The 70,224-nt window shown below is 36.1% G+C and overlaps 9 protein-coding genes across 12 annotated transcripts; 6 read left to right on the top strand and 3 right to left on the bottom strand.

The window, feature by feature from the left end:
• The first annotated feature begins 18,209 nt into the window (after positions 1–18,209).
• LOC141404642 (uncharacterized) lies at positions 18,210–18,398 on the top strand. Its single transcript, XM_073988158.1, has one exon. It carries the CDS (start codon positions 18,210–18,212, stop codon positions 18,396–18,398), a length of 189 nt encoding a protein of 62 aa, XP_073844259.1.
• Positions 18,399–18,420: 22 nt separating this feature from the next.
• On the top strand, positions 18,421–18,879 carry LOC141404641 (peptidyl-tRNA hydrolase 2, mitochondrial). The gene has a single exon (XM_073988156.1). It carries the CDS (start codon positions 18,421–18,423, stop codon positions 18,835–18,837), a length of 417 nt encoding a protein of 138 aa, XP_073844257.1. The 3' UTR covers positions 18,838–18,879.
• A 724-nt stretch (positions 18,880–19,603) lies between these two features.
• Positions 19,604–21,372, bottom strand: LOC141404640 (GTPase Era, mitochondrial). Its single transcript, XM_073988155.1, has 4 exons — positions 20,916–21,372; positions 20,311–20,856; positions 20,078–20,255; positions 19,604–20,017 (listed from the first exon to the last, which is right to left on the bottom strand). The coding sequence occupies exons 1-4, from the start codon at positions 21,171–21,173 to the stop codon at positions 19,824–19,826; spliced, it is 1,176 nt and encodes a 391-aa protein (XP_073844256.1). The 5' UTR covers positions 21,174–21,372; the 3' UTR covers positions 19,604–19,823.
• A 699-nt stretch (positions 21,373–22,071) lies between these two features.
• On the bottom strand, positions 22,072–24,902 carry Tbce (Tubulin-binding cofactor E). 2 transcript variants are annotated; one of them, XM_073988153.1, is made up of 7 exons: positions 24,701–24,839; positions 24,470–24,623; positions 24,005–24,403; positions 23,440–23,912; positions 23,129–23,350; positions 22,587–23,071; positions 22,072–22,526 (listed from the first exon to the last, which is right to left on the bottom strand). In XM_073988153.1, the coding sequence occupies exons 3-7, from the start codon at positions 24,098–24,100 to the stop codon at positions 22,213–22,215; spliced, it is 1,590 nt and encodes a 529-aa protein (XP_073844254.1). In that variant the 5' UTR covers positions 24,101–24,403; positions 24,470–24,623; positions 24,701–24,839; the 3' UTR covers positions 22,072–22,212. The 2 variants fall into 2 exon arrangements, with proteins under 2 accessions (XP_073844254.1, XP_073844255.1); XM_073988154.1 differs by having other exon boundaries at positions 24,005–24,623; positions 24,701–24,902.
• A 67-nt stretch (positions 24,903–24,969) lies between these two features.
• Positions 24,970–25,497, top strand: LOC141386535 (uncharacterized). The gene is made up of 2 exons (XM_073955184.1): positions 24,970–25,155; positions 25,224–25,497. Exons 1-2 carry the CDS (start codon positions 25,051–25,053, stop codon positions 25,308–25,310), a joined length of 192 nt encoding a protein of 63 aa, XP_073811285.1. The 5' UTR covers positions 24,970–25,050; the 3' UTR covers positions 25,311–25,497.
• Positions 25,498–30,016: 4,519 nt separating this feature from the next.
• Positions 30,017–35,931, bottom strand: POSH (SH3 domain containing ring finger posh). Of its 3 annotated transcripts, none has more exons than XM_073955180.1 (7): positions 35,858–35,931; positions 35,344–35,567; positions 35,172–35,280; positions 32,472–34,743; positions 31,578–31,760; positions 31,152–31,517; positions 30,017–31,089 (listed from the first exon to the last, which is right to left on the bottom strand). In XM_073955180.1, the coding sequence occupies exons 2-7, from the start codon at positions 35,452–35,454 to the stop codon at positions 30,915–30,917; spliced, it is 3,216 nt and encodes a 1,071-aa protein (XP_073811281.1). In that variant the 5' UTR covers positions 35,455–35,567; positions 35,858–35,931; the 3' UTR covers positions 30,017–30,914. The 3 variants fall into 3 exon arrangements, with proteins under 3 accessions (XP_073811281.1, XP_073811280.1, XP_073811282.1); XM_073955179.1 differs by having other exon boundaries at positions 35,344–35,589; positions 35,858–35,923; XM_073955181.1 differs by having other exon boundaries at positions 35,344–35,483; positions 35,858–35,923.
• A 2,443-nt stretch (positions 35,932–38,374) lies between these two features.
• On the top strand, positions 38,375–39,094 carry UQCR-6.4 (Ubiquinol-cytochrome c reductase 6.4 kDa subunit). The gene is made up of 2 exons (XM_073990570.1): positions 38,375–38,544; positions 38,905–39,094. Exons 1-2 carry the CDS (start codon positions 38,498–38,500, stop codon positions 39,023–39,025), a joined length of 168 nt encoding a protein of 55 aa, XP_073846671.1. The 5' UTR covers positions 38,375–38,497; the 3' UTR covers positions 39,026–39,094.
• Positions 39,095–41,065: 1,971 nt separating this feature from the next.
• Positions 41,066–43,478, top strand: LOC141386534 (ras-related protein Rab-4B-like). The gene is made up of 4 exons (XM_073955182.1): positions 41,066–41,313; positions 41,384–41,464; positions 42,248–42,580; positions 42,637–43,478. Exons 1-4 carry the CDS (start codon positions 41,298–41,300, stop codon positions 42,849–42,851), a joined length of 645 nt encoding a protein of 214 aa, XP_073811283.1. The 5' UTR covers positions 41,066–41,297; the 3' UTR covers positions 42,852–43,478.
• Positions 43,479–49,033: 5,555 nt separating this feature from the next.
• LOC141406676 (uncharacterized) lies at positions 49,034–67,642 on the top strand. Its single transcript, XM_073992571.1, has 7 exons — positions 49,034–49,205; positions 49,262–49,342; positions 56,813–57,145; positions 57,206–57,433; positions 58,283–58,448; positions 67,124–67,284; positions 67,344–67,642. The coding sequence occupies exons 1-7, from the start codon at positions 49,190–49,192 to the stop codon at positions 67,556–67,558; spliced, it is 1,200 nt and encodes a 399-aa protein (XP_073848672.1). The 5' UTR covers positions 49,034–49,189; the 3' UTR covers positions 67,559–67,642.
• The last annotated feature ends 2,582 nt before the right edge of the window (positions 67,643–70,224 follow it).

Genomic DNA, 70,224 nt, shown 5'->3' with positions numbered 1-70,224 from the left:
CTAAGACCCTTTCCAAGGGAAAGGGTGCTTCCTAAGACCCTTTCCAAGGGAAAGGGTGCTTCCTAAGACCCTTTCCAAGGGAAAGGGTGCTTCCTAAGACCCTTTCCAAGGGAAAGGGTGCTTCCTAAGACCCTTTCCAAGGGAAAGGGTGCTTCCTAAGACCCTTTCCAAGGGAAAGGGTGCTTCCTAAGACCCTTTCCAAGGGAAAGGGTGCTTCCTAAGACCCTTTCCAAGGGAAAGGGTGCTTCCTAAGACCCTTTCCAAGGGAAAGGGTGCTTCCTAAGACCCTTTCCAAGGCAAAGGGTGCTTCCTAAGACCCTTTCCAAGGGAAAGGGTGCTTCCTAAGACCCTTTCCAAGGCAAAGGGTGCTTCCTAAGACCCTTTCCAAGGGAAAGGGTGCTTCCTAAGACCCTTTCCAAGGGAAAGGGTGCTTCCTAAGACCCTTTCCAAGGGAAAGGGTGCTTCCTAAGACCCTTTCCAAGGGAAAGGGTGCTTCCTAAGACCCTTTCCAAGGGAAAGGGTGCTTCCTAAGACCCTTTCCAAGGGAAAGGGTGCTTCCTAAGACCCTTTCCAAGGGAAAGGGTGCTTCCTAAGACCCTTTCCAAGGGAAAGGGTGCTTCCTAAGACCCTTTCCAAGGGAAAGGGTGCTTCCTAAGACCCTTTCCAAGGGAAAGGGTGCTTCCTAAGACCCTTTCCAAGGGAAAGGGTGCTTCCTAAGACCCTTTCCAAGGGAAAGGGTGCTTCCTAAGACCCTTTCCAAGGGAAAGGGTGCTTCGTAAGACCATTTCCAAGGGAAAGGGTGCTTCGTAAGACCCTTTCCAAGGGAAAGGGTGCTTCGTAAAACCCTTTCGAAAGGAAAGGGTGCTTCGTAAGACCCTTTCGAAAGGAAAGGGTGCTTCGTAAGACCCTTTTCAAAGGAAAGGGTGCTTCGTAAGACCCTTTTCAAAGGAAAGGGTGCTTCGTAAGACCCTTTCCAAGGGAAAGGGTGCTTCGTAAGACCATTTCCAAGGGAAAGGGTGCTTCGTAAGACCCTTTCCAAGGGAAAGGGTGCTTCGTAAGACCCTTTCCAAGGGAAAGGGTGCTTCGTAAGACCCTTTCCAAGGGAAAGGGTGCTTCGTAAGACCCTTTCCAAGGGAAAGGGTGCTTCGTAAGACCCTTTCCAAGGGAAAGGGTGCTTCGTAAGACCCTTTCCAAGGGAAAGGGTGCATCGTAAGACCCTTTCCAAGGGAAAGGGTGCTTCGTAAGACCCTTTCCAAGGGAAAGGGTGCTTCGTAAGACCCTTTCCAAGGGAAAGGGTGCTTCGTAAGACCCTTTCCAAGGGAAAGGGTGCTTCGTAAGACCCTTTCCAAGGGAAAGGGTGCTTCGTAAGACCCTTTCCAAGGGAAAGGGTGCTTCGTAAGACCCTTTCCAAGGGAAAGGGTGCTTCGTAAGACCCTTTCCAAGGGAAAGGGTGCTTCGTAAGACCCTTTCCAAGGGAAAGGGTGCTTCGTAAGACCCTTTCCAAGGGAAAGGGTGCTTCGTAAGACCCTTTCCAAGGGAAAGGGTGCTTCGTAAGACCCTTTCCAAGGGAAAGGGTGCTTCGTAAGACCCTTTCCAAGGGAAAGGGTGCTTCGTAAGACCCTTTCCAAGGGAAAGGGTGCTTCGTAAGACCCTTTCCAAGGGAAAGGGTGCTTCGTAAGACCCTTTCCAAGGGAAAGGGTGCTTCGTAAGACCCTTTCCAAGGGAAAGGGTGCTTCGTAAGACCCTTTCCAAGGGAAAGGGTGCTTCGTAAGACCCTTTCCAAGGGAAAGGGTGCTTCGTAAGACCCTTTCCAAGGGAAAGGGTGCTTCGTAAGACCCTTTCCAAGGGAAAGGGTGCTTCGTAAGACCCTTTCCAAGGGAAAGGGTGCTTCGTAAGACCCTTTCCAAGGGAAAGGGTGCTTCGTAAGACTCTTTCCAAGGGAAAGAGTGCTACCTTAGACCCTTTCCATGGGAAAAGGTGCTTCCTAAGACCCTTTCCAAGGGAAAGGGTGCTTCCTAAGACCCTTTCCAAGGGAAAGGGTGCTTCCTGAGACCCTTTCCATGGGAAAGGGTGCTTCCTAAGACCCTTTCCCATGGAAAGACCCTTTCCACGGGAAAGGGTGCTTCGTAAGACCCTTTCCAAGGGAAAGGGTGCTTCGTAAGACCCTTTCCAAGGGAAAGGGTGCTTCGTAAGACCCTTTCCAAGGGAAAGGGTGCTTCGTAAGACCCTTTCCAAGGGAAAGGGTGCTTCGTAAGACCCTTTCCAAGGGAAAGGGTGCTTCGTATGACCCTTTCCAAGGGAAAGAGTGCTTCGTATGACCCTTTCCAAGGGAAAGGGTGCTTGGTAAGACCCTTTCCAAAGGCAAGTGTGCTTCGTAAGACCCTTTCCAAGGGAAAGGGTGCTTCGTAAGACCCTTTCCAAGGGAAAGGGTGCTTCGTAAGACCCTTTCCAAGGGAAAGGGTGCTTCGTAAGACCCTTTCCAAGGGAAAGGGTGCTTCGTAAGACCCTTTCCAAGGGAAAGGGTGCTTCGTAAGACCCTTTCCAAGGGAAAGGGTGCTTCGTAAGACCCTTTCCAAGGGAAAGGGTGCTTCGTAAGACCCTTTCCAAGGGAAAGGGTGCTTCGTAAGACCCTTTCCAAGGGAAAGGGTGCTTCGTAAGACCCTTTCCAAGGGAAAGGGTGCTTCGTAAGACTCTTTCCAAGGGAAAGGGTGCTTCGTAAGACTCTTTCCAAGGGAAAGGGTGCTTCGTAAGACTCTTTCCAAGGGAAAGAGTGCTACCTTAGACCCTTTCCATGGGAAAAGGTGCTTCCTAAGACCCTTTCCAAGGGAAAGGGTGCTTCCTAAGACCCTTTCCAAGGGAAAGGGTGCTTCCTGAGACCCTTTCCATGGGAAAGGGTGCTTCCTAAGACCCTTTCCCATGGAAAGACCCTTTCCATGGGAAAGGGTGCTTCGTATGACCCTTTCCAAGGGAAAGGGTGCTTCGTATGACCCTTTCCAAGGGAAAGAGTGCTTCGTATGACCCTTTCCAAGGGAAAGGGTGCTTGGTAAGACCCTTTCCAAAGGCAAGTGTGCTTCGTAAGACCCTTTCCAAAGGAAGGTAGCTTCGTAAGACCCTTTCCAAAGGAATTCGTGGGTGCTTCGTAAGACCCTTTCCAAAGGAAAGGGTGCTTCGTAAGACCCTTTCCAAAGCAAAGGTAGCTTCGTAAGACCCTTTCCACGGGAAAGGGTGCTTCGTAAGACTCTTTCCAAGGGGAAATGTGCTTCGTAAGACCCTCTCCAAGGGAAAGGGTGCTTCGTTAGACCCTTTGCATAGGAAATGGTGCCTCGTAAGACCCTTTCCTAGGGAAAGGGTGATTCGTAAGACCCATTCCTAGGGAAAGTGTGCTTCGTAAGGCCCTTTCCAAAGAAAAGGTTTCTTCGTAAGACCCTTTCTAAAGGCAAGGGTGCTTCGTAAGACCCTTTCCAAAGGAAAGGGTACTTCGTAAGGCCCTTTCCAAAGTTGCAGTCCATTATAAAGAGAAAAGAGCAGCGACTATTTCACAGCAAAGCGAATTTTTCAGAAGTACCCACGAAATTGTCGCATTGGTTAGCCCTGCGTTTACACATGACATAACAGTTGATTTCATGTATTGATTGTCAAAAACCCAGAAATTGCTTGTGTGACGTAAAACGGCGCTTGTATTAGAGCTTTTTTCCAGATTAACCTTCTTTATGAGGATTTATTTGACGTTTGCGCTATGGAATTGACATTTGAAACCCAGTGGGTTTATTAAATCCTGGGAGACAAACGACAAAGGTGTGTATGGGTTAGTAAATCAGGGTTGTATTTTAAGAAAAATTGGCTTGTGTAAACATTTAGTAATATATCTGTTCAATCATTCACTAGTCGAAAATTTATTTAAATTACTTTAATATTTGAATGTTTAGATCTATATTAGAAACACTTACATTAAAGAATATTTTCATATGGTGTTATTATTTTAAACTTTACACTTTACAAATACTTTATTACACTTTATAATTCACTTGTTGTTTTAATATTTTTTTTATAATTTATTGCAATTCGTTATTTTATGCTTAAGCATTTATCTTTTAATTTTTATTTACGTTTTAGCATGGCTTTATTTCAAATTTTCTAACTTTATTTTAATCCTTTATTTACTTGTATATGTATGTATATTTTTCTTATATTCTAATTTTTATACATTCATATTCTTCTTCAAATTTCAACACTTCAGATTTGTATTTTGTATTATCTTCTATCTCAACACTTCCATTCATTTACATTGTATTTTCCTCTATTATTTTATTCGCGCGCCAAAAATCTTCGCGTTTACGAAACTAACCGGAAAAAGTTTCAAAATTTATAATAAAACCTCTAACGTCCGTTCACTCATTTATCGTCTAACCGATACGTCCGCAGTTTTGACAACTTCTGATAGCAAAAACCATATAAAACCGTTGTTGATGCTGATATGTATTGTGTTTTAGCATTTGACGTTGCTCTATTCTCCAATACAATAACATGAGAGCGACCGGTGCTGATGGTGAGTAATTAACTCGTGCTGCTATTCAATTTTTTTCTTTCACACGATAATAGGCTGTCGCATGAAAAAGTTAATCATACGCTCTGATGTCCATCCACACACCTTCTCGATCAAAGAAAATAAAAACAACAACAATAAATATTGATATATTTTTTTCTAATTTAGATGAATGAAAGTTATCTTCTTACCTGCGGCACTGCGCTGTGCTCTTAGTCACAAGTCCAGTCAGTCATTTGTTTAGAATAACGTCAGAGATGGGTTGGTGCGTCTGTTCAAAATTAAAATAAATACCAAAAGGCCTTTACATTAAATCCGGTTATACATACATATATAAACGTACTATTACATTTCAAGCCAGCCGGTGACTTATGAGAGATATCCTGCTGCGTATTTGTCCAAGAGTTAAACGGCGTTTGCATTAAGGCCTCGAAACATAAAAAGCATGGCATTCTTGCTGAAGTCATATCTGATAAAAGACTAAAGACCAAGTTCGACCTAATAAAAAGATTTCAGAATCACATTTGAATTAGGTCGAACTTGGTCTTTAGTCATTTACCAGATATGACTTAAGCAAGAATGCCATGCTTTTTTTGTGTCGAGGCCTTTAGATTTATTTGACGTTTGCGCTATGGAATTGACATTTGAAACCCAGCCAGTTTATTAAATCCAATTAAGTGCAAACGGGGTATAAGTTTATACCATAATTAAATTGTAAGGTGGCGTAAAACGCCAGCGTAAAGCTGTCCAACTATCGATGTTCCGAACATTAAATGGGGTACATACGATCAGTTTTGACTGTCAGTTTTGCTCAAATAATCGATTGCTTGCCAGTGTATCAGTCATTTTTGTCAGTCATCAGGCAACCACAAAATATTTTGTGGTTGCTGGACAGTTTGACACTTATGGATATTTCCGAAAAATCGACAGTCAAAACTGAACGAGAGTACCCCGCTTTAGATATTTTCGATATTTCCTATCAAAATATCGATTGGTATCGATATAATCGTTAATTTGTTGTTGTTGTTGTAACAGTGTTTATTATATTTGTATGTTCGTTCTTCTGTTCAATCTGGCTCTGGGTCTGACTCCAGTTCCAGGAAAATGGCTGCTTCGATGGGATGTAGCCACAGATCCACTGGAGTTAGATGAGTAGGTTTGGCAGGGCAGTTGAAAAGGTGCTTCGTGTCGTGCAGGCCCATGCCGCATACTGGGCAGATGTCTTGCACGGCGCAATCCATTTCCGCCCAATAAGAATTTAGACGACTGCAATATCCCGATCGTAGTTGAGCCAAAATTACTCTGGTTAGTCGTGGCAGCTGCGCTAGATGGGGATGTACTCCGAGGACTTTGCATATAGCCTTAGCAACTGCGTCCGTGTGAATGCTCTTCAAACCTGCTTGATATGCTTGTTGATCTGGGGGTTCTATCCTGTATCGTTGGACCTCTACCTCTAGAGCGTGGATATCCTTTCTAATGTGCCTGAATGTGTCGGGCCTACCCACCAGATATTGATTGGGATGGCTCTCACGGTAAAACCCAAGCAAGTACTGCAACGAAAGCATCTCATTGTGTTGCTGTACTGGAAGAATCATTGCCTCCTCATATAGATGGTCCACTGAAGTCTAGAGGAGGCACCCCGTTGCTGTTCTCAGGGCGGCATTCTAACAGGTTTGAATCTTTTTCCAATTCGTATCACATAATCTCGGATACCAAACTGGAGCCGCATAGCTCACAACAAACCGACCTATCGCGTTTTATGTGGTTTCTTTATCTGCACCTTGTTCCTACTTTTCAGTTTGTCGCAGATAGCTTTGGCGTGTGCGCATGACTTGAATGTAGTGTCGAACGTGACCCCTAAAATTTTGGTGCAGTTTGTGGTCGGAATTCTGCTACCGTCGACCATGACATTCAACTCTCTTCCAAACTCCATGTGGTGAACAGAGTGGCTGTATATTTTGTGGCGGAAATCTGCATATTCCTCGCGTGGAAAAAGGTGGTATGTCCCGGTCCACACTAGAGTGAATTTCATTAAAAAATTTCATGAAATTAGGTGTTCTTAGGTTGAATTCCCCACTACACCAATTTCATGATTTTACTCTTCTATGGAACTCGATCTATAGACGCATAATTTCATGTCAAAATTTCAATGAAATTACTCTAGTGTGGCCCGGGACTAAGATCGGTTAAATAAGAGTTCTGTCTCTCACTGATGTCATCAGGGAAGGTACCCGACGCCATGATCGTGCAATCATCCGCATACGTTACGATCTCGATACCTTCTGGAGGGGCGGAATACAGGAGGGGTAGAGGTTAAACAGTTCCGGAGATATCACCCCACTGGGAAACTCCCTATTTCAATCTACGTGGTTTGGGCTTCTTGTTCCTGAATTCCACGGACGACTGGCGTCCACACATATAAAGTCTGTCTGGTTACCCCAAAATTTGTACCAATTGTTGCTGGAAGTCCTTTGTTAACGCAAAAAGTCAGCAAAAGAGAGCGTTTCGAGAGAGACATTTTGACAGTTCTTTTACTGAGACTTAGAAAATTCTTGCTGGACAACAACTACAACAAAAACCAGTTCAGTACTGTGAAATGTCAAAAATGTTTTCCAAAAAATTAAGCGATTCACAAAATTTTTTCAACTAAATTTTGTTAGGCAGATATTAATAAACGCATTATTACAAAAACACATCAAAAATGCTCAATTTTCCGGTTAAATTTTTGTTTTTTAATTTTGTGTTTTCAAGTACAACAACTCATGGTTTAATAATAAAGGTTAGCTAAAGCTTCCTGTCAATTTAAATTTTTTTCTTTTGACTGTTCCTAAAACGTCAAAACAATATACACAATCTTTGTATGTGTGTGTGATGTTTGAATAAGTCTGTCTGGTTACTTTCCCAGCAAGAATTGTCCAGCAAGAACTTTCTCAGAGAGTAAGGGGTTTTTATTCTCTTTTGCTAGAAAATTGTAAAAAGTAAACAGACACCTTCCCAGCAAAAACCAGCAAGCAATCAGCTGACTTGCCAAAACAGAACAATTTGTCCGCCAACAAAGGAAGCAAACACGTTGTATTTTATTAAAAATAACAAAGAAAATGAAACAAAAAAATATTTTTCCACTTTACAAATTAGTTCTCCATAAAACAATACAATTAGACTATGTTATTTCCACAATAAAATTGTTTTTAATGTTCACAAACATAAATCAACAAAAAACTAAAAACGGCTGATTGATTGTTTTCAGGAAGAAGAAGAGCTTGCAAGTGCTTGCTAGAAGAAATTTGTCCAGCAAGAATTTGCAAGCTCTCAGTGAAAGAACTGTCAAAATGTCTCTCTCGAACCGCTCTCTTTTGCTGGTTTTTTGTGTTAACAGACGACTTCCAGCAACAATTGGTACAAATTGTTACAAATTTTAGGGTAACCAGACACAGCTAATAATATGCCAACAATTTTAAAAACAATCGAATTCAATGATTTTCAAATTTGTTTTTAGAACATTTGTATGGAAGAAATCCTTCAGCTTATTATTGAAACAAACATTTTATCATATCCACAACTCGATTATGTGGAGAAACCTTGGGCCTTCATTCATTTTTCGCGTTTTTTATATAATGCTCAAAATTAGTATTTTGTAAACAAACCCACTTGTTGCCTTTTTGTTTACTAATGTTGAAGTTTTATGAATTCAGGAAAAACAAGGGTTCTATAGATTTTTTTCATTTAAATCTACCTCTTTACTTATACCATGCAACAACTTTTTTGACAGCTCGAAGTACATCAGCTGGGCTGATGCGGTACCTGTATGATTGTGCCATGGCAAGCACTAGCCAAGGCATATTTATATTACCCTGCGTTTACAAATGACAGGACAGTTGACTTCATGTATTGATTGTCAAAGTCCCACAACTTGCTTGTGTGACGTAGGCGTCCAGACAACTGCGAAAACAGTTGTAAAATTATGAATGAAAATCACCGATTTCTTTTTGTTTTCCGTTCACATATTTTGTTTTGTACATATTCTTTTGTTTTCAGCACATTTGAATTATCATCTCACTTCTTTTTCACAAAAATGTCAAAAAATTGTCAACCCGGCTGTCTGTGAAAAACTGATGGACAGCTGAGAGACAAACGACAAATGTATGCATGTGTTAGTAAATCAGAGTTGTATTTGAAGACAAACTGTCTGGCGTAAACGCCTAGTAAGGTAGAAGCGACAATCAGCTGTATTCTTACTTTTTTGTAAATTTAGTTTTCAAAATGTAATAGGGTATGTACATGAAATTTGAAACTTCGAAATTTGTTACCATGAAATACTGCTTTTCATCCTAAACGTGTAATAAAAATTACCTACGAGAGTTCTGAATGCGTTATATTTACATTTTGATTTAAATTTGTTCTATTTTAGAGGATTTTCAAAATGTATTTATGTTTTCCTGAAAAAAAAAATTGGAACGACCCTATTATACAATATTTTCTTTGAAAATTAATTTTCAATAACAACAATGTTGTTTTTGTAAATTTGTTAGTTGTTGTAATTCATGCATATACCTTATATAAATTTGCCATGCTCGTTTTTGTCGATTTCTTTTTACAAAAAAATGTCCATATTTACATTTTTTTCTTCAACTCACCTTGATTTCTGTAGTGAGAGAAAATTGCCTCACATTCTCACTTTTTTGACATTTATGATAGCTACTTTTCTCACGAACGTGAGTTTTGTTCTCCCTTATAATAAGGGAGGAGGCGAGAGTGAGAAAACTCACGGTGAGATCATGTTTATGATTGGACTGGAGACATTTTTTAATGATATGAACTCTAGTGTGGCCCGGTACTAAATAAATGAAGAAAAAAGACGGATAAATAAATCAAAATACAGTAATTATCATTGGTAATCATAGGTAGTATAAACCTATTTAACCACGCGTTTACACAAGACAATTTGTCTTAAAATGCAACCCTGATTTACTAACACATACATACACATTTGTCGTTTGTCTCACAGCTGTCCATTATTCCTTTCACAGCCAGGTTAGCAAATTTTTGAAATTTCTATAAAAATCAGTGAGATAATAATTAAAATGTGTTGAAAACAAAAGGACATGAACAATAACAAAATATGTGAACGGAAAACAAAAAGAAATCGATGATTTTATTTTCATTCATAATTTTACAGTTGTTTTTGCAATTGTCGGGACGCCTACGTAACACAGGCAAGTTTTGAGTTTTTGACAATCAATACATGAACTCAACTGCCCTGTCATGTGTAAACACAGGGTTAATGACATGTTTATATTGTTACGGAATTAGATTTAACTAATCTCCGTGTAGACGTTGTTTTATTCCCCGATACGATTTGTACCAAATAAAACAGGGCTCGTTTTAGATTACGTTTCTACAATGCTTTATTTACTTTATTACACTTATTCAGAACCGACTTTAATTACTAAGCACACAGCAAGTCTCTAGTTAGCACGCAGCTACTCTTTTACCCGATCTGTTCAGTTCAACGCTTAAAACACAACTCAACTCGTCATTGCCAGTTCCCCTGTATTTATACCCCAAAGTCTCCCTGTTCTAGAGTCCTCTAGAACACATATGGCAACACCTCGAATCTGTGCAGCGAACACACAGGCGCACATTCGCACTAAGGCGGCCATCAGACCATCTGCCTTTTCACATGTATGTTGTCACTTTGGGTATACTAATATACAGAACAGCTGATGCTATACATGTGAAAAAGCAGATGGTCTGATGACGGCCTAAGCGAACAACCATACTCACATACATACATGGGGAAATACAAGCGGACGACAAGCACAGTAATGACGTAATTACAACAACAAACAGATGCAAGAAATAAAGAAGTGACAAATTAAACAATAATTACATGACTATGGCAAAACAAAATAACAGCACATTAATGAAAGGTAAAGTAACATCTAGAATAATGAAGAGAGTTCTACATGGTAGTTGTTGTTGCTTAAATAAAGTAACTGCGTAATAAAAACTTTACGTTACAATTCAAATTTTTAAATTAACGGAAATTAAACTAAACTAACTTAAACCTATCAGTTACATTCGTAACAATATTAAAGCCTTCTGCAGTGTTAACCTTCTTAATGACGATTTATTTGACGTAAACGCAAATGAATTGACATTTGAAACCCAGTGGGTTTGTTAAATCCGGTTATATATAAACGTACTGTAGGCCTTAAAATGATTCCTTTTTTCGATTTACAGAATAATTGTCTACTCCCATCTCTGATTTTCATTATTTATTAACTATTGTCACTCTTTTTTTTTTGCCATTGGAAATCAATTAACAATATATGTATATACTATTTATAAACAACAATAAAGTATTAGATTACGTTGTCTACGTCATTCATTGACCACCAAAGTGCCGGTAAGAAAATTAGCATCAAACGTATCAGCCGATACCCTATATTAGATAATAGAGATATAAATACAATTGTGGGAACATTGATAATCATAGGTTTCTTATATGTAGACGAATGTTCAGAAATTCAAAGTTGTTAAGATTCCATAAATGTAGATGAACAAAAATGTCCCTCAACGGAATGTAAACGTAGTTTAATAGTAAGTTTACATTTACGAAATCAGATGAGTTTTCATTTGACGTATACGCAAAAGAATTGACAGTTGAAATCGAGTAGATTTCGTAAATGTAAACCAAGCATAAGGAGCATTTACTGCTAAGGTTTTAAGACGTGTTTACACAGAGTAACAACACTCAAACCCTGCTATTGAAATAAGAAATAATTGGTTAAACTCAAAGCTTGCTATTGAAATATAAAATAATTACTTGACCACGATAGTATATAAGCTCAAATCAAATTGTCATTAAATTTTTCTGAAATCAAACAGATTTTTCCTTCGTAAATTTACCTCATCGTAGTGTACAACTGTTATCTAGGTGAAGATGCATCTCAAAATTTGTTTACACAAGTTGAATTGCATTCCTCATTAATTTTTTTTTTCTTTCATTCAAATCGAACTCTTCTTTTTACAATTTAAGCAGAATTCATAGACCCCACCCATCCGATATTATGATATAATATATACCCACATATAAACGTAATGAAGTAAAAATTTACTTAAAATTTTTTCTAATTGAAATTGCCCTCAATTACCAACAACGATCTACATTTGATATCTTTCGACGACAACAACCACAGCACAACAACATCAAAAATTACAATCAGAACATTTCATTTGGAAGGAAAAACAGCACACACAAAATTAATTAGTTGTGACATTGTACGCTTTAAAAATGTCAAGTCATAAACATTGATGCACTTTACGTCATCTATTTAAGGCAAAACGAAGTTATTGTGGTTATAATTTAATTTTTGGCGTATTAAATGAATAGGGGTAAATAAATCTATACTTTAAAGATGTGTAAAAATGTAATTATGTTAGCATAAAAACGTCTCCCTTTGTAGTGGGAGAGGGTAGAGCAGAGGCAGCTCTTATCTTCCGAATTTATAAGTCAAACGAGCTGACATTACATAAGAAAGTGATGGCTCATCTGACCCATGGCGCAATTAGAAGGTGCTCCATCAATCAGACGTCAACATTTGCACACAATAATGTTATACTGTGGAAGCCACCGTGGTGCAGTGGCAAGCACGACCACTTGCACTCAAAAGGTCTGCGGATCGATCCCTGCCAGTACATAAAAACTGGCTTATATTTCCCAAGTTTTTCAGCCATGATAAACTTCTCTGCAAGTGGTGTTGTAAGACACGCCGTTCAGACTCGACGATAAAAAGTAGGTCCCATATCATTGAGTCAATATGAATCTTTGTGCACTCATTGATGTGAGAGAAGTCTCCCTTGTTTCTTCGGGGATGTTATGGGAACATAGAAAGAACCTTCGAAATGAAAATGTACACACTTGCTGTATGCATCGACATCGAAGGCGCTTTCAATAACGTAAGCACCGAGACACTTATCCACTCCTTAGACGAGTTTCAGGTAGACAGGGCCTTAAGGAACATTCTAAGGAACAGATGGATAAGCTGCGGGCTATACGACGTGAAAATAAGAGACAAAGTTGGACAAGGAACGCCACAGGGAGGGATACTTTCACCTCTGCTGTGGGTTACCACCGTAAACAGTCTCTTGAGGACCCTAACCGAAGAAGGATTTGACCCAGTCTGCTATCCTTACGGATAGCAATGCAGCCATTAGAGCTATATCAACCAAGACAGTGAAATCTAGAACTGTCTTGGTATGTATTAAATCTATAAATAATTACTCTCAACACGGTAAGGTAAACATTATATGGGTACCAGGGCATACCGGGATTAGGGGTAATGAAATAGCAAACTCCTTGGCAAAACAAGCCAAGGAGCAACCCACGGTAAGTCTACCAACAATTGGTACAAATTGTTACAAATTTTAGGGTAACCAGACACAGCTAATAATACAATTAGACTTGCTATTTCCGCAATAAAATTGTTTTTAATTTTCACAAACATAAATCAACGAAAAATTAAAAACAGATGATTGATTGTTTTCAGGAAGAAGAAGAGTTACAAGTTCTTGCTAGAAGAAATTTGTCCAGCAAGAATTTGCAAACTCTCCGTAAGTCCCGGGCCACACTAGAGTAATTTCACTGAAATTTTGACATGAAATTATGCGTATCTAGATCGAGTTCCAGTGTAGAGTAAAATCATGACATTGCTGTTGTGGGGAATTCGACCTAAGAACGCCTAATTTCATGAAATTTTTTAATGAAATTCACTCTAGTGTGGACCGGGACGAAAAGAACTCAAAATGTCTCTCTCGAATCGCTCTCTTTTGCTGACTTTTTGTTTTAACAGACGACTTCCAGCAACAATTGGTACAAATTTTAGGGTAACCAGACAGACCTATTGTATGGAATTGACATCTTTAGTGATGCATGTCCCAATTTACATTAGGCGAGTTTACTTGCGGCAATTGTCAGTTTGTAGGTGAGAGAGGGGGCTGAGAGGCAAAGGGTTACCATGTGCCTCAACTCTCTCTCCTACAAAATGACAATTGCCGCAAGTAAACTCGCCCAATGTAAATTGGGACCATGTTTTATAAAACATGTTAAATGTAAAATGTGTTTAAGATATATTAAACACAACAAAAAAGCATAATATTAGGATGATTGAAATTTTCGTCACCGCCCAATAGTGAAACAACGGTACACCGTTTATTGTGGTTTTTTCTTTTTTTAAATCCCTGTTTACCGTTTACATGGCTTGTTTACACAACTACGTTTATGTATGTATCGTGTATTCCGTTATAAAATTGTACATCACTTTGAGGTTTAAGCTGAAAACACATCCAACGTTTGGATAAAGTTTTGTGACATGTTGGCCTTTTTTACACTGTTGGGCATGATGCCGAAAAATTCAAATTCATTTGAAATATATGCCGGCAAACACATCAACGCCGGACTTTGACGTCGGCGTCGCCTTTTGTTGTTGTTTTTTTGTCAACGCCCAACGCAAAACTTTACTCAAACGTTGTATGTGTTTTCAGCTTAAGTAAGTTAGTACCTGTATTATTGTGCCATGATTAAGATGAATGAAATTTTCGTCACCGCCCAATAGTGAAACAACGGTACACCGTTTATTGTGATTTTTTTCTTTTTTTAAATCCCTGTTTACCGTTTACATGGCGTGTTTACACAACTACGTTTATGTATGTATTGTGTATTCCGTTATAAAATTGTAATTCACTTTGAGGTTAACAATTTTTATTTTACTTTACGTGAATAATTTTTAATTTTAAGTTAAGACACTAATGAATAAAATCACTTTCATTAATTAACTCTTAGCAAGCGCAGTTTTAATTAAAAACCACAAGTGGAAAGTGGTACTTTTGACTGTGACTCATTGTAGGTGCTGTAGGGCTATTTTTCCCAATGATAATGACTTTCACCTTCCCTATTATGGGTACTTTACACGGTAGGTTTTTTTACATATGAGTTGTTACTTCTCCCATACTAAATGTATATGCAAAGTGACAACTCATATGTAAAAAACATATCGTGTAAAGTACCCATTAGTCCTTTACTTGAACCCCGTTCGTACGACATGGTACATACTTCATACCAACATAGTTCATATTTTCCTAATTTTTGTTTGTTGATTTTAAAAGAAGTTTCAAACAAAAGAATGCAAAATTAGTTAATATGAACTGGAAAAATAATTTTCTAACTTTTTGGTATACAGACTTTCAAGCAGGTATTTGATTTTAGATTTGTACGCGAATTTGAAACAGTCGACAAGAAATGTAACTGCAATGAAAGAAAAGACAAAATTTACAATGCTTTGAATGTATACTAATCATTCCACCGTTTAATTTTCATTCATGTTTTGAATTCTTTCTAAAAATGTTGTTGTTTTTCATAAATTTTTAAATTTTGTATGTCTTAATTAATTTATTTCGATAAATCCTCCCATTTGTTAGAGATGGTACATATTTTATCGTCGTTCGGAGAGTAATTTAAATTGAACAATATGCAAAAATCGTTTTTCGCTCTCAGAATTTTGTATGGAGTAATTAATACATAATTTGGGCTCGAACAACGGGTAGAGAGCGAATTACCGTCAAGCTGAAAACAGATACAACGTTTGATAAAAGTTTTGCGTTGGGCGTCGAGAAAAAAACAACAACAACAGGGCGACGACGATACCAAAGTCCAGCGTTTATCTGTTTGTCGGCATATATTTCAAATGAATTTGAATTTTTCGGCATCATGCCCAACAGTGTAAAAACGGCCAAAACGACACAAAACTTTAATCAAACGTTGTATCTGTTTTCAGCTTCAGTATGAACGAGGCATAATGCTTGGTTTACATTCGGCGTCGCTTCGTGATTTCGAAGGCGTTTCGTGATTTCGCGCGGAATCAAGCTAAATTTATCATGATTTTGCATACAAAAACGAAATCATCTCATTTCGTGATTTCAGCGAAATCAACATCGACAACATCACAGTACACATGATATACAGCCCTGTTTTTGCCTAAAAAAGTACCAAAAGTTGCAACACTTTTCACGTATCAGAATAAACAAGCTAGATGTTCAATTGCTGCAACAACAAATTTTAGTATCAAAATTTGTAAAGCTGTGGAAAAAATATTAAATTACTTTATTACAATTCTTTTTTCATTGTGTTCCCGTACTTTTTAATGGTAATGTTAAAAAAAGGGCGAATTGTCAAAAATTGCTTGCCCCATACAAATTTCTTAAAAAATAAGGGAACGGAAAATTACGGAAATTGCAAAAACTGCAGCACAAGTTTCAAAATTAACGTATCAGCTATCGTATTTAGAGGCCAATGAACATGCTGCTGGTTTCTACTAGGCCATTTTTGTTTAAAGAGAAGTGCAAGTCTTGCTAGTTTTCGGAGTACGGGAACGCATTTTTAGTACTAAACGGGAAAACGGATGCATGTAGTAATATTTTGCAAAGTTCTGAACACAACTTTTATCGATCAAAATTTATTATTATGATGTCTCAACGATAAAATCATTTTTTTTTCATTTGTTAGAACCATACACACTTAATACGATATATAGATAATTTTACGATAATTTTCGAAATAAAGTTGTAAAGTTCTATATTGTCGTATATTTTTGATGACTAATGGCCTATTCCCGTACTTTATAAAGTGGTAAAAGTCGTAAAAGTCGTAAACGATTTTCATATAAATTTTGTGTACGGGAACGCAAAATGTGTAAAAGTGGTAAAAATTGTAAAAACTTTTTAGTTCTGGAACAGAGCTTAATTCAATTTACAACAACTTGTTTTGAAAATTCATGTTCGATCAGCTGCGCATATGCATCTACCTTGATTATAGTGATATGTTTGAAATCAACAAAAAAATAAGTGTAAACACCAAGGTGTATTTCAGGATTTCGTGAAATCCAGTGGATTTTAGAGCGCAAGTGTAAACATGCCATAATGTTGTTTAAAAGACACTACCGGCAGTTGCAAGGCGTATTTACACAACAATGTGTTGTAATAATAGGGTCATAAGCTGAAAACAGATACAACGTTTGATTAAAGTTTTGCGTTGGGCGTCGAGAAAAAAACAATAACAACAGGGCGACGACGACACCAAAGTCCAGCGTTTATCTGTTTGTCGGCATATATTTCAAATGAATTTGAATTTTTCGGCATCATGCCCAACAGTGTAAAAACGGCCAAAACGACACAAAACTTTACCCAAAAGCTGGAAACACATACAACGTTTGAGTAAAGTTTGGTGTCGTTTTGGCCGTTTTTACACTGTTGGGCATGATGCCGAAAAATTCAAATTCATTTGAAATATATGCCGACAAACAGATAAACGCTGGGCTTTGGTGTCGTCGTCGCCCTGTTGTTGTTGTTTTTTTCTCGACGCCCAACGCAAAACTTTAATCAAACGTTGTATCTGTTTTAAGCTAAACGTTGTATTTGTTTACAGCTATATAGTCGAGATAAATCAAAAGAAAATAAACGAAAATGTTAATGAAAAGAAAATGTATTAAATCAAAAGATTGCAGTCCCACAATATATTTGCCTTTTAAATAATTATTTTTAGATATGAAGAAATTAAAGCGGCCATACACTATCAAATTTTGATGTCAATATTGGTAGTAGTATGTGTAAATTTTTCAAAATATGAGAATGTGTGTGTGAATTTTATGGATTGAGGAAAATCAAAACAGTGTTGATTTTTAAAATGAAACTCAGTCAATCCGATGAATCTGGTTTATTTTCAAAATTGTCAAAAAGGAATTTTGAAAAAAGAACATTGTGTTTGTGAAGATTTAAAAAAGCTTAAGTTCATTCATTTTTAGAGGATAAAGTCCAATTTACATATGCACATTAAATGATTTCGTTTTACGAAATCCTAAAATCAAATGAAGTGTATTTACATCTGTTTTTTGCGTCATTTGCTTACGCACACAATCGCACATACACACTTATACAATAACACAAACACACGCACACAATATATTTATTCAGAGAAATAGGAATTTCACAACACAAATGTGTACCAAATAACTTAAATTAATTCTAAAAACAAAAAATATAATTTTTGCAAGTTTTTTAAACATTTATTTTCACTTTTGTCATCGTTTGAGTATTTTTGTTTTTCTACAACACACACAAACAAACAAAGACATCATAAAACAGTTGCATTTTTTGGTAGTTTATGACAAAAAAACTGGGCTGCTTATAATAGTATGGTGTTTTCGTGCGTTGTTTAGAATAAATGACGCAGCTATCGTCATTTATTTTTGTATGGTAAATGACGCAAAATGTTGCCTGTTTTAGCAAATAAATGACGAAACAGCTCCAAATTACGAAAAAGTTGCTAATGTAAATTGGACATAATTTTAATATTTCGTTTCTACACACTTATCAAGCACACACGTACAGAAGGAGTTCATCGGCTGGACAAGCCAATTTGATAGTGTATGGGCCGCTTAAAGAAATTCCTGTCACCATTTCAAGCTGAATAGCATAGAATCAGCTGGGCTTAATGTGACATTTCCGTTTACCAAATAAAAGAAGCATATTACGATTATTACGTTACAATTGAGAAACAGTGAAATAAAACGGCAAAATATCACTTATTTTTAAATAAAACCCTTAACAAATTATGTCCGATCAAGATCCTGTTGAGTTGATGTTACAAAAAACCGGTTGCATTAATCTTCACCACAAAGTTCAAGAGTGTATTGCTGAGACCGGTGATTGGAGGAGGTGTCAAGATATTGTGAAGGAATTTAAAGCCTGTATGCAAGTTTATGTTGATAGTCAAAGTAGGAAATATGCTAATGTGAAATAACCATCCAATTCCACTACACACAATGACAAAACTATTACGCACCCTCTACAATGTCTCCAAACACCTGACAGCCTCACCCACAAAACTCGCCCTTGTGGTAAGAGCAGATATAAAAATGTCCAAGGGGAAAACAGCAGCTCAGTGTGCCCACGCAGCAGTTATATGTGTCCAAGATTCATCGCAGAGTAATAATAAAAGAACGCGAGATGTACTGGATTCATGGCTAGCAATGGGTCAACCCAAAATTGTTTTGAAAATTGAAAACTATGAGGACTTAATAAAATTGCAAAAGGAATCGTTGGATCGAGGGGTAACTGCTGCTCTTGTACACGATGCTGGTCGCACACAATTGGCAGCCGGCACAGCAACAGTTTTGGGTGTGGGTCCAGACACTGTAGAGAATATAGACAAACTTGTTGGGCATTTAAAATTGTTATAAAAATAAAATACATCTTTTGTAAATATAAATTTTAACAAACCATGTTTTCTTGTTTTTTTTAAAGAGGGTAAGTGATTGGGTGTAGGGATTGGGTGTAGGGAAGTCTAATGGACAACTTCGCACCACAACGAGAAATGTTTTCTAAAATAGATAACATAGCCTAGCAACTGAACATTCAGCAGAACATTCATAAGTTTGGCCTCTTTAAAACGTTTATAGTCTGCTTTAACGGTGCTTATTTTAAATTTATAATTCTTCTTTTCCCCGTACTACCATTTTCTTATGGGATCATGTTACACCATCCCCTAATTTCAAAATCATCACAATCGACCGAAAAGTCTCCGACACAGTACGCATTCGTTCTCCAAGCTAATCCTGCATAACTTTCGGAACAAATTTCCTTTACCGACAGTTCGCAATTTTTCTTTAAATCGTAAGTTTCTTTTAATAGCCGCCCTTCGGCGGCGGATTTAGGACTTTCTCATATGGGCAGGAGCCAATCTCGGGAACAACATTTTCTTTTAAATTAAAAATTTTCTCTAAATAGCAGGCCTTTCAACAAGGGAATTTTCGGAACTTCAGAGTCCCATATCTCGGGAAGTATGCATTTCCCCAACAAAAGTTATACAGCTTTGGAATCAGCATAAAAAGCACTATCTGTGGTAATAATTTAATATTTTTTTCAAATACTGTAGGAAAAGGAAAGATATACCCAACATCCATTTTTTGTCATTTATTTATAATATTGAAGTTCTGTATAAAATTAATTAACAATAACATTTTTAGCATATTTCAGCGTAAGTTAAATTTACGGACTAAGCTTCGATCTGATGTTCTGAAGAAACAATACGAGGGGAACTTGGGATATTCAAACAATTTTTGAAAAAGAGTTGTACTTTTTCGGTAGAAAAATATTTCAATCAATCCGTGCTTATTCGGTAAGTTCAACTTTCTTCCATATTTTTTGTTTTCTTAACCAAACGCTTTTAGTTGGCCACTTCATTTGTTTTCTCTTTTGGCCGTGTTGATATGGTAAATGATATTGGTTTTCCAAAGGTTTCAACTAAATCCGATGTAACACGTTCAGTGATTTGTTTTAGCCGACCATTAGATTCGCCGCATATTAACCGTTCAACTCGTTTTGTGGGACACACAACTTCCACTGAAGCATAGATTGTGTCTAGAGAAAAAAAAACATTTAAATAATTTTTGTCTTGCAAATACTCGTGGCACAACTTACTATTATGGACATTATAATATTCAATAAATGTTTCCAAATTATAGGGTATTTCCTGTGGCAAGTAATCTAAAAGTCTGGCCCTTACACTTGCCACTATTAAATCCTCTGGGGTTTCATCTGTAAATGTATCACTGGGATATTCCCAGTTACGTGATTTGGCGGTATTGATGAAATAGTCCTAAAATAAAACGTATTAGCATCTCTTTTGCGTGTATTTTTCTAACTGCACTTACGTGTACTTTGTTCAGACCACTTCCAGTTATTGAAGACACGAGGAAGACGTCACTAAAATTACTCCATGTACCTTCGTTGTTAAGCAAATCACCAAATTCCAATTTCGGTTTTTCATCTTCTTCTTTTTTCGACTCATCTAAAGTCAGTTTCTTGGCCATTTTATTGTGTTTCCTACCACTCAAGGTATTATTGGTCAGAATACGTATAAGCTCCAAAGTTATGCGTTTCGATTTAAGGGCGTCGATTTTATTCAAAATTAAGACACTTGGTAATTGGGGATATGCTTTCAAGCTATCTATAACTGTTGGATGTAATTGTTTTCGGGTCCATGTATTGGAGACATCATGTAATACTGCTATCATATCAGCATGTTGTATGGCATGGCGATATGAACTTTTAAATGATTTCTCCAGTTTATGTTTATTGATTTCCTTTTGTGTCACCAAACCGGGTGTATCATAGAACACCAACTGAGTTTGTCCTGTGGTGTAGATGGCCTTGTTGGATTTGCGGGTGGTGTGTACTTTAGATGAAGTGGGACAAACCTGTTAACAATAATTAATGAAAATATCAATATATTTGTGAGTGTGTGTGATAACCTTACCCTGTGATTGATTATATTGTTGATAAATGTACTCTTCCCAGCATTTGGTACTCCTATAACAGCAATATTCAAGGATTTATGTTCACAGTGTTGTTCTCCTCGATACTGTTTCGATGTCTCCTCATTTTGCTCGTGCTTTTCGCATTTGCTGTCTAGGACATAGGGCCTTTGTTGTTGCAAACAATAATATATACCGTATTTATTTAGTTGTATATTGTTTTTTGTTAAATTAACAATGCTCTTTAAAATTACAATCATTTTGCCGGAGGACTCACTGATGTAAACATGCAAAACAACTATGTAATATCTAATTTATAGGGATCTTGAAGAATATATTTTTTCCAATCGTATAGGGGTCTATAAATTGGTTTCTGTGGCTAATCACGGTGGAATGAGAGCGAAAAATTTTTTGGCGAAATTCTTGGCATACTTTTAGGCTCATAAATAAAAATTGTACTGTGAGCTAATCACGGCGGAATGATAGCAGAAACATTGTTGCATTCCTTGGGGATGAGAAAAAATCGTCAAATTAAGGAAAACACACCAGAATATTTTGACTGATAAAATAGTAAATTAATTTTATTAATCAAGTTGTATGACCTAAGGAGATTTTTAAAAAAAAAAATATGTAGCGAAGTCCTACACGTCAATGCGACGATTTGTAGGACTTCGCTAGATTCAGATTAATTAAAAATCTCACAATAAAAAACATAGGTTAATAAAATATTTAAAACAAATTATAAAACCCCTATAAATATAATTTGAATTACCTATTACCACAGGTATTTTATACTGACACCGAAGAAGTAATTAAAACGAAATACTGTACAAAATTTTTTATTTGGGTTCCTTTGAGGATCCCTACCTGCCTTATTTTTTGCAACTCCATTATATCTGCTCACCAGGGTTTTACGTTGTTCGTTTGTTGAATAACGTATACGAATTAACCCCATTTTCGAACGAATAGTGCCACATTATAAGACGAATTGAAAACACCATGTTTTTTCAATGTTAAACTGATCATTGCAACATATGAACAATATATATGTATATTTTTGTGTATAACGCATACTTTTTTGCAATTTAAAACTAATTTTAATAAAAAGTTACAATAAATTTGTGTAAAATATAAAAAATAATAAGAAAATGCCATTAATTTTGTTTAGATAAATCAAATTGGTAATACAATTCACAATTTTGTTCACAACTAAAAAACTAATCTCTTTAGGGTTAATAACATATTAATAAAAAATCAAAAAATTTTCCACATTTGGATGACATTTCAGTCTACATGGAACTACATAGAATTTTGCCATTTTACCAAAACAGTATCAGACTCCTGTAAGGAATAATAATCCAAGGATTTCGACAAATTATCCATTGGAACAATCAACTCTGGGTGTTTGTGATCGACATAACACAATTGAGGTGCTGTATCGCTGTCCATGTGAAAACGTTTTATGATGAGACCAAGTAAAGTTTGTACGGTAATCATGCGGGGCAATTTCTTTTCCCACACATCTCCAGTTTCAGAATGTAAAATACGTATTTTGATTAGATTGGATACCTTGACATTGGAACGTGGTATAAATTCTGCAGGTGAACCATATTCTGAAGAATGGAAAACGATATTAAAAATTGAAAAACAAATTAAGAAAATCTTCTACTCACTTTTCAACATCAAGGCATATGTACGATGTTTCTTATAGAACTCCTTTAATGTTTCAGGTTTCATGGAAGCCTGTAACCATTCTGGTGCATATTTCTTCCAAATATCATATTCGGCACCACGTCTTTCTTCCGGTGATATTTGAGCCTTATTTAATACTTGTAAATTTGAGATCATAGACACGGCATTAACAAACATTTCGTTAAAATCTGACTTTAAATGTGGTGTCTTATTAAGACGTTTCAACTTTGGTAGCTTATCCAGCTCATTAAAGGCATCGATTTCATTCCATATGGGATTGTGAAATATGTTCAAATTTTCCAAGGCTGGAAATACATCCAATAGCTTTGCATCACTTTCACATTCTGGGAATTTAATTATTTCTATGCCATTTTCCATGAGATTCAAAAATTCCAATGTTTTGATATTGCTTAGTTTGCAAACTTGATCAAAATCACAAAGTTTGGTACGATGTAAATCAAGTTCTCTACAAGGATAAAAGTATGATAATTTCAATGTAATTGAAAATAGTAATTGTACTTACTTTAAATTTTTAAATATCTTTGTGGTATCAACAACCGACAATTCACTGATTGGATTTCCTTGTAGGCTTAACGATTCTATATAGGGCCATAGGAGAGCGGTTTGCATGACATCTGACCATTTCTTAAAACCACATTCACGTAAATTTATAAAACGCAAATTGTCAAAGGCTGGTGACAAATTTGAAATATCCAAATCGGAGGGAACCACCAAGCGATTGCAACTATAGGAAGGGAATAATAAGAAAATAACATTGATGAATTACCCTAAATTTTCACACTACCCTCCTAGATTTGAAACGCTGTATCTTACTCCAAACTTAAATTTCTCAACGATGGTATCTGACGACAAATATCAGCAACAATTTCCCAGTTCCATACAAGGGTGTGACTCAAATTCAATGTGGTCAACATGGTAAACTCTTTCAAATAACCAGCCGAATTGACGGGACAATTATCCACACTGACATCGGTAAGTTGTTCAAATTTACTCTGCTTCCGAGCCAACTTATCCATACCAACAACCTCAAAAAATGCTGCCTGCAATGATTCTTGGGCTTCACGCATCAACTGTTGATCCAAAGCATTTTCCGAATAGTCTAAATAACGTTCACGAGCTGCCTCCTCTAATGACTGGAATGGTCCTACCTTTCCCGGACGTATAAAACTTCCAGCAGTTGGATGTTCCGTATAGAAATAATGTTTATCATCAATTGTTCCATTGTGCTTTCCACGTTTTGGATCATCCCATTCAATGCCCAGCCAGGTGCCTTGATAACCCAAAACCTGTAGGTGGGGCAAGTTAAAAAAGATAACACACATCATTAGCAAGTCTTTGTTGTCTTTGTCTAGCTGGTGGTGGCATGATTTACACTTACCTCGCCCACATAAAGTACTGTTCCACAATTATCGCCAATCTTTATCCGGGTTCCAAGTGGATAACGTAAGCAGGTGTCGTCAATAATTCCAACCATCTTGGAGTTGTTTATTACTTTAATTTCTTCTCTCTCTTGACAAAGACTATGAATTTTTTGTTTTTCTTTTTTTTCTCTGTTCTGTATGACAAATCAATCCGTGTTTTTGTTTTTATGTGATTTGAACTTGATGTGTTCACTAAAAGAACTACTAAATTAATTCTGTCAATTTATTAGTGCCGTGCTTTACACTAGACAATTACAATTGGTGCAATTCTGTTTATTTTTCTAAAGCCACACTTTGAAACTTTCATGCGAAACTTTCACAATTTTTGGGAGAGAGAGAGAGCAGGGACTCTGTTTCTATGAAAATGTGAAATGAAAAAAATTATAAAGGATATACATAACATTTTTTGCGGAAGTCCATACTTCCCAAGATATGGGCCTCCGAAGTTCCGAAAATTCCCTTGTTATATGTCGGCAACTTAGAGAAAAATTTTAATTTAAAAGAAAATGTTGCTCCTGTTCCCTAGATTGGCTCCTGTCCATAGCAGAAAGCCTTAAATCCACGGCCGAAGGCCGGCTATATAGAAAAAAATTATAATTTTATCCGAGCTTAATGCTTAAACTCAACTTGCTCCAATATGGCACTTTTCTTACCCCTGCCACCTACAAAGTGCGAGAAACCACAGAACATCGGATTGATTTTATTTTCTCTCAGTTGGATGAAGTAATCTAATTAGATTACTTACAGACAATCCAATTTGAAAGTATATGATAAAATTTAATAACAAAAATCAATAATATTTTCTCAAGCATATGAAAACATTCCAACGTCGCTTTCATTGTCGACGGCTTTGTTGTGTGTGCTCGTCATTTAAAGTGTATGCGATTGAGATTCCAATAGTTCTTTTTAGTGAATCATTACATTGAACTGTTCGTTGCCGAACGAAACGATTCACACATTCATACTAGCAATTTGTAAATAAATAGAATTAAATTAAAATATTATGGATTTCTTAGACAAATTTGGTACATTTGAATTATTTATTGCTTCTGGTTTAATGCCAGTGGTCTTTGTGTTCCTTTGGTATTTAATAATCGGCGATTTCAAGGTATGAATACACCCCCCACCCACACCCCTACAATCGTTTATTTACATGATCTCATATTTTCATTTCAGAACTTTAAGGGCAGTAAAACATCATATTCTGTGTTCACTGCCAACGATCCTGTCAATTGTTATCAAAATTACAAAAAGTCTCAATGAGTATTGGAGTGACACGGTATTGCATTCCTAGCTCCTGAAATGATGGAGGCTTTCCGCTATAGTCATACACAAACTACTATTTTTCTATACTGCATAATAAAGATAAGATAATATTGATGTAAGAGGTTGTATATTACTAATGCAACTAGGATTATAAATAAAATTAAAACAGTTTTTATTTTCGGCATATCATTACTTTACCGACAGTATTCGAAAAAATATGAAATTATTACCACAGATAGTGCTTTTATGCTGTATAACTTTTGTTGGGGAAATGTATACTTCCCGAGATATGGGACTCTGAAGGTCCGAAAATTCAATTGTTGAAAGGCCTGCTACTTAGAGAAATTTTTTAATTTAAAAGAAAATGTTGTTCTCGTTCCCGAGATTGGCTCCTCCATAGGAGAAAGTCCTAAATCCCCGGCCGAAGGTCGGCTATTAAAAAAACTTAAGATTAAAAAAAAAAAAAAATGCGACAGTTCGCAAGGAAAAGGAAATTTGTTCCTTATTTTCTTTGGATTTATTTAAACGGACTAATGAAAAATACAAATTTTCTATGTATACAAAAACTATTAATTCATGGCATGCTTAACATGAAATTAATTCAAATTACAAAGTATTTTGTTTACAGTATAAAAAATTTACAATAACACTCTCCCTAAATGTTAAACTATAAACATTATAGAAACAAAGAAACTTAAAATTAAGGGGTAGATTGTGAATAGCAACCCAACTCCAGTGGCGTTGCCCACAGCAAATTTAGTAATATTACTTTCTATTTCTGCATTAAAATTTATAATTTTTTACAACTAAATTAATAGCTGAAGGTTCAAAACACTGATATCGATTGAATTTGACAAAAATTTCCGTATTTTTACTTATTTTAATTGCATGATTTTCTTTTCTGACAACTCAACTACAGTTGAGTTGCTATCCATAATCGACCCCTAAATCTCTATAAACTGCAACTTTCCTTTCATTCGCAAAATAAACACGTACACCTTTAACATTGTCATCGTAACCAACGAATATCCCTTTCTTGCTTTTTGCATCCTATTGATTTCTTGATTGCTTCGGAATATGTGCAAAAATTTCAGTTTCAAATAATTTAAGATCTCGAATTACTACATTTGGTTTACTATTGTTCCACAATTCACATGGTGATTTATTCTTCACTGAGCTTGGTCCAGTTCTGTTTAAGACACAAACCACATGATGCACAGCTACGGGCCAAAGGACTTTATTCAATTGTTTAGCTTGTAGTAAAGTTCTTGCCAACTCAACAACAGTTCGAATTTCCCTTTCCGCAGATGCATTTTGTTCAGGTGTATAAGGAACTGATTTTTGGTGTTCTATGCCATATTTCTTGGATATCATCTGAACATTCCTATTAACGAATTCTGTTCCATTGTCTGTTCTAAACTTCCTTATAGTAATTTTCTGATTTCCGACCGTGTTGAGAAAATCCTTTATGCATTTCGAAACTTCAGATTTATTTTTAAGGAAATATACCTACTTGTGACGAGAAAAGTCATCCTTCAAAAGCACGAAATATTTGGTTCCACCTACAGATACTTGTGCCATAGGGCCACAAACATCGGCATGAATAGTTTCTCCAGGGACGCTTGCTCTATTTGCGCTTCAATAAAATTGTAGTCGATGTTGTTTACCCAAGCAACATCCTTCACATATTTCATTTGGTACATCAGAATAATTAATATTACTTGCCTTTAACAATTCCTTAACATGTGTATTGCTTTGATGAACTAGTCTTTGATGCCATAATTTTATTGGCTCCTTGACTTTAATTTGTTTTTCAGAATCTACCACAAATTTATTACCCCTGTCTTGTATTACCTTGACATTCAGCTCGAACAGGTTACCACTGCGATAAGCCAATGTCTCAATACGACCGTCTCTAATAAATTTGCAATCTTTTTTTATTTGACTCCATCTTGTATCCTTTATCCATTGCTGTTGTCACAGAAAATAAATTTACTTTCAGTGAATGAAGTGAAGTGAGAGGTGAAGTGTGTCTCAGAACATACTTAAGGATTAAGCAGTTTTTCTTCATCCTCCTAAGCCATTTCTTCTACGTCCTCCAGCAGGTGTTTTGCCGCCATTTGCTCATCAAGCACCACCGGTTGCTGATGTTGTTGATGCTGCCGTTGGAGCTGCAGGTCCTGCATCTGCTGCTGTTGCAGGTGTGTTGCCGCCATTTGCTCATCAAGCACCAACGGCAGCTGTTGTTGTTGCGGCAACAGGAGCTGTTGTTGCATTTGCAAAAGCTGCTGCTATTGGAGCTGTAGTTGCTGCCGTTGGAGCTGCAGATCCTGCAGCAATTGATCGTGCAGCTGCTGCTGTTGTTGTTGGACCTGCTGAAACGCCTGCAGCTGGCGGGTCACCTCCTCCAGGTGTTGTTGTTACTGCTGCTGCAGTGGCTCCACTAGCCATGTCCTCATCCTCATCGGATGTAAAAGTCAAATCTACGAGTTCGCCATTTGCTAATTTTGGCACCTTGTGGCGCCGTTGTCCCTCCTTCTTAATTTTTTTGTACATTTTGTACACTCGAAGTCCTCCTTTAAGGTCGTTTTATGGGACGTTTTACTTTCGTGGCCATTCCGGCACGTTTTTATTGTTGCAACGATTTGTACTATTAATCCACACACATTATTATTATTATTAAACTGTATTCAAAATAAATCATACCGTTCTCCGCCGTATTTCTTTAAAGAAAATTAAATTTGAGAAACAAAACAAATGTTGAGCGGTTGAATGATTTTTTTTTCAGATGTCTTCTTTCAAGAAATGCTGCATTCCCACATGTGGAAATAGGCAGATAGGGAAAAAAGAGCTTCGTAGGATACTAGCGGAAAATCCTAACTTTACACAAAGAGATGTAAAATATCATAACGTTATTCCACAGTGGATGCCGTTATTAGAGGGTATGCTTAGATTAGATAGAGACAGTTTGAATCATATATGCAGTGATCATTTAACGATAAATGATACTTGCGGGGGCAATAGGGTCTTCAGTTCCTCGCAACCAAGCCGGAACTTACCCTCCTTACCCCCATTGCCAGATAGACCTGTAATTGTTTCGGTGCAAATTTTACAAAATGAAAATGAGGACTTACTTGTACCTAATAATGTACAATCAAACCCCCCACAATATTATAATGCGGAAGCTATGTTGGAAAACAGGGGGGTTACTCTCTATTGCGTTGCGTTAGAAAAATGCGATGCGTAAGGAAATTAAATGCGTCTCTAATACGTTTTATTATCTCCTTTAGCCATTATTTTTGTTCCTTTTTTCCTTTCTGGCACCGCCGCAATCTGTAATACAAAATCATATATCAAAATCGTGTGTTAACGCAAATATCTTGCTCTAACAAAATGCCAAACGCAAACGCATCGCAATACAGAGTAACCCCCCAGTCCCGAAGATCATGTTGATAACGTGAATGTTCCCCAAGATGCTGCGGAAGCTATGTTGGAAAACATTCCCGAAGATCATGTTGATAACGTGAACGTTCCCCAACATTATACGGAAGTAGCTTTCGAAAACATTGAAGATAGACATATTTTCGCTGGTTGTATTAGTGGTCGATACGTAGAACCTTACTGTGAAAGACAATTAAGAGTACTTAATTCTTTCTTACTAAAGTCTAGAATATTGTATGACTCTGTGAGGGTAGAAGAAAATGCTCCCATTCCCGCAGCATCATTTCCTATTGTGACGCACAAAACATTTTCAAGGAACTTTTGCTTGAAACCATGTTCACATTCTACCAAAATGTCTATGTTCCCCTCACCTACAGCATTCAATGTTGATCCATCTCCAATTTTTATCTTTGAAGGCTCTGAAAATCTTCGGTAACTTCGATGGAATGTAACTACAAATCTACTGGAGTAGGTCCTGTGCCGCATGCTGGGCAGTTCTCAGGACGGTATTCTGACTGTTTTGAATATTTTTCCAAAGCATTGCACTTATATTCGCGGATCGACGTATAGCGTTATATGTGGTCAACAAAATTTGTTGGTCTGCACCACAAATGCTGCCGAATAGGGAACCTTGTTCCTACATCTCATCCTGTCACAGGTAGCTGTTCATGTGGTGAACAGAGTGGCCGTAGATTTAATGGCGGATATTCGCATATTCCTCGCGTGGAAAAAAGTGGTAAGATCAGTAAAATTGCAGTCCAGCCTTTCATAACTGACATCGTGAAAGGTACCTGACACCAAGGTTATTCTAGCTTGTAGTCCTAATAACGCTGTAAGCTGCTTTTGTATTTGAGCTTCGGGTTTTCCTCTATTCCGGGCTCACACCGAGGGAATTTGGGCCCTTCCAATAAAGAAAAATGCGAAGATATACATACAGCTGTGTTCAAAATAATAGGAGTGCCCATTATTTGTTCTGCATTAACAAATAACACATTGGGCAAAATGGAGAAGTATAACCATATTTTTTTGGACAATTCCATTTTGTGTATGGTCACTCATATTATTTTGAACACAGCTGTATATTTGTGCTGAGTAGACAGCCGTTGACCGAGACATTGGTGTTGTATGGTTTTGGGTTAATCCTGCCTTCGTGGGATTGAACTGCGTTTCAGATTTTGTAAGCATCTTTGGGCGGCAGGAATTATGAGCCTAATTGTAATTTTCTAACAACCACTTCCAGAAATGGTTTCCAAAAAATATGATTTAAAGTTTCATATTATTTTTTTATTTAGAACATTGCAGAGAAAATGTATTTCTTTTAATAATGGTCGGCATTAAAATTCGTATTAGTATTAATAAAACATTATTTTGTTTTTCCTTGTTAAGAGTGTTATAATTAATATAAAAAATATATTTTTGGGGGCTGGTTTTGTTTATCTAAAAACTAAAGAAAAAATACAAAAACTAAACATTTAAAAAAATTCTGTGAAGTTTATGGCAAAAAATTTCAACACAAAATTGTAAAGGTATTTACACAAGAAAAAAAAATAAAAGGGGAAAGAAAACGTGTAAAGCATTTGCATTAAGGACATCACGAGGGGCTTTAGAGGAAATAATGTGTAACATAAAGAGCACTTAATTCCAAATAAGGAAAAAAATTAAGTATGTTTACAGCTAAGGAAGCATTTTGGACTAAGGAATAATAACTATAAAAAAACTGTATTCAATATTCTTAACTAATACAAACAATTATTATTGTTGTTGTTTAAAACTGTTTTGTGTATCTAGCGATATTTTATATTCATTAGTTTAAGTTATTAACAATATTTTGTTATTATGGTTATTAAACCACAAAATTAAAAAAAAAATATTTTTTTAAGAATTATTTCTAAAAATTAGAATTAAAAGCGACCAGCGTTTTAAAAAATAAATTTCAACAAAATTCTAATATAAAGAAATGGCAGTTTGAGAAGATTTTTATGAATACAATTTAGTGTTTCTAAAAAATAAAGGGAAACATAAAACAGTTGAAGGTAAGACGGTATTGTGCGCATGATATGTGTGTGCTGTCTTTTTTGTTATGCAAAACTGTAGTTGTGAATAAAAGTTTGTGTAGAAAATGTATGTTTGATGTAAGTCTTTCTTCCTTTTTTAGAAAATTTATAAATCAGGTTCAACAAATGATGCAGGAAATAAACCAGTCTTATAAGTTCTTGAATTGGTACCCTTGTACCAACCATTTTTTTGTTTACGATAAACAAATATTATATCACCGACTTGAAGCTCCAATTCGACCTCACTATTTGGTGGATATGGTACCACACAACGGAAACGGCTAAACAAAAAACAATAAAATTTATTAAACACGACCTTGAAAAAAACCAAGTAAAAACTCACCTTTCTGTCATATTATTGGGGATGTTTGTTGTTGCACTTGCATGCACAGCAGCAGCGGCAGCCGCAGCAGAATTCATATTACATTGAGTAAGCTCAGACGAACTACATGACGGTGGTGCTGCTGGGTTAGAAACAATATTATTTACTGCAGCGGATGTTTGTAAAATATTCGAGGCATCTAAGGAATGAGATTTACGATGTATAACTGCCGTAGAAGGTGAACTACTATTCGAGGATTGTGGTTGCGGCGGTGGCGCCATTATTTGTTGATATTGTTGGGCACATTTTTTCGGCGTTATATTAGATTGCTGTTGTATGTGATTAGCATAAATACTGCGTAAGGTTGAGTCTATTGTGGGACGTGTACTGCAATGTAAAAGGGAATAAATATTAAAAATTGTTTAAAAGCCATGGGAGTTTACATACTTTTCTAGTGATGCTCTTTCTTTGGGCCCTTTTATGCGTTGAGAACTATAACCATTGTTGGGTGGCGGTGTATGTTGTTGTTGGCTATGATTAACATTGCTAGACGACTCATCTTTAGTTTCATTGAGTGGCCTACGTTCACTGGGAAAATGTTGTAATAACTGACTGGGACAGGAACCAGATCTGAAATAAAAAATTAATTTATTGATAAACACGTTTTTAAGATCGTTCAGTCCAAGAGGTCTGTTTTTTACAAAAGGGATCTCAAGAGATCTTCAGTGTAGTGAAGATTTTTATAGATGACCTCAAGACCTCTGTCCATAGAAATCTTGAAGTGGTCTTCTGTCTGTAGAATACTACAAGAGGTCTTCTGTTTTTGAAATACCTTAAGCGGTCTTCTGTCTACAGAAAAACTCACGAGGTCTCCTGTCTATAGAAGATCTCAAGTGGTCTTCCGTCTATAAAATCCACAAGAGATCATCTGTTTAAAAAAAGACCTAAAGAGGCCTATATAAAAGCTCAATAGGTGTTCCGCCTGTAGAAGACGTCAAGAGGCCTTCCGTCAATACAAGACCTCAAGATGTCTTCTGTCTGCAGCAAACCTTACGTGGTCTTCTGTCTATAGAGGACCTCAAGTGGTCTTCTGTCTATAAAACCCCTCAAGAGATCATCTGTTTATAGAAGATCTCAAGGGGTCCTCTGTCTATAGAAGACCTTAAGAGGTCTTCTGTCTATAGGAAAGTTCAAAAGGTCTTCTGTCAATAGAAGACCTCATGAGGTCTGCTGTCTTTAGAAGAATATAGAATGCCTCCTGAAGACCTCAAGTGGGTTATTTCTCTTCCAAATCCTAATACCGTCCTGATTTTATGATAAATTGCATAAAAAAATACCTACCGAACATGAACTGGTGTAAGACCGTGACCCGTGATTGATCCTTGCTGTTGTTGTTGTTGAGGTGGTGCTGAAGTAGTCATTGCATTGGGGTTATTATTAACATTAGCTGCATTGGCAGCAGCAGCATTTATTTGTGTTGTGGCCAAAGTTGAAGCAGCCACGGCCACAGCAGCTATGGCAGCACCTGGTGACTTTGATCTAGATTTGATGTGAGTTAAAAACTTTTTCAAACCCGCCGAAGCTGATGATGTAGAAGTTGACGACGATGATGATGTTGACATGCAACCTGTTGTTGTGGGCTTCTCCTTTAATGCCTCTTTATCACGTGATTCTCTTGACGAAGGAATAGTCAATGGAGTTTGTTGTTGATTATTTATGGGAGAAGGAGCATTACTTAAAGCCACATGTCTTGGTGGTAAATCTGGAGGCATGGCTTGATGAGGTGTTAAATTGGCCAAGGTGAGACGAGCATTGATATTTTCCAAATCATGACGCATTGAGGAAGAATAATTTGAAGTTATCATTTGTTGTTGCTGCTGAGTCATTTGATGGGTTGTACCACCGCTACCTCCACTAAGGGCGGCTACGTTATGGCTATTCGCATAATTTGAAGGTGGTATTAATTTCCAACTATGCATTAACTGCTGCTGATCTCTTGCCCTTAGTGGAGTTACATAATTACCAGGGAACACTCCACTAATATCTTTCCAATTCTTACCCTTAAACCAACCATCTAAACAACGTTCGGTGACCATATAAACACAACCTTTCTTCAGCTCCAATTCATCATTTTTCCTTGGTTTATAGGGGTACAAGGCTAAATAGCCCCAAGGCAATGTTGGTGGCATATTCTGTTGACATGTTTTCAAAACATTGTGACGTGGTGTCGACGATGTGGGATGTTGAGATGTTGTGGCAATCATATTTGAATTTTGTATTGATTGTGTTTTCGAGTTGAGTGGAAGATTTGTGGCATGATGTTGTTGTTCTCTAGCTGCGGTGGTTTGTCCTGTTGCTGTGGCAGATGAGCTCTGGGCCATTTCAGTTTCAAAGTCGTTGGGAACACTTAGAATTTCTGCTGAATGACGATTACTACTTTGCATAATACTTAAGGCTGTCCCACCATTGTTCAATAGGGCATTGAGAGAATGTCTCTTGTGTTTCATGTCATTGTTGCGCAAACGCACAGAAGAGCTGGCCGTATTATGATGACCATGTCCACTATGTTGGGGTGTTGTGGGCATAGATGATTGGGGACTATTGGGCATAGAATGGAAAATTGTATTTGTGGATGATGCTGTTGTCGATGAAGTGGACGCTGATGGATTGGTTGTGGTTGATGTGGGACTTGTGGTTGCTGAGGAGTTTGAGGATGATGAGCATGATAATTGGACATTCGTAGAAGTGCCAGGTTTGCTTGTATCACTGTTGGCTATGGGATTTGCTGGATTGTCAACAATGGTCGGTATAGGTGGTAAATCACGTGATTCTTGTGAAGATTGTTGCTGTGTTGAGGGTTTATGTCCTGCATTTGATGTTGTTGGCGGTGAAAAACTTTCCAACAATTGTTTGGCCAAATGATTTAGCTCAACAAAGGCTATGGGAAATATTCCAATGGCTGTTCCAATACGCCCCTCAGCCCAATTTTGATCTACTCTGCGCAGAACTTGTATTACAGTACCCTTTTTAAATGTCAAACAACCTTCTTCTTCGTTTGGACCCATTTTAAAATCATACAAAGCAATGCATTGTGCCGATGGAAGAGGTACAACAACTTGCACATAGTTAATGGGGAAGTTTCCCTCAACTCCTTTAAATTGGCCCACATACCAATTGCTATCAATTTTACGTCGTAATAGAATTAGATCGCCCTTTTTGAATTTCAGATCACTGGGTTCATTGGAATCGAAATCATATAGGGCATATGCATGAGGAACAATACAACGTCTTTGTTGATTTGATTGTGGCGGGGGCTGATGATGCAGCTGCTGCTGTTGTTGTTGCGACGCTATGTTTTGAGCAATGTTTGGTGGTAATTGTAGAAATTGCTGCTGCTGCTGCTGATGATGATGTTGATGCTGCTGTTGGATTTGTGAAACATTATTGTGCTGTCTTTGTAATGTAAGTCGTTCATCATTGCTACTAGTTGTTGTTGTAACAGATGGATCTGATAAGGGACGTTTTGATGTTTCAATCTTGTCAACTGGTGTATCATTATTACTATGATGCTGTTGTTGTTGATTTTGTTGTTTAGCGGCAGCATTTTTCATGCCTAAAAAACATACGAAAATAAAATAAAGTTATTATTACATCACATAATTAGTAAATTTTACGATAAGAACCCGACAAAGACTTATTTTCAGATTGGAATTTTGTATTGGAAAAGTAAGGCAGCCTCCCACTTTTTATACTTTTTTTGTTTACAGAATATTTTCACCACAAAAGGTATGGCATTTAAATTCCAGCAGTGGCAGTTTACGGCTATTTTTTCAGACTTCTAACTGTCATATTGGGCAGTTAGGTGCGTAGGCAAGTGTGGCTAATTTGCCAATAACATGTGGGATTTAAAAGAAACAAACAAATGCAATTCAGAACCCTACCCCATAGATATTTTATGATAATATGAATGACATTCTTATTTTCTGATATGGATTTTTAGTTGATTTTATAGTTAATTGTCGTATTATTTTTGTTACATACCCTCCAATATCCGCATAAGCAATACATTCGGCGGCAAATCATCAATTTTCGTTTCAACAAGTATACGGCATTCAGGACATCTTAGCTCCTGGCGACTTGCATAAATAACCTGCAATATAACACACACACAATTACACGCTTTGAATTTCATCATAGTCCAATACACACTCACCTCCAAACATTTTCGACAAAATGTATGTTGACACGGTAGAACTTTTGAATCCTTTAGACGATCCAAACAAACCGAGCACTCCAGAAGGTCATTTAATGTATTCTCATCCATTTTCTTGCCAACATACAATATTACATTCACTTCGCTTGCATTTAATCCATTATTATATTAACGAATGAAATGTATGAATGAAAAACCCAACTAATTTACATATTTCTACAATTCTTCGAAACAACATTCCATCAACTATGAACAAACAAGTCCAAGTTTGTGTGTGATGGTGTTGGTCGTGTTGGTTCGTTCTTTTATTCTCTTTTTGACCCCCCCTTTTAACAATTCAACAGTACCAAAAAAAAACCAACTAACACATACTATCACACACAGTATGATGCACTTTGAAATGTTTTTGGTTTTTTTTTTGTTTATTTTTAATATTTTAACTATTGCTGTTTATCATTTTCAAAATAATATTTTGGTGAAAATGATATTTTATTAATTATATTATTTTATATACATTATTCCGTGTTATCTGCGTTTCAATTGTAGTAAATGGAGCCTTGAGAGAGAACTGAGCCACACTAAATTTTTAGGGATCTATAGATTGAAAATATGTCATGCGCTAAGATATCACTACGTGGTGGATGACAAGAGGCGCAAAGACATATAAAACGCATTTTACATTTAACATGTTTATATAAAACATGCATCATTTAAGTCTGTGTTTAGACACACAAATTTATCGGGAAAGTAAATTAAGTTTTTGGGAGAGAGCGGAGAGGAAAGAGCTCCTCAATACTCTTTCCTACCCCCTATTGCCTAAAAACTGAATTTACTTTCCCGTGTGTCTAAACACGGACTAGGTTTGTCAATTCCATACAATAGCTTTGTTCCTTTACCTGCCTGAGGTTACCATTTCTTACCGTTTTTAACCTGCAAAGCGTTCCTTTACTTTAACAAGCATACAATTTATATGAGACCACTTCACCACTTTTACCATTTTTTGCCACTGTTACCATTTTTTAAAGTAAAGGGTTGTTTACACCATCTATCAATGTCGTATGAGATGTCAAATTTTCTACCTGCGAATGTTGTACACATAGTGTGACCACTATTAAAAATTTTCATCTATCAAAATGATTTGGCAACTCATATGTAAATTTTTCATTTAGGGAGCGCTCTATTTGATACGGCATTCTCGTATGTAAACATACATTTATCAGCTGTTTTCTGGCATTCTCAAAAAAATTGAAAAACAACATCTTTTAAAAAAGAAAATGGAAAGTTATGTATATTTAACTATTTAGAAAAGTAAATAAAGGGTGTTTATAATGTTATTTTCAAATCGATTGGTCGAAAGAAGCGATTGGTCGAAACATGAATGCCTCTATAACCCCAAAAACCTATTCTACCACAACAAACATGCTAGATATTCATTTTCCTTCAACCAAAATTAAAATTTGCCCAAATTTGCAACTCAACAATAAATGTAAACAATGACAAAAACAGCTGTTTTTATGTTTATAGGTTATGTCATACGAAAATAACACTTGTAGGTATGAACGCACAAATTGAAAGTTGTATGGATGACGTCAATTTTGACAAACATAGAGAATGTCGAATGGGTGAAAGAAATTACAGCTCATATGACATTGATATATGGTGTAAACAGCCCTTAAAGGAACATAACAATTATCTGTCAAAAAAATGACGTAAACTCCCAAAACACCTGTTTTAAGTGCAAGTGTAAAATGCGGTTTAGCTTCGTTCCAGTACTTTTTTAATGACAAAAGTTTCAAAAGAGCAAACTGTCGAAATGAGTGCAACATAGTCGATGGTCAGACTAGCAAGGATTCTTGAAACCAATTTCGTTAAAGTTTCTTTTCAAGTTTCGTTAGTGTCCACACACGTTAACGTGAAATTTAAGATTTTTGCGTGTCTTCTTTATTTTACCATTCGCGTTTGTTGTGTTTCTCTTACTAATAAAAACAAAACAAACTTAAATAAACTAAAAAACAACACAAAATAATTAACATTAATAATTAAATTAATATTAATAGTTAAATTTTCACTATTTCATTAATTAAATGTTTTTTATTAATTCTTTTTATGCTTGTTTTGTTGTTAACGTTTGCTTGAGAAAATAAAAATGAGAGAAAATGGAAGAAAAGACCTTGCAACGAATAAGAAGAAGAGGCAACACAACAAACACAGAAAACCATGTACATGGGTTTCACTACTTCATACCCCTCGCCTATAAACTTGACGTCGCCATGTTGAAATCGTGCTAGTCTGACCATCGACATACACATTTTTTTCAAAAATGTACGGGAACGGAAAAATGGCAGAAACGTCAAAAAATCTGGAACAAATGTCAAAGTCGGGGTGTCAGCCAATCAGAAACCGGCAAACATGTGGCACATTTTGGCTCGCTCAAATTTGTCGTGTGAAAAGTTTTTAAGGAGAAAGCTATTCAGCTCCATTGTTGTTCAAAGAGAAGCGAACATTTTGCAACTTTTTTGGTGTCCGGGAATGCATTTTGGGGAAAAATGTTCAAAATGTGTTAAATGTTTAAAAACTTTTTAGTTCTGGAACGAAGCTATTGTTAAATCTACTATTATAGTACGTTTATATATAACCGGATTTAACAAACCCACTGGGTTTCAAGTGTCAATTCCTTTGCGATTACGTCAAATAAATCCTCATTAAGAAGGTTAACCCTACAAAAGCCTATAATATAAACATGGCCTTAGAGTCGTGTACGGTTATCTTTGCGAAACCTTTGGCCTGTTCCCGTCCTTTATAAAGTGGTAAAAGTCGTAAACGATTTTCATATAAATTTTGTGTACGGGAACGCAAAAAAATTGTAAAAACTTTTTAGTTCTCGAACAGAGCTCTTGTTGACTATAGGGTTTATCAATATACATCTTGTTACACCCTATTGTATAACGCAACGCGTTAAACGTAAAAAAATATACCTTACGCTTACGTTGTAATTTAACTTACCACGGAAAGACAGTTGTCACTATTACGTTGGTGCTATCATCTTGCCGTGAATGTTGTGTCAATTCCATATTCTGGGTTATTTGAAGAAGAGGCCGAACTTCATAGAAAAATATCCAAATAGCAAATATTAACTAAATAAAAACTATACAATATGAGAGTTCCATTTGGCAAGAAACACGCTGAAATCGCCACATCATTGTAAGTAAAAGAAATGTGCAAAAATATAATGCAAAGATTGTGAAAAGTGATAACTTTTGATAAGTTGCATAACAAGCATTATTGTTGGTGCTTTTATAGACCCCACAGTACACTTGGAAAAATTGGAAGCAAGTCCGGAATAAGGTATCCAATGAATTGTTTTGAAAATTAACGCAAAACATGCTAGAGGAGCCTTATAGTTGGACTTGAGCCAGTAACTGTTTTCTTTTGCTTATGCACTTGGAAAGTGCAGACAGTCTGATCGGGATCTATCTCTGATTGTTTAGTAGCAAGAACGATCCTTGAAAACTGACTTGTTCCTTGGTTTTTATTTACTAACATATTCCTTTTTCTTTGCAGCGTTGGCTCAGCTGTCGGCTTCGGCGGTGCCGCCACTTTGGGTCTCTTGTACTTCACTGACTGGAAGTTGGTATTGCAATATGTTCCATTCTATGGTTCAAAATTCGAGAAATCCGAATAAATGTGTTCTTTTGACTTTCTAGTTTTTAATTTATGCTATTAATATGCAATAAATTTAATTCAACATAAACATTTAGTGTTTTCTACCTATGAAGAAGGGGGTTTATTAAGCTTGAGACAGCGAAAAAAACATGCAAACTCATAATACCCTACATTCCAAACATCAATTTAGAGGAAGTATTGAAGCATTCAAAGAAAGTTTTTGACGCTTTAAAGGCCTTCACTCACCTATCAGTCATGCTGTCGGGCCGATGAACCCTTTTTGTATGTCTGTGCATGACATAGCAAAGCTTTCAGTCAATTCTTGAAATTTTCCTCCAAAAATGAATAAATTTTACGGGTATGTTCTGAGACACACTTCACTCCACAATCCCCAAGAAATTCGCATAAAATAGGAGTAAATGGGGCGAACAAAATGATTGAGGCGTAAAGTGAGAGGTGAAGTGTGTCTCAGAACATACCCGTTAAATTTTTCTTCGTTCCTTCCTTCACAAACATTAGGTCTGTACGATAACTTCGCAAGTAAAAAGTACTTAGCAAGTTCTCAGTAACATCTCTCCACTAATTTTACTCTCTCGAAGCTAAAAATATGCAGAATGTTATCGAACAACAATTTGCAAAAAAAAACTTGCAAGAAGTCAGCGATTTGACAAACAATAAGTTTGGCGGATAAGATTTAATTTAACAATCAAAGCTTGTTTACGAAAATTATTTGATTATTCATTGCTACAAAAATAATTCACTTTCCATATCATAAATTAAGGAAAATTTTGCTTGCAAAAACTTGTAAGTTCTCAGTAACAAAAGTGTCCAAAACTCTCCAAATTCGCTCTCTTTTACTTTACATGTTTGTTATCGAACAGCATTTTGTAAAAGTTTGTACAAGTTTGTACAAACTTTTGGGTTATCGTACAGACCTACGGTCTGTTCCACAACTGCAAGAATCTACTAATTTGTACTATTTTCTTCGATAACATAAAGGCAAAATTTCGAGTAGCTATGGCATAAAGAAGAAAATATTGGTTGTACCGATGATATTTTTGAAAATTTTATATTAATTCTTACCTATTTTATAATATGTTGATAATATACATATGAGTAGTTATGATGTAAAGGAGGCAAATTATAATCAATTGCTCTGTTCCAGAACCTGCAAAAAGCTACTATTTTTTACTACGATAAAATTTTTTCCTTTGTGTTATCGAAAAAATATTTAAAAATATTAGATTTTTGCAGTACTGGAACACACCAAATGCAATCATTTTTTTAAATTTTTTATGTATAAGCTCTGTTCCAGAACTAAAAAGTTTTTACAAGCTTTACCACTTTTACACATTTTGCGTTCCCGTACGCAAAATTTATATGAAAATCGTTTACGACTTTTACAACTTTTACGACTTTTACCACTTTATAAAGTACGGGAACAGGCCAATAGTTTGTAATATGCTGTTTATATTAGAGCTTTTTGCAGGGTTAACCTTCTTTGAGAGGATTTGTTTGAAATATAAGCAATGGAATTGACATTTAAAACCCAGTCGGTTTGTTAAATCCGGTTATATATAAACGGGGAATAAGAACAATAATGTTTTATATTTTATTTATAGAGTAGCTATGAAGTAAGGTGGAATCTTTGTAATTATATCTGAATTGGCCATTGAATTAACCATATGGCTTCGATATAAATTGTTATCGTAGTAAAAATTAGTAGATTCTTGCAGGTTCTGGAACAGAACACTATATTTAAATTTTTCATCAAAAGTCGAAAATTACAAAAAAGTCAATTTTTTGAATAGCTTGGGTTTTAGGCCAATTGCGTGGAAATGCGTAGGTCAAATGGAGCGTTTTAAGTGTGAAATCACAGATAACAGACAATACTATAACAAAATGCAAAAAACCACAAACTATTCGAAAAAACCAGAGTTTTACGTAAATTTTTGCAACCATTTGAGTTAATATATTCCTCTATGTTTAAAAAATCGCTTTTGTGGTGATTTTCTTCCGATTGTTTCGATCTGCAGATCCATCTGGGACACTCATCGTTACAATCGATAGTAGTACTATCAACTGGACAATGACACAAGAAAACAAACTATCGATTATGTCATCGATTGTTTGCCACCTCTAATAGTATGAACAACTAAAAAATTGTTTTGTGTGTTAAATAAAACGAAGTTGTTATTTTTAATTATTAACATTAAACGTTCTCATTAATAATTTGAGACGATCTAATATAGAGCCGACAATTAAAACGAATAACTTAGACAAAATAAGACATGTCCGAAACATACGGTAAAATTGATTTTGTCCACTTTCTTTTGCAGCTTTTATGGATTTTTTCGCTTTGTTTTTATTGTTTCAGATTACTTGTTTAAATTTTTGATCATTGGAAGTGCTGGCAGTGGGAAAAGTTGTCTTCTACATCATTTTATTGAAAATAAATGTAAGTTTGTTGTGAAATTTAATCACTTGACCTTCTTGGTATGTGCATTGTTTGTATTTTTGTTGGTAGAGAAATTGCGTTTTGTTTTTTTATGAGAAAAAAATGAAGTTGTTGCGGAAGACACATATGAGTAGCAGAGGGAAACGGGTTCACTGTTAAAAAATGAAAACATGTTAATTTGTATTTGGTGTACTTCAGCTATGACAAAGTGAAAATGTTGCTTAAGTTGAATAATAAAATAATATGGATTTTGCTCTATGGTGATATCCAATATAACGTTATACTCCCATTAAGGCACTCCTTGTAGTATGAGTCACAGTATTTTGATCTTAGACCCGCGAACTATGCCAAACGTTCCGATTTGCAAAATTTTTACTTGGGGTTTTAGTAAATTTTAGACAAAAATCTATATCGATATAAGGAAAAAGAATATTAAACTGTAAGATGCACACTAATACATATGACATAAATCTGCCCAAGTAGATGTTGTTGGAACCCGGCGATAAACCGTAGGTTCCATATCATTGAGTTAATATTAATCGGGTGCATTCGTTGATATGTAAGAAGCCTCCCTTGCCCTTCTGCGATTGTATCACTTTTAAATTAACTGTGCCCAATAAATACACCAAAATACCAAATGGCAAATCTCATTTCTCAGTTTTGAGGATCAGGATCATTTTTCATATAATTTTTGGCTATAGTACTTATTTACTTATTTCCTACCATTCATATTTATATTCTTTATCATCCAACTATATTAACCGTCTATTTTCTTTCATATAGTCAAAGACGATAGCTCACACACAATTGGTGTGGAATTTGGATCGCGTATTGTTAATGTCGGTGGAAAATCAGTGAAATTACAAATATGGGATACTGCTGGTCAGGAACGTTTTCGTTCAGTTACACGATCGTATTATCGTGGAGCTGCTGGAGCTCTGTTAGTATACGATACAACATCACGGGATTCATTTAATGCCCTTACCAATTGGTTAAATGATGCCAGGACATTGGCCAGTCCCAACATTGTGATTTTGTTGGTGGGCAATAAAAAAGATTTGGAAGAAGCCAGGGACATAACATTTTTGGAGGCAAGCACATTTGCCCAGGAAAATGGTAAGAATTCAGAGATCTTTCTAAAAGGCCAATATTTACTTATTTTTATTTTCTAGAGTTAATATTTCTCGAAACAAGTGCAAAAACCGGTGAAAATGTGGAGGAAGCCTTTTTGAAATGTTCAAAAACCATTTTGGCAAAAATCGAAACAGGTGAATTGGATCCCGAACGCATTGGCAGCGGCATACAATATGGTGGAGCAGCTCTGCGAAATCTCCAACAGACTCGCCAGCGTAGCATTAATAAACCCGATTGTGGTTGTCGTGTTTAAATGTTTTGCATTACGAATCTTCTTTGTTGTACACGGTAAATTGTGTTAAAAACGAACGAATTATTTGTATATTCAAAATAAGGTTAAATTCAAACATATTTACACGCGATAAAAATGTTGTGTGCATTGTCTTTTTTGTAAATTTAAGCCCAAATCTCTACATGTCCTTTATGGTATTCATTCCAGTCAAAACCAACAAAACAAGGTCCCAGCTGCCTTATCCTACATTTCAAAATCTCAAAAATAATGGTTGTTTTTTTTTTCTTTTTTACTCTTTTTTTCAATATTTTTATATACACATTTTATTTAATTTATTTTATATAGGTACCACCTGTTATTTGTTTTTTTTGTTTTTTTTTTCTTGTGTAACAATATTTCTCAAAGATCAAACCAATTGGCGGCCAGAAGTATAGATGAAATGAACAAAATAATTTTATGATATATACATATACTTTTTTTCTTACAATTTTAGCATTTCTATTTGTAAATATAAGACCAATAAAAAAATAGAAAGCATTATATCTAAAGAAATCGTTGTAGTCAGTAGTATCCACAAAAAACATATATAGTATATTTACAGCATTAATAAAGAAAGGTGAATGTATTAATGTTGTCATTAATATGAAATCTTGTGTTTGTTATAACTAAGAGGCCAACAAATAAAAAATTACATGTGATGATTTTACAAACGTCTAGTAAAACCACTTATCCTAACCCATAAAAGATGGAACAATAGTTAATAAAGACATTAATAAATAAGACTGTTCCAGTACAAGAGTCTACTAATTTTTACTATTTTTTCGTTAACATAAAGAAAAAAATCTTAGTAAAAAGTAGTAGCTTCTTGTAGGCTCTGGAACAGAGCATATATCTGTTACCCATAGGAGTTGTAACAATTCTAATGAAGACATGAATGTAGCATCCTCACTGTATGATGTACTTGCTCTGTTCCAGAACCTGCCAGAAGCTACTATTTTTTACTACGATAACATTTTTTCCTTTATGTTATCGGGAAAAATAGTAAAAATTAGTAGATTCTTGCAGTACTGGAACAGACCAACTATGTTTCAAATAATATGGAATTGGAGCGGTAATAGACATTGAACCATGTAGTGTTCCCCATGATAATGTAGAAGAAGGTTTGGAGGATCATAATAGCTTCCATGGTACAATAAAAAGAGGTAACCTTGTGCAATCATATGTTTACAATTTTTTCAAAAATATATATTTGACAACATCTCATTGTCAAAAATGATTGCATTTTTTATATATACCTAATTGTAAATCAATATATCGTCACCATAAATGCCGGAAGACGTAACCGACATGAAAATCGAAATTCGTTTTTTGGTGGAATCTGATACATTAAGCTAAAATACATGCTCTGGCAAAATTTCAAAGTTCTGCGTTCAAAAATAGCGGTCCTATTCACGAAATGCCAAAAGACGTAACAGCATACTGTAATTTTCATAAAACACAAAAGGCGTAATCCACACTATTTGAAAATTAAACAGCAGTACAAACAATTTAGTCTTTGATTTTTGCAGCAATTATAATGCCAGAGGGAGGGTATATTGAGCTGATTACGGAAATGTATAATTTCCTTTGGGGCGGATCCGGTTATCCGGTTATTTGATCCGAAAGCCCGGATTAAAAAACCGGGTTAGACCCTGTTCTACTGAACCTATTACTACAAAGCGGGTGTCGCTTGGAAGCTTATAGAAAGACTATCACATGGCGTGGTTATTTTAACGGGTTCGACACTTTTACGGCTTATTTCCCTATATGTTTAGTTTGACTCTCCGATGACGATAACTCATGACTGGTGATTCCGTTTTAAAAATTATAAAGACCATTCTTGTTGCTAATTTTTACATCTACAACTTTTACTTTAGGCGGTTTTTGTAACTCGAATAACTTTTTGCACCAAAATTCAGATTTGTGGGAATTTTGGATATTTTCCCCTTATACGCAGGTCATAGGCAAAACCCAGATTTGGTAAAATGTCGAAAGTTTTAATAAAAAAGTGATTGAAGTGTCTAATTGAAGATGATGTCAGAAGACCGACCTATGCCATGATTTAGATAAACCTCCCAAGAACAACAAAAAAGTAAGTGGTTATTTTGAAGACAAATGGCAACAAAAAGTGATGCACGTGACAAGTCTTATGAGACGTTGACCCGAAAACGTGTATATGCTCAAATTTTTCGTCGGTCTAAAACAAAGATGTTTTTTTTAAAGACAACTACAATTATAGTGTAAGTTTGCCGAAAAATGTTCTTATCAACCCGTGGTATAACATATATAATGGCTTGAGATTGGATAAACTCAACTGATTTTAATGATATTCAAACAGGTCTAGAGAAAAACGCAACTTTTCTGTATTGTTTACTTAAGAAAATAGACAGGAGATCCAATAAACTGCAAACATTAGCGTTTGATCCGGAGATTTTGGGGCAATGGGTCCTCCTTAGGTATACGCAAAGGGGCTAAAAGTTTCAAAAAAGAAACTTCAGCACCTGCTAGACTTAAAACACATAATTCCAAGTGATTGTCATTACATTTATGGCAACATTCCTTATGAGAATTAAAAGTTACATTTAAATTGTTACGCATCACTTAATATATATTAACTATATTTTGTCGATAAATTACTTAAATACCACAATAAATATAATATTCTGGATCTGATGTTTTAAATATCGTCTAATTCACTTGATATTATAAGTAATTGCAGTGCTGGTTGGAATAGACGGTTCACCTAATTGTGATCCACTGAAATATCACCGTTAAGATTGGGAATTGAACCTAACACTGTCAGATTGCTAGTTTAAAGTTCGCTTAGCCGGCTTAGCTTAAACTAGTTCTAATTTAATTAAAATTGTTCATTTATACTACTTTTTTCAAATGTATACTCAATAAATTGTGGGTTACGTCATTTGACATTTCAGAAAAATACAATACCAAAAGACGTAACCCACACAGCTTCTAACATTCTGGAAAAAAATTAAAATTTTTTCTAAAAATATGTTTCTTCTCTGTCTTAAAATACGATACTAAAAATTTTCGATATTTTATAACACCGTTTTCATTTTATAACGTTTTTTGCTTCTCCTGTAAAGTTTTATTTTTGTGGGTTACGTCTTCCGGCATTTATTGTGACGATATGTAGCTCTGTTCCTTTACGTGCAAGAATCTTCAAGTTTTACAACTTTTTACTCGAAAAGCGTTCCTGTACTTCACACACCATATAATTCATATGGAAGTAGATTACAACTTTTGCTACTTTTGCCAGTTTTACAATTTTCAAAAGTAAAGGAACATACCATATATGTATGTGTGTATTAGTACGTTTATATATAAGCGGATTTAACAAACCCACTGGGTTTTAAATTACATATACGTCAAACAAATCCTCATAAAGGAGGTTAACCCTGCAAAAGGCTGTTAACACAAAAAGCCAGCAAAAGAGAGCGAATCGTGAGAGACATTTTGACAGTTCTTTCACTGAGAGTTTGCAAATTCTTGCTGGACAAATTTCTTCTAGCAACCACTAGCAATTCTTCTTCTTCCTGAAAACAGTCAATCATCTGTTTTTAGTTTTTTTGTTGATTTATGTTTGTGAAAATTAAAAACTATTTTATTGTGGAAATAACATAGTCTAATTGTATTGTAAAGTGGAAAAATACTTCTTTTGTTTCATTTTCTTTTTTACTTTTAAAAAAATACAACGTGTTGGCTTCATTTATTGGCGGACAAATTGTTCTGTTTTGGCAAGCCAGCTGATTGCTTGCTGGTTTTTGCTGGGAAGGTGTCTGTTTACTTTTTACAATTTTCTAGCAAAAGAGAATAAAAACCCCTTACTCCCTGAGAAAGTTCTTGCTGGACTATTCATGCTGGGAAAGTAACCAGACAATAAGATAATAAGTCTGTCTCCCGACATTCTCTCCGAAATCGAAACGAATTCCCCTACGAAAAATCGTATAGAAATCGGAACGAAATCTGAACGATTTTGCTTCCGAAATTGTTCAGATGTGTCGGACATCCGACATTGGGTTTGCTAAGGCTGCATTCAGACCATCTGCTTTTTCACATGTATGACATCAGCTGTTCTGTATATTAGTATACCCAAAGTGACAACATACATGTGAAAAAAAAACAGATGGTCTGATGGCCGCCTTACAGAAAATACGAGAGATGGGAGTCCGAAATTACAGATGATGTTACCTTTAAGTCTGTCTATTTGTACCAACTTGTACCAATTGTTGCTGGAAGTCGTCTGTTAACGCAAAAAGTCAGCAAATGAGAGCAATTCGAGAGAGACATTTTGACAGTTCTTTCACTCAGAGCTTACAAATTGTGGAAATAGCAAGCCTAATTGTATTGCTTTTTTGGAGAACAAAGTTACCGACAAAATTCGGTAACATTAAAACGCAAAATTATGAATGAAAAGTTCAAATAAAAGATGACATCACTGTTGCTATCGGTCATGGTACAATTACAAAGGTAGATGCCTCTGCCCAGCTGATCGAATCTAAAACGTCAAAAAACTAGGAATTCGCCATGAAAAATCAAAACAAAAAACCATATGATTCGGTAAGTAAGAGATGGCATGTGTTCATTTTATAGACAAACACAAGCGATAAAAAGAGACAACAAGAGACCATTTGGTGAAAATTTTGACAGTTTACATTACAAAAAAAGTTGCTTTGTTGTAGAAATTCGCCGATGCATCTACCTTCTAATTGTACCATGCTATCGGTAGAACTTTACGACTACTTTTTATTGGTCGCTAACTTATCGAATAACATCGTCTATTACCGAAATTATAAGCATTTCAATTTTACCGACATTTGTCGTTAACTCAAAAAATGAGTTAGAGAATCGCACTACAGAACTAAAAAGTTTTTACACATTTTGCACATTTTTTTTCCCCAAAATGCGTTCCCATAGACCAAAAATGTTCACTTTTCTTTGGACAAAAATGGCGCTGAATAGTTTAGGTGTTTTTCGTTCGCAATCATTTTCTTTACTGAAACAGGCCATTAAACACTATCATTGAGCTAAATATGAATTGGGGTGCACTCATTGATATGAGAGAAGTCTCCCTTGTCCCGTATGGGATGTTGTGGAACAATGTTGTTTGTATGCAGTTGTTTTGACGTTTCTGCCATTTTTCCCGTACATTTTGGAAAAAAATTGTATGTTGGGCTCAATTTCGGCAGTTTGCTCTTTTGACACTTTTATCATTAAAAAAAGTACTGGAACGAAGATAATGAAATAGAATAATGCCTTGTTCAGACTAACGGTGTTTCGCCCTCTATTCGTTGTTCGACCCCAAATTACGATGTAATTACTTCATTTCCCATACAAAATATGGAGAACGAACAACGATATGTGTACATTGTTCAATTTAAATTACTCTCAGAACGACGATAAAATATGTCCCATCTCTAACAAATGAGAGAATTTATCGAAATAAGTTAATTATGACAGGAAAAATACAAAATTTAAAAATTTATTAAAAACCCAAACATTTTTAGAAAAACTGCAAAATATGAATGAAAAGTAAACGGTTTAACGACTAGTATACATTCAAATCATAGCAAATTTTGTCTTCTCTTTCATTGCATTTACATTTTTTGTCCATCGTTTCAAATTCGCGTACAAATTTAGAAACAAAAATCAAATGCCTGCCGGAAAGTCTGTATACCAAAAAGTTATTTTGACAGGTCTCTCTCTTGTTAATTTTTAAAATAGAAAAATTTGAAAATATGCTGAAAACACCAAAATTGTGAGAAAAAATAGAAAACATGAATGAAAATAATATTATTTAATATTAAATAGGTATCTGAAAGAAGGACAAATATTTTTCCAGTTCATATCAATTAATTTTACTCGTCTTTTAACTGAAACTTTCTTTAAAATCTGTAAATAAAAAGTATGAAAATATGAATCATGTTGCTATGAATTGTGTACCATGTCGTATGAACGGGTTAATTCGTGTACGTAATTATGAAAACGAACGACGTTGTTCAAATGTTGGTATGAACATGGCATAAATGTATTAAATATGAATTTTGAGAGTTCGGTGTCACCCTATGTTTTTCGATAAGTTTTTGTTGTTGAAAGTTGGGGTCGTTGCATCACGCAGGTTGAGGAAAACCAACAATCGATTGTTTGTCATCTCTAATAGTAAGAGCAAGTAATATTGGTTCGTGTGTTAAATAAAAAGACAAAACGAAATTGTTATTTTTAATTATTAACACTAAAAGTTCTCATTAATTATTTGAGACGGCCATAATATAGTGCCGACAATCGAAACGAATATCGTAGACATGTCCGAAGCATACGGTAAAACTGATTTTATCAACTGTCTTTGCAACTTCAATTGAGTTCTATTGTTCCAGATTACATGTTTGAATTGCTGATCATTGGAAGTTCTGACAGTGGAAAAAGTTGCCTACTACATCATTTTATTAATAAAACATGTAAGTTTGTTGTGAAATGTTATAATTTGGTCTTCTCTGTGATAAGTGAAATTGTAGTTGTAACTGGTAGCTGTTAAAAAGATAAAAAATTTGGGGATATGTTTTGGGAATCCCCAACATACATTACACTTAATACTAGAGCTGGCAAAAAATCGATGGCACTAACGATAATACCGATTATTTTTTAAAAATACAATATCGATAGTTAGTTTTGTCTATCGATATTATCGGATTAAAAACCTTTAATCGAAAATTCATTGAAATTCGCGGCTTTTCGGTTTTGTGGATGTAAGAAAGTATGCTGGTTGTCACTCGTACAAATGTTTCGAAAAAGTAAAATGTATTTTTATTAAATAAAAGCAATTGTTTTTTTCTCCTACTTGATTTCTGTGAACTACTTGTGCAAAATGTTAACAAAAGCGTAGACATTTCCGCCGTTTTCACTTCCAAATTAATGGTGGTGGCAAATTAACGATAATATCGATAGCAATCGCTTTTTTAAACTATTATATCGAAAATATCTAATGTTGGGAATATCGATGGTTTGCCAGCTCTACTTAATACCGTCACAGAGCTGGCAAAATATCGATAGCATTATCGATATTTTACATATTTCTTGCTTAATAAAGCGGGGTACACACGATCAGTTTTGACTGTCAGTTTTGCTCAAATAATCGGTTGCTTGCCAGTGTGGTAGAGCTGGCAAATCATCGATATTTCCAACATTAGATATTTTCGATATAATGTTTTAAAATATCGATTGCTATCGATATTATCGTTAAGTTGTCATCGCCTTTAATTTGGAGGGGAAAATGGCGGAAATGTCAATGATGTTCTTGAAATTATGCAAAGTAGTTCACAGAAATGTAAAGGAGAATAAACAACTACTTTTATTTTATAAAAAATGTGAAAAATACATTCTATTTTACCGAAAAATCTGTACGTGTGACTACGAACTTACTTTCTTACACACACATAGCCGAAAAACAGCGAAATTTCTATTCATTTCAGGTTAGGGGTTTTTATTCCGATAATATCGATAGGCAAAACTATCTATCGATATTGAATTTTTAAATAATAATCGATATTATCTATAGTGCCATCTACTAGAGCTGGCAAACTATCGATAGTCCCAACGTTAGATATTTTCGATATTTCATTTCAAAAAATCGATTGCTATCGATATCGTTTATTTGTCATCACCATTATTTGGAAATGCAAATGGCGGAAATGCAATAATTCAATTTTCAAATTAAAAAAACTCAAATTCCAAATGGAAACAATTTTAACTACAATGGAAAAATACGAATTACAAATGAAATAATTCAAAATTCAATTGGAATTCTCAAATTACAAGTGAAATGTTTTGAATTTTAACTGATAACATGTGGAATATCACACGTTAGATTTTATGACGTTACTCATACGTTTTGAAACTAAGACCTATGGTCTGTTCCAGTATTACACATTTCTACACATTTTTACTCCGATAACCGATTTTTCCTTTATGTTATCGAAAAAATAGTAAAAATGTGTGGAAATGTGCAGTACTGGAACAGACCACTAGATTACCCAACTCTACAAATTTGCAAGTAAAGGAATAGACCTATTTATATATGTAGAACCCATACCCTCACTGAGCCTACAATTAGGGAGTTTTGGTTTGTTGATCTCAACATGAAATCTAATGGCCTGTTCCAGAACCTGCAAGAATATACAACTTTTTACTACGATAAAAATTTTTCCTTTGTGTTAGTGTAAAACCTAGTGTAAAAACGGAGGAGGATAAAGGGCAGCAAAGGGGGAGGATTAACTTGACCCAACTATCTGATGATGGTAGCGACCCTGATTTCGAATCCGATAGCTGCGGCAAAACAAACACCACCGTTGTGGAAAATCCCATGAAAGAGGAAGTCCACAAGATGGTAGAAGAAGTGAGCGAGAGCATCGCAAAGCTCACGACGAAAAGAGTGCAGTGGTCTGGGGCCCAAAGGAAGAAATTTAAGAGGAACCAGGCAAAACTAAAGAAGGAAAAACAGCTGGCTGCTTCAAAGGTTACCACAGAAAGTCCCTCCACTTCTTCGGAAGCGGCGAAGAGGACAAGGTCTCCTAAGGAGCAGAACGTGGCAAAACCCAGTAAGAAGAAAAAGGGCTTCCCACCTTCAATTGCCCAGAACAAACCTCGTCAGGACAAAAGCCAAGGAGACTGCCAAAAGGATCCTTCAAATGATACTGAAGAGGCGAGTTCTGACAAAAAGAAGGTGAGCGCGACGTCGGAATCTTCTGCGGTGGCCAAGGACTCAGTAAAGAAGCCTACTACCACCCAGAAGAGGAAGATGGACGCTGAAACCGGAACGGAGCCGCCATCGACTTACGCCAAGGTAGCCAAGAGATACTACAAGGACGAGCTGTGCTACGCAGTAATCGATACTAGTAAAGGATCTGGAAGGCTACACAAAGAGTACTTACCGGAGATCGAGAAATCGATCAACGATAAAATATTGGAACAAATCCTGCAAGGACGAGTCTCAATAAAAATAAACTGCTGTGAGCCAAGGGGGGACCTCCTATTGTACCACCTGGACTCACACGCAAACTCTGCAGCTCTCGGGGAGGTAGTCAGCAGTATAGCAACTCCATGGGAAGGTGGCAGACTAAAACTGGTGAGGAAAGACGAAATTCCTCACCTAACCAAAGCATCGGTGTACGTCAAGGGGTATGGCTGCAAGCTCGAGACGGAGCGCATGCTCGAGGTCTTTGGCGTACAAAACGAGGCCCTAAAGGTGGAAAGATTGGAGGTCTTCCACAGGGAGGAGAAGGAAGACGGCACTCTCCTTGTGATGGGGATCGACGATCTCTCGCTAGCCGGGCTCGTCAAAACCAAGGGCAAGGCATTCTTCGTCTCGAACTCGGTCTACTTCAAAGTTGGAAAGGCAAGAGTTGGTGAGGAGGAGATTGCCAAACCAAATAACCAAGAGGTCAACCTACCAAAAGGCTTTCAGGAGGGAGGAGCAGACGAAATTAGCGACTCCCAAGAAGCCAACCTTCTGGAGGACCAATGATTGAGGTCATCCAGATCAACCTCCATCGGAGCGAAACGGCAACACTAGCCCTGATGGACAAAATAACTAAAGGTAATATACATATTGGTTTAATCCAAGAACCTTGGACCATAAAAAACAAGGTTTCTGGACTTAACCATATAAATTATCAACTTTTTTACGCAAATACGGGATCCCGACCGAGGACCTGCATTATATGCCACAAAAACTTATGCTTTCTTTTTTCTCCAGAGTTGTCATCGTCGGACGTTACAGTATTGAAGCAGGGGAATGGTAACATATACCTAGCATCATTATACCTGCCGTTCGACTCCCCGACATTACCACCTTCGTCGGAATTGCAGCAACTGGTGAGAAGGATAAAGCAAACAGGTAACGAAGTACTAGTAGGTAGCGATGCTAACTCTCACCACATCTCGTGGGGTAGTACTAACATTAACAAAAGGGGACAAGCCCTTATAGATTACTTAAATACTAACGACCTAATTACATTTAACACCGGGAATACGCCAACCTTTGTTAATAGAATTAGGGAGGAAGTACTAGATATAACGATATGTTCAGAAAATTTAATAAACGAGGTACACGAGTGGAGGGTCCTGGAGGAACACTCCTTCTCAGACCATAAGTATATAAGATTTAAAATAGCTAGGCCATCGCCTAACCCGATAACCTTCCAAAACAAATTGGACAAAGTTCGGAAAACGAGTAAAAGAAAGACTTGGGCAACCAGATGAGGAATGCCTAAGTAAGGAGGACATAGAGAGAGATGTCCTAAAGTTAACTGAGGCACTAGTAAAGTCTTTCGAGGAAAGTTGTCCCCTTCGAGAGAGGAAATCCGCCTACGAAAAACCCTGGATGACAGGGGAAATTCGGAATAAAGGCAAGGAGGTCCGCAGACTTTATAATAGGGCCAAACGTAAAAAAGCAGCTGTATTCTGGGACAACTATCAGGCAAAATTAAAGGAATACAACAAAATAACAAGAAACGCCAAACGAAACTCCTGGAAGCTTTTCTGCGAACAGGTGGATAGTGTAAATGACGTTTCAAAGATTAAAAAGTTTCTATCTAAAACCCATACACAGACCGAGCAATTGGTCGATGGAAATGGAAAAAGGATTGAAACAACAGAAGAAACTCTAGGCCTTCTGATGAAAACGCACTTCCCGCAGAATACCATGGTTAACACTGAGGCATCGACGGAATGTATTAACTCATCGGAAGAAGCACCAAAGATCGACAGCTTAATGGTCCAACAAGCCATTTTAAGCTTTTCACCATATAAAGCAGCTGGACCAGACCAGATCTTCCCGGCTTTATTACAGAGGGAAGTGGACTTTATTGCATCCAAACTGGTCGGGATCTTCAATGCATGCTTAAAACTTGCATACACTCCTATAGCCTGGCAGGAGGCAAGGGTAGTCTTTATACCCAAACCTGGCAAGGCAAGTTATGCAACACCAAAATCTTATCGACCGATAAGTTTAACTTCATTCTTACTCAAAACAATGGAACGGACAGTCGACACCATGATAAAGAGTAAGATCCCCAACGATATGCTTAAATTCAAACAACATGCATACGTTAAAGGCAGATCAGTGGAAACCGCATTGCATGAGGTAGTACACCACATAGAAAGAACCTTCGAAATGAAAATGTACACACTTGCTGTATGCATCGACATCGAAGGCGCTTTCAATAACGTAAGCACCGAGACACTTATCCACTCCTTAGACGAGTTTCAGGTAGACAGGGCCTTAAGGAACTGGATAAACCACATGCTAAGGAATAGATGGATAAGCTGCGGGCTATACGACGTGAAAATAAGAGACAAAGTTGGACAAGGAACGCCACAGGGAGGGATACTTTCACCTCTGTTGTGGGTTACCACCATAAACAGTCTCTTGAGGACCCTAACCGAAGAAGGATTTGACCCAGTCTGCTACGCAGACGACGTTATAATACTTCTGAGGGGAAAGAATCCGAATCAACTCTGTCGTAGAGCAGAAACGGCTCTAAAAATTGCTTTTAACTGGGCCAGGCCGAGAGGTCTGAACGTCAACCCAGAAAAAACAGAATTATGTCTATTCACTAGGAAAACGAAAATGGGGCACTACGAGGAACCAGTTTTTCTAGATAAGACAATAAATATCTCTTGTACAGTTAAATATCTAGGAGTAATTCTGGATAGGAAACTTAAATGGAAAGACCATATACAAGAAAGGGCCAACAAGGCCCAAATATGTTGGTCAACCTGCAGAAGGGCGATAGGCTCAAAATGGGGGTTCAATCCTAGGATGATACACTGGCTATACAGAAGCGTAATTAGACCAATTCTAACCTACGCGTCTGTGGTATGGTGGACAGCCATGGACAAAAAATGCAATGTGGAAATATTGCAAAAGGTCCAAAGAACATGCTGCCTAAGCATTAGCGGAGCAATGAGGACCACACCGACTAGGGCTCTAGAAACAATTTTGTTTGTACACCCAATAGAGATTCAGGTAAGGTATGAGGCAGCCATCGCAGCTGTAAGGCTAAAGTCGATGAGCGAGTGGATCGAAAAGAGCCACCAAACATACCACCAAAACATATTAAAGGTCACAACGGGTGAATCTATAAATCAGGTAGTATCGGACCGTATACCTGAAACTAGTGAAGTAGCCTTGTGTGAAGTGTCAATACCTGACAGAGACATGTGGATCGAGGGAGCTCTAGCACAGATTCCCGCTGGAAGCTGTGGGTTTACGGATGGGGCTGTGCTAGGGGGGAGAACCGGACTGGGTCTTTATATAATGGAACCGGAAACGGAAATCTCCCTCCGTCTGCCGGATCATAACACGATCCTGCAGGCGGAACTCCGGGCGATAACAGAGTGTCTGCTTTGGTTTGATACACACACAAGGCCTACCACTGTAAATATCCTTACGGATAGCAAAGCAGCCATTAGAGCTATATCAACCAAGACAGTGAAATCTAGAACTGTCTTGGAATGTATTAAATCTATAAATAATTACTCCCAACACGGTAAGGTAAACATTATATGGGTACCAGGGCATACCGGGATTAGGGGTAATTAAATAGCAAACTCCTTGGCAAAACAAGCCAAGGAGCAACCAACGGTAAGTCTAGAAAACGCTAAGCCGTTTAAAGCTACGCGACTAGAACTAAAGACATGGGCAAAAAATGCACATGTATCCCTCTGGAGTAGTGGAGAGAAGGGAAAAAACACAAAAATCCTATGGGGAAACCCAGACGAGGACAAAACAAAAGAATTACTTTTACTAAGTAAAAAAGATATTAGTAGACTGACAGGAATCCTTACAGGTCACCTAGGTCTAAAAGCGCACCTGCACAAAATAGGTTGTGCAGAAAACAGTGAATGCAGAGCATGCGGAGAGGACGACGAAACGTTGGAACATTACCTCTGCCATTGTCAAGCCTTCACAAATCTGAGAACCCAGTTACTAGGGAATGACATTATACCAGGACTCGACCAAATTAGGACAATCGAGTTCAAAAAGATCAGAGACTATGTAAATAGGACAGAGATCCTAGACTAAGTCAAAAAAAAAAGGATAATCCTTCCATAACTCAAAATTAGAGCGCACAACAGGCCTACTTATGGCTTAAGTGTATGTCCACATGGGCATGTGGTGATCTAGTATCACCCCTCTTATCAACCTAACCTAACCTATCGAAAAAATTGTAGAAATCAGTAGATTCTTGCTGTTCTGGAACAGACCATAACCTCACAAAATATTTAAGGTCAAAACCTAAAACTTTGCGTGTAGCGGGTGCGTTCAAAAAACTTATGCCAGACTATGAAAATTTTCATGTACGTGAAAATGAGTTTATAGGCAAGAGGTGTGAAGGGGGTGAAACTCTGTACACAAGGTTCTGTAATCTGAAATTATTCTTTGTGTTTAAATTCGTAACTCTCAAACCAATGCAAAGCAATGAAAATATCAAAATTTTCATATGATTTCATATATGTGTGTAGACGTCAATGAACATTTGGAAGAAAATGACAAAACGTTTTCAATGAAAATTTTCATAGTCTGGCATAAGACAAAATACATGTATTTCAAATTGAAATACATGTATGGTCTGTTCCAGTACTGCAAGAATCTACTAATTTGTACTATTTTTTCCGATAACATAAAGGAAATAATGTTATCGTAGTAAAAAATAGTAACTTCTTGCAGGTTCTGGAACAGAACTATATTTTGTTTTTTAATATGCAAGAAGCTACTATTTTTTACTACGATAACATTTTTTCCTTTATGTTATCGGAAAAAATAGTAAAAATTAGTTCTGGAACAGACCATCAGTTGGAAACCAGAAAATTTGTTCAACGAAAAACTGTTACATATTAACCCCTTATTTTCTTCTTGTTTTGTGTAGTCAAAGACGATAGCTCACACACAGCTGGTGTAAAATTTGAATCAGGTACTCTTAATGTCGGTGGAAAATCGATCAAATTACAAATATGGGATACTGCTGGTCAGGAACGTTTTCGTTCAGTTACACAATCCTATTATCGTGGAACTGCAGGAGTTCTGCTGGTGTACGATACAACATCGCGGGCTTCATTTAATGATCTTACCAATTGGATAAATGATGTCAGGACATTTGGCAGTCCCAACATTGTGATTTTGTTGGTGGGCAATAAAAAAGATTTGGAAGAAGCCAGGGATGTAGCATTTTCGGAGGCAAGCACATTTGCCCAGGAGAATGGTAAGTAATTACAAAAAAATGTGTTTGGAATACCAATAATAACTTGTTTTCCCTTCCTAGAATTAAACTTTCTTGAAACAAGCGCGAAAACCGGTGAAAACGTGGAGGAAGCTTTTTTGGAATGTTCAAAAACAATTTTGGCCAAAATTGAAACCGGTATATTGGATCCCAAATGCATTGACAGTGGCATTGTTTCTTTTCTTCCAGATTACACGTTAAAATTGATGATGATTGGAAATTCTGACAGTGGGAAAAGCCGCCTTAGATATAATTTTATTAACAAAGAATGTAAGTTTGTTGTGAAATTTTAGAATTTGATTTTCTCTGTGTGATCATTGTTTGTATACATGTTACGCGAACAAGATTTTCGTTGAAATCGAAAGTTTTTTATATGTGTGTTCGTTTACTCAATATTTTACAAATTGTTACTGGATGTTGTTCGTTAACTCTACAGTACAATGCAAAAGCCCTGGTCGTTTACAAGAAGTTGCAAATTTGTACAAATTATTGAGTAAACGAACACACCTGCTACGCCAAAGCAAAGTTTTTATATATAGCCTATGACCGAGAATTTAAGACCGTTATGGACAGGAACAAATTTCGGCAAGGCGAGATTTTTGTTTAAATCGAAAGTTTTTAATACTAAAAATGTTTATTTCAAGAAATTGGGTCTTCCTCCCCAAAATAAGTAGATATATGGAATCAGCACAAAATTACTTTCCTTCGATATTAATTTCATAATAATTCATGAACAGCCTTGCTATAAGCAGGCTATTATAGTTTTTTGTCGGGTTAACCGACTTTATGAGGATCTATTTGACGTATACGCAATGTAATTGACATTTGAAACCCAGTGAATTTATTAAATCCGGTTATATGTAAACGTATTATAATTAAACTAAATGTATGCCAAAACCCGAACTTTCGGAGCCTATATCTCGTGAAGTACCTCAAAATGTTTTGCCATCATAATAAATATCCAGCCTCGGTAAATCTCATCTTTAAGTTTTGAGGATCAGATGCATTTTTATATGCTTTGCTGGCGGTAATAATTTACTTGTTACTAATACTTTTTACATTATTGATCATCATAATTACACTAACCACCTATTTTCTTCTTGTTTTGTATATTCAAAGACGATAACAAAATTACAATTTGTGTGGAATTTGCATCGCGTATTGTCGATGTAAGTGGAAAATCGGTAAAATTACAACTATGGGATACCGCAGGTGTGGAACGTTCTCGTGAAACTACCCGATTATATTATCGTGGAATTTCAGGATTTCTGCTGGTATACGATACTGTTATGTTCTTACGGAGGTGGTCGATTGAATGAAAGACGATGTTTAAACATAACAATCAATTCATTTATTGAATAAAACTTTAAGTTGTTTTATGAGTTGAAATAAAGTATTAATTATGAAGAACAATGAAATATGACGAAATATGTACAGATGAGATGTGTATTAATTGGTGGTTGCAAAGTGACTAACTGACTGTGTACTGACAATGAGTAGAGAGAGATAATAACTTAAAACTACTGATGCATGCAACACTGCTATGATCAGTGTTGCCGTTCGAAAAATTTTTTTCGGCCCAAAATTTTCCTAAAATCGGCCCAAAACGACCTAAAACGGCCCAACATTAAAAATTAAAACAAAAATATATATTTCGCATAGATACCTTTTATTAATTTTAGAAAAATCGAAAAAATATTGCCTATTTTTACGTAAAGGTAGTATGTCGCAAAAAATTGTCTGAGATATGATTGGAAGGCAACAATTTATTGTGATTTGAATGTAGCATATAAACTTTAAGTGCGTGTTTCTCGAAACGGCGTTTTTGAAGTCGGTGCAAACGATAGCTCTAAAACGAATGGACCGATCTTCATATGACCTTATTATATTATTCATGTGAGCTTATTAAATACATAAAACTCTTGCCTTTAAGCGAGACAGATTAAAAAATTATTTTGCCCAACTTTTTGACAAAAACAGTATTTTTTTTTTCGTTAAAATCGAAATTTTGACTTTGACAGCTCAAATTTTTTTAAAAATATTTTTTTTTAATTCTGTTTTATTAGGTTCCTAAAACGCTTACAAAAATATACTATAATCGGCCCATCCGTTTTCGAGCTATCGTTGGCACCGCAAAACGCTTTTACAAAAAGATGGTTACCTCAAGAATATGCACTATTTTTCAACAACAAAAATTCCAAAGGTATTATAAGATGTGTTCTTTGAGATGAAAGAAAGTATAGTTTCACCGAGTCTTAGCAAATTCCAATCTGTTATTATTAAATCGGGGTCACATTCTACAAGTCTGGGAAAATGTAATACCTGGTTCATAATAGGCAAAACTTCGTTTGAGGTTACCTTATATGGAGTTATTGTATTTAGTAGTTTAAGGGCCATTATTACATCCTTTCTTTTACCATTAGATGGATTTGAAAACGCAAAAAAAAACAATTTGTAATTTTCACACTAAACGTTAATACAAAGAAGGTCCTCCTTCAATTTTAATCATTACTTTCAACTTTAAGTTAGCCGAAACGCTATAAATCTGTACGCAAAATCCAAACTATAACAAAAGAAGAGTTGTAATAAAGGGGGGTATTTATAGTCTATTCTCTCCAAAACAGCAAATTTTATTTCAAACTTTTCATTTTCTGTTAAGTAAGAGAGCATAAATGTAATTGTCTGCTTTTGTGCCTACAAATATTTATGAAGTTTCAAGCTAGTACGATTTATTTTTGTAGTCAATGTCTTTTTATTTTTTATAAAAAAGACAATTTGAGTTGACACTCGGATATAAATAGGATAAACCTGCTTGAAAACCAATCTGCTTGAAAACCAAATACTTAAGTATCATGAAAAATATATTTCAAAACCCGGGTAACTAAAAGTTAAAAGTGACCATTAAACTACTAGGAGGACCTTCTTGGCATTAAATTTTAATGTAAAAATTATATTTTTAATGCCACCAAATTGCTTTATTTTACGTTTTCAAATCCATCCAATAGTAAAAGCAAGCATGTAATAATAGCCCAAAGACTAATATTTGATATTTTATAAAATACTAGCTGACCCGGTCCGCGTTGCTGGTCCGTTGTTTGGGTTCTTCGTGAAAATTTTAGTTATCTATCCAGTATTGATACAGCCATAATTATGCATCCCTCTAGAAACTTCATAATATAAATCAATGTTTTGACATAAATTCCATGCAATGGTATCCCCCAAATTTAAGATATAAAATCTCTTTTATTATACCCTTCACCATAAATTGACAGTTTAAAGCACTTTGTGACCCACATATAATGATCGGTGCACGTCAATAAACATTGCTATATAATGGATTGTTGGTCTCGGTTGGGGTCGTAATTATTACTGCAGAGAATTGTCAATATAGGTCCACGTTTTGATATAGCTCCCATAGAACGGTACCGGCTGATTTTCGCTATTTTTGAGGATTTAACATCATTATCACACCGAAATGGCTAAAATTTGGTTTTTATGTAATTTAAAGAGGAGAGCATAAATATTCTGATCGACCGAAAGACATGCCTTTTTATTTGCGCTCGGTATGCAACAGTTATAGGTTCACGTTTTGATATAGCTCCTATAAAGCAGTACCTCCCGATTTTCGATAGTTTGGAGATATAGTCACTTTTGGGGGTCGTAAGCAGTCTTGCAGAGAATTTTCAGTATACGTCCTCGTTTTAATATAGCTCCCATAGAAGGGAGGAGCCTGATTTTCGCTATTTTTTGTGGATTTAACCTCTGGATAGTGACATCTCAAGTTATCGGGATGTTACTGTATTCCAACATGTGGAGTTGATAGCGCTATCCCACTTATTGTTTATTGTTCAGCGTTTATAGCATTTTTTAGGCACGCAAAATTATGTATATTATCTGAAATAATAAATGTTTGAACATTTTGTGATGACCGCGATATTTCACTTCCGCGAAGACGATTCAGGGTCAAGACGGTAATTACAGTAGTATTGCAAACAATCTGTAAACAATACGTTCAAAAATATCATGGACTTTAAAAAAATTGAAGGAGAACCTCCGGTCACTACACTTAGCCATATTAAAATAGCTCACGACCGCGCTATCCCACTTGTTCAAGCTAGTGTTCATATCATGTTTGTGTCACGCTTACTAAAATTATGTATATTAATTGAAATAATACATTTTTGAAAACTTTGTGATGACCGCGATCATTCAGGGAAAACAATCTGTAAACAATACGTTCAAAATATCAAAGATTTCTGATTTTCTTAAAAACATTGTGGGGAGGATCACCGGTCACTATTCTTAACAGCTTACGACCGTTCTAATTAACTGAAATAATACATTTTTGAAAATTTTGGGATGAACGCGATATTTCACTTCCGCAACGACCATTCAGGATCAAGACAGTAATTACCATAGCAATGCAAACAATTTGTAAACAATATATTAAAAAGTATCTTGAATTTCGCGGTTTTCTTAAACAATTTGTGGGGAGGACCACCGGTCACTACACTTAGCGGGATAAAAAAATAGATTACGACCTATTCTCAGACCTAAAAACTCCACATACAAAATTTCATAAGATTTCCTAATCGATTTTTCGATTACATTTTCAAAAAAATCTATTCAGCCATTTTTGAGTCTATTCGGAACATGCGAACATACTAACATACACACATTGCCTTTTATATATTATATATTAGATAGTTTAAAATGTTGGCATGAAAACGGCCCAAAATGGATTTGGGCCGCCCATCGGCCCAAAATTAAAATTTATTTTTTATTCGGCCCAAATTTGGGCCGAAATGCCCAAAACGGCAACACTGGCTATGATGCTGCCAGATTGTTGCATTTTATGTGGTAGTACTAGGGTTACCCTAATATCTCCCCTTTTAAGTTTGAACCGGGCTTCTGGATATTACTTCAACTGGCTGTCTTCTCTGTGTGATCCTTCTTGGTTGATAGTTGATGATGGGTGAACTTGGTGGAGTAATGAAATCTTCACTTGACTGTTGTGATGCTGTATAATCCGTAGGAGGCAATTGAATGTTGAAGTCTTGAAGTAATATATCAAGAGGTAATGCGTTGTCTGATGATGGAGGAACCTCATCTGCTAATCTTGTTCGAAGTTGATCTGCATGAGCCTTGATTAACTTTTTGCGACTTCCGACCCATATTGCTGTGTCGTAAGTGACTGTACCTGTTCTGTTGATTATTTCTCCAGGAACCCATTCTGATTTGTTGTGACGGAACTCTTTTGCATATACTAAATCTCCTGGCTTGAACGATTTAGGCTTAGTTCCGTGTTTGGCATTATACTGATTTTCCATTTTCTCGTTTCTTTCCAGAGCTGATGTTGAAGGCTTTCTAAGAGCGTCGAATATGGTTCTCATTTTGCGTCCTAGAAATGCTTCTGCAGGTGATGAACCATTTGGTGAATTTACATTTGGCATAGATCTGTATACTTCTTGAAACTTGCAAAGTATTTCCGGTATCGTTCCTTCCCCTTCCATTTTTTTGAGTGATCTTTTGAAAGTGTCAACAAACCTTTCGGCTTGTCCGTTTGAGCTGGGATGAAAACGAACTGTGCGTGTATGTTGAATGGCTCTTTCCTTGCACCATTGCTCAAAATTGTTGGAACAGAACTGTGTTCCATTGTCTGACACGAGCTGCTCCGGGTTTCCGAATTGTGAAACGTACTCGTTCATTAATTTGATTGTAGACGTAGCTGTGATTGAGGATGTTTGATAAATGACTGGATACTTTGAGTATGCATCCACTATTAAGAGGTAGTAAAATCCTTTAATTGGACCAGCGTAGTCGATGTGAACTCGTTCTAGCGGTCTTGTTGTTAATGGCCATGATGATAAGTCTGTCTTGACTGGATTTTTACATACTAATTGACAATTTTGACATCTTTTGACGTAGTCTTCAATATCTTTGTCTATGTTGGGCCAATAGACATAACTCCTTGCGAGCGTTTTGCATTTTTCAATTGCGAAATGTCCACGATGAAGTTGAGTTAAAATTTTCTTCCTGAATTTTTGTGGAATGATTATTCTTGAATTTAAAAGTAGACATCCGTCAACCTGTGATAATTCATCCTTATGTTTGAAATAAGGTGCTACTTGTTGGTCCACTTGATTTTGTTTTTCAGGCCATCCTTTTTCCATGTATGATAAAATTTTCTGAAAAATTTTATCAGATTTTGTTTCTTCTACAATCATAGCATTTGTTACTGGAAATTTTGATATTGATTCATTTAAATCTTTTTGTATGTCCTGCTCAAAGTTGATTGATGCTATTATGAAATCATCTGAAGGCTTCTCATGAGATTTTATAAGCCTTGAGAGAACATCGGCATGTCCGAAGTCTTGAGTGTTCGTATACTTGATGTCAAAATCATAACCAAGTAGAATTAGCGCCCATCTTTGAAGTCTATTCGCTGTATAAACAGGTATGCCTTTTTTAGACCCAAATATGGCTAATAATGGTTTATGGTCTGTATGAAGAGTGAATTTTCGACCAAGTATCATACGGTGAAATTTTTGTACTGCAAAAATTGAAGCGAGACCTTCCTTTTCAATTTGACTATAATTTCTTTCTGCAGGAGTCAATGACCTTGAAATATGATGAATTGCTTTCATACTTCCATTTGGAAATGTATGATATATAACAGCACCAATACCATGACTTGATGCGTCAGCTGCTATATGGACTGGTAAATTTGGATCATAGTGTGTAAGCAAGAGATCTGATGAAAGAATACTTTTGAATTTATCTAGTGCTGCCTGGCACTCGGTTGTCCATTTGAAATGAGCTTCCTTCTTTAAAAGGTCATCAAGAGGCTTTCTCAGATTTCTCATATTAGGAACATATTTTCCATAATGATTAATTGAACCTAATAAAGATCTTACCTCGGATATATTTTCAGGAACTTTGAGCTGTTGAACTGCTTTGATTTTTTCTGGATCTGGACGTATTCCTGTTTTATCAATTATTTGTCCCAAATAAATAATTGAGCTTTGAAAGAACGCACATTTTTCAAATTTTAGACGAAATCCGAATTCTTGAATACGTTGCAGTAATGTTTGTAAGGATTGCTTATGCTTTTCAATGTTTGGACTGGCAATCATAATATCATCGATATATGCCTTAACGCCATCTATACCTGTGCATAGTTGATCCATTATTCGTTGAAATGCACCTGGTGCACATTTCACTCCTGGAGGTAATCTGTTGAATTTGAACAATCCCTTGTGGGTGTTGACTGTTAACAACTCCTTACTGTCGTCATCTACTTCTGTTTGTAGGTAGGCGTCTGATAGATCCAAATGGGTAAAAACTGTGCAGTTGTGACATTCTGCAAAAATCTCTTCTGGTGTAGGCAACGGATATTGATTAGGTTCTATGGCATTGTTTAGACCTGTTGAATAGTCTCCGCAAATTCTTACTTTTCCATTGCGTTTACTTACGACTATAGGTGCTGCCCACTTTGATGTGTCCACTGGAGTTATTATACCTAAATTTTCAAGACGTTGCAGTTCGGTTTCTATTTCACTGCGTGCTGCGTATGGAACTGGTCTTTTTGGTATAAAAACTTCTTTTGCGTTTGGAAGTACCTTGATGTTTACTTTTGTTTTGGTACATAAACCCATTGAACTGTTGTCAAATACTTCTTTGAATGATGATTTTATTTTTGATATTTCATCGTTGAAATTTATTTGATGACACCATGCTGTAATTGGAATGTTCCATAGATTAAATTTCTCAATCCAATCTATGCCCATTACATTTAGTGATTCCACGTCTGAAATATAGCATTCCACTATTTCACATTTATCTCCTATTGAGACTTCGGTTGAACATTTAGCTAGAAATTTCATCTCCTCAGCATTTGCAGCATTGGCGGTCTCTGTTGTTGGGGTTGTTTCAGGTTTTCCTATGCGTTTCCAAGTTGACTCAGAAATTATGCTTATGTCGGAGGCTGTATCCACTTGTAATTTCACTTGTTTTGAATTAATACTCACTGTGACATATTTTCTTAGTTCCTTGAAGTGTACTTGCTTTGTTGACAATATAGTTTTTGTATTGAATTTTGATTTATTCTTGTTGAAATTCTGATGAGTCACACTGTTCTTCTTAGAATTTTGGTCGTGATTGGTTTTGCTCTGTTGAGGTTTGTTGTTGTTGTGTTTTGATTTGCTCTGCCTGTGCATGCTGTTGCAAAAACCATCTTTGTGACCAATCTGTTGACATTTGGTACACTTGTGCTTGGAGTAGGGGCAATGTTTTGCATAATGCATATCTCCACAATACCAACATGCTGTTTTTGGTATCTTTTGTTTTTGTTGAGGCTTACCAATTTTGTTGCACTGTTTTTGACTTCCCTCAATTAGTGCTGTGTCACTTTTCAAATCCAAAATGCTTTGTGTTTCATCAACAAGCTTTTCTAAGTTGACTACTTCCTTACTTTCATTAAGATGCCTTAATAAACGGATTCTGATGTCACTGTCTTGTGATGATTTAAGACCAAGTATGAAAATTAAACACTTGAACTGGTCTGTAGTTAAGTCATCCAGTTTAAAAAGTTCACACTGAAGATTGACACGACTAGCGTATTCTTTAAAATCTTCATTTTCCATCTTTGTGATTTGGAGACACTTGTATCGTAGACTTACTTGTGTTTCTGTTCTGCCAAATAGTCTTGTAAGATGCTTGATTGTGTCTGCCAATGAAAGTTCTTGAGGTTGTTTTGGTAACACGAAATTCTTGAATCGTTCATGAATGTGATTGGACATTTTTCTCCACAAAAGTCCTACTTTGTCTGCATCGTCCAGTGCACTTGCTTCCCTTTCGAAGATGTGTTTAAAACGATTGTACCACGATTCAAATAATAAACCACTGTCAGGCTCATAGTGAAAATCCGTCATGGAATTAGCTAAAGATTCCATGAGGTGGGCTTTTGCCACTGATGATTCTCCACCTGGAACTGATGATGAAACTGCGTTTGCACCTTGTTGTCCAGCGATGATTTGTGTGAGTTTATTTAGTAATTCCTGTTGTTGCGCAAATTGTTCCTGCTGCTTTGCTATTTGCTCTTGCTGCTTTGCCAGTAATTTCACAATATTCGCTTGTTCCGACATGTCTAGATTTTTCTGGTTTCTGTGTTTTCAGCCGTTACAATTTTGTTAGAGACGCTGCCGTCGTATGTCTGTATGTGTGCGCTGCAAAAATGATGAAATTTCCCACGTTACTATGGTGTGTGTGTTGAGCTGAAAGAAAATTGTTGTATATGTGAGACTGCAAACTGTTGTGAGTGTGAGTGTTGATCGCTGAAGATTTCTTGAAAATTCTTGTTAGAATGTTCCTGATGAACTTGCGCCTGTGCGTTTTGATGTTTTCCTTGAAAATCTTCCTGACACAACTTTTATTGTGTGCGATGTCTTGATGTTATTACGCAGCCTTGTTGAAAGTTCTGATGAAATTGTGAAATTCCTTTTTGTTACTGAGTGCTGTTTTCAATTCACAATCCTCGTCGCCAAATTGTTAGCGAGAATGATACATATTTGTTCCAAAATCCTCGTCGCCAAATTGTTAGCGAGAATGATTCATCTTTGTTCCAAAATCCTCGTCGCCAAATTGTTATGTTCTTACGGAGGTGGTCGATTGAATGAAAGACGATGTTTAAACATAACAATCAATTCATTTATTGAATAAAACTTTAAGTTGTTTTATGAGTTGAAATAAAGTATTAATTATGAAGAACAATGAAATATGACGAAATATGTACAGATGAGATGTGTATTAATTGGTGGTTGCAAAGTGACTAACTGACTGTGTACTGACAATGAGTAGAGAGAGATAATAACTTAAAACTACTGATGCATGCAACACTGCTATGATGCTGCCAGATTGTTGCATTTTATGTGGTAGTACTAGGGTTACCCTAATAGATACAACATCACGGGCTTCATTTAATGCCCTTACCAATTGGATAAATGATATCAGGACATTTGGTGGTCCCAACATTGTGATTTTGTTGGTGGGTAATAAAAAAGATTTGGAAGAAGCCAGGGATATATCATTTTCGGAGGCAAGCACATTTGCCCAGGAGAATGGTAAGTAATCACACGAAAATTTTTTGAAATGCCAATATTTACTTATTTTCATTTTCTAGACCTAATATTTCTTGAAACAAGTGCAAAAACCGGTGAAAATGTGGAGGAAGCCTTTTTGAAATGTTCAAAAACAATTTTGGACAAAATTGAAACTGGTGAATTTACTCCCGAACGCATTGACAGTGGCAATGGTACTATTACTAAAGGCCCCCACTCATTAGTCAGTCTGACTGCCAGCATTTATGGTAGTATGTGTAAGTTTTTGAAATTTTGAGAATGTAGGTGTGAGTTTTCCAAGACTGATGAAAATCAAAATAGTTTTGATTTCAAAATGAACCCCCATCAGTCTGGGTGAATTGTGTTTATTTTCAAATTGTCAATAAATAATTTTGAAAAACAGAAAATAATGTTGGTATTGGAACACAAAAAACGTAGAATTCATTCATTTTTGGAGGAGAAATTATAGATTATTAGACTTGACTGATGGTTCGTGTAACACACTTGTCAGTCACAGAAAGGGTTCATCGGACTGACGGCACAGACTGATAAATGAGTGGTGGCCTTAAAGGCAACAACTAAACCCTGTTTCTTCCTGAATTCCTAAAACGTCAAAATTACTAAACACAAAATCAACAAATGGGTTTGTTTACAGTAGTTGTGTCTTTTTACTTACTAAATGTTGCTGAAAAATTTTTTTTCAGCAACATTTCCTCTGTATGACTGTCAAAATCTGCAACATTAGTAATAATTACAAAGACATAAATTCATAAAGACTAGACATAATGCATGCAAAAAAAAAAATGTTTATGAAACTATGTATAGAAACCAGCGTACGTAAAAATACTTTAACACGTTCGCGGACGCAAGCAAATTCTGGGAGGTGAAAAAAATGACACCCAATTATTTTCGAAATTAGTTTTTTTGTTTTTATTTATTAATTATTGATTATTATTATTTTTTATTTATTATAAAATCTAATTTGTTGAAATAAATCGTATTATGTATATTAATCACCAAAACTTAAGATTATATACAAGTAAATGAACAAATATTGGCTGACAATGTGAATGCTATAGCATTCACGTCATTTTGCATCGGAATGCTATAGCATTCACGTCCGCGAACGTGTTAAATAATGGGTACTTTACACGATATGTATTTTACATATGGGTTGTCACTTTTTATATACAAAATGTATACACAAAGTGACAACCCATATGTAAAATACATATCGTGTAAAGTACCCATAACATGTCCAATCGTTTCGTATTTTCCATAGGAACAATACAAAACGAAACAAAACCCACGTTGGCGGAGCTCATGGTACAATAAGAAAGGTAGATGCATCGGCGAATTGCTACAACAAAGCAACTTTTTTTGTAATGTAAACTGTCAAAATTTTCGCCAAATGATCTCTTGTTGTCTCTTTTTATCGCTTGTGTTTGTCTATAAAGTGTAGACATGCTATCTCTTACTTACCGAATCATATGGTTTTTTGTTTTGATTTTTCATGGCGAATTCCTAGTTTTTTGACGTTTTAGATTCGATCAGCTGGGCTGAGGCATCTACCTTTCTAATTGTACCATGGCTGATGCTGACTTATAGGCATGGTACAAATACACAGGTAGCCGCATCGGCAATTGTTGGTAACATAAGGTGTCAAAATTTGACATCAATTCAATGCAGTTGACACATTATGTTACCATCAGCTGGCATGATAATGCTACCTGTATTATTGTACCATGGTTATAGGGTTGTTAAGAGGTAGTTTACACTATATATCAATGTCATATGACACGAAATAAAAACATTCCATATCTACCCACGCAGGCAATGTGAAGACGTAATTCTATTACATTTTTGCTGGTGTGGACGTACAGAGTAAATGGCGTAAGGAAAATCTCCAATATTGCACATATTAGCGGAAATATAACGATGGAAAATTTCATGTCATATGACATTTACATATAGTGTAAACTACCCCTAAGCAATCACATGTGTGTGTGTATGCCTCATGGTACAATTACTTAGGTAGATGCCTACGCCCAGCTGATCGAATCTAAAACGTCAAGAAACTAGGAATTCGCTATGAAAAATCAAAACAAAAAACCATATGATTCGGTAAGTAAGAGATAGCATGTGTTCACTTCACTGTACAAACACAAGCGATAAAAAGAGACAACAAGAAATCATTTGGCGAAAATTTTGACAGTTTACATTACAAAAAAAGTTGCTTTGTTGTAGCAATTCGCCGATGTTTCTACCCATGGTACAATTAAAAAGGTAGATGCCTCAGCCCAGCTGATCGAATCTAAAACGTCAAAAAACTATGAATTCGCCATGAAAAATCAAAACAAAAAACCATAGCGATAAAAAGAGACAACAAGAGACCATTTGGCGAAAATTTTGACAGTTTACATTACAAAAAAAGTTGCTTTGTTGTAGCAATTCGCCGATGCATCTACCTTTCTTATTGTACCATGTTTCTACCTAAGTAATTGTACCATGGTATGCCTGAGTGTGTCATTGACCATAACACACGGCAAAGCATAGCCGAAGTTACATTTGAGCAATCGTACGGTTTCCATCTTTTTACATTGAAAAGTTTGTGGTTTGGTTTTGGTTGTGAGAATGAAACTATGCAGAGAAACTGAAAAGTTTGTGGCTTTGTGTGATTGGTACGGGAATCTGTACTGTGTTTCGACTAAAATGAAGAACTTAATCTGTTTTGGTGTGGTTTGTTGTCAATGCTGGCATGCTTGCGTAAGCTCGGCTAGAGGCTCGCCGGATGGGGGGTTGTTTTTTTTTTTTTTTGACATCTTACCACTATCACACAGTAACCAAAAATTAGAAATCATGCCAGTCTTAAAACATGTTGAAAAAAATTGAAGCCCAAAAAGGACAGGAAAGAAAATAAATGAAATATATAAAGACAGCTAT

The sequence above is a fragment of the Musca autumnalis genome, unplaced genomic scaffold, assembly GCF_047663935.1.
Source record: "Musca autumnalis isolate F117 unplaced genomic scaffold, ASM4766393v1 scaffold_5, whole genome shotgun sequence".
Classification (NCBI taxonomy): Eukaryota; Metazoa; Arthropoda; class Insecta; order Diptera; family Muscidae; genus Musca; species Musca autumnalis.
Note: the sequence above shows the minus strand (reverse complement) of the source record. Positions and strands in the feature narration are given on the sequence as shown.

Excerpts from the sequence above, each read along its gene's own strand:
- LOC141404642 (XM_073988158.1), top strand. The coding sequence starts at position 18,210 with ATGTCCGATCAAGATCCTGTTGAGTTGATGTTACAAAAAACCGGTTGC.
- LOC141404641 (XM_073988156.1), top strand. The coding sequence starts at position 18,421 with ATGACAAAACTATTACGCACCCTCTACAATGTCTCCAAACACCTGACA.
- LOC141404640 (XM_073988155.1), bottom strand. The coding sequence starts at position 21,173 with ATGATTGTAATTTTAAAGAGCATTGTTAATTTAACAAAAAACAATATA. Across the intron at positions 20,857-20,915 it reads ACAATATAATCAATCACAGG|GTTTGTCCCACTTCATCTAA; the intron begins GTAAGGTTATCA and ends TATTGTTAACAG. Across the intron at positions 20,018-20,077 it reads ATATTATAATGTCCATAATA|ACACAATCTATGCTTCAGTG; the intron begins GTAAGTTGTGCC and ends TTTTTTCTCTAG.
- Tbce (XM_073988154.1), bottom strand. The coding sequence starts at position 24,100 with ATGGTTGGAATTATTGACGACACCTGCTTACGTTATCCACTTGGAACC. Across the intron at positions 23,913-24,004 it reads CAGTACTTTATGTGGGCGAG|GTTTTGGGTTATCAAGGCAC; the intron begins GTAAGTGTAAAT and ends CCCCACCTACAG. Across the intron at positions 23,351-23,439 it reads TTGAGAAATTTAAGTTTGGA|TTGCAATCGCTTGGTGGTTC; the intron begins GTAAGATACAGC and ends CCCTTCCTATAG.
- LOC141386535 (XM_073955184.1), top strand. The coding sequence starts at position 25,051 with ATGGATTTCTTAGACAAATTTGGTACATTTGAATTATTTATTGCTTCT. Across the intron at positions 25,156-25,223 it reads TAATAATCGGCGATTTCAAG|AACTTTAAGGGCAGTAAAAC; the intron begins GTATGAATACAC and ends TTTTCATTTCAG.
- POSH (XM_073955180.1), bottom strand. The coding sequence starts at position 35,454 with ATGGATGAGAATACATTAAATGACCTTCTGGAGTGCTCGGTTTGTTTG. Across the intron at positions 35,281-35,343 it reads TTTGTCGAAAATGTTTGGAG|GTTATTTATGCAAGTCGCCA; the intron begins GTGAGTGTGTAT and ends GTTATATTGCAG. Across the intron at positions 31,090-31,151 it reads CCCAATAATATGACAGAAAG|CCGTTTCCGTTGTGTGGTAC; the intron begins GTGAGTTTTTAC and ends TTTTTTGTTTAG.
- UQCR-6.4 (XM_073990570.1), top strand. The coding sequence starts at position 38,498 with ATGAGAGTTCCATTTGGCAAGAAACACGCTGAAATCGCCACATCATT. Across the intron at positions 38,545-38,904 it reads GCTGAAATCGCCACATCATT|CGTTGGCTCAGCTGTCGGCT; the intron begins GTAAGTAAAAGA and ends TTTTCTTTGCAG.
- LOC141386534 (XM_073955182.1), top strand. Across the intron at positions 41,465-42,247 it reads TCATTTTATTGAAAATAAAT|TCAAAGACGATAGCTCACAC; the intron begins GTAAGTTTGTTG and ends TCTTTCATATAG. Across the intron at positions 42,581-42,636 it reads CACATTTGCCCAGGAAAATG|AGTTAATATTTCTCGAAACA; the intron begins GTAAGAATTCAG and ends TTTATTTTCTAG.
- LOC141406676 (XM_073992571.1), top strand. Across the intron at positions 49,343-56,812 it reads TCATTTTATTAATAAAACAT|TCAAAGACGATAGCTCACAC; the intron begins GTAAGTTTGTTG and ends TGTTTTGTGTAG. Across the intron at positions 58,449-67,123 it reads TTTCTGCTGGTATACGATAC|AACATCACGGGCTTCATTTA; the intron begins TGTTATGTTCTT and ends CCTAATAGATAC.